Source organism: Desmodus rotundus, chromosome 7 (assembly GCF_022682495.2).
Source record: "Desmodus rotundus isolate HL8 chromosome 7, HLdesRot8A.1, whole genome shotgun sequence".
In the NCBI taxonomy this organism is placed as follows: domain Eukaryota; kingdom Metazoa; phylum Chordata; class Mammalia; order Chiroptera; family Phyllostomidae; genus Desmodus; species Desmodus rotundus.
The window spans coordinates 124,641,421-124,713,509 of NC_071393.1; positions in this window are offsets into that span (position 1 = coordinate 124,641,421).

Here is a 72,089-nt window from a genome sequence, read left to right on the forward strand (position 1 = left end):
TGGGTGGTGGACACACAATGTGGTACCCGGATCATGTGTCATAGAAATGTACACTTTAAACCTAGGTGATCTGGTGAACCAATGTCACACCAACATATTTAATAAAAAATAAAAATAAATGAAATGCAAAATATGGTCCCTAACCTCAGCAATCTTACAGATGAGTGGAGAGGCAAGTAATTAGAGATATATGTGGGAAAAGGAGATATTATAACGTAAGTGGGTTGCCATAAGTAGCTTTGTTACAGAACAGCCCTGGGGGAGTGAACAATATACTATTATGGGAAGGACCCCCCTTTCTCTCTGGGGATCCCCCCACCTACTAGGTTCACCTTCCCCGCCACCAGGGAGAGACGTCTCTCAATGCCATAGATTGGTGAAAAGGAAAGGAATTATTTATTTAAAAGTTATACAGACTTAGAGTAATGACTTAATGTCTTCATTAAAATACTAAAGTCCTTTAGAATACCCACAGATGCACAGTCCTTCCTTCTCCCCTTTGCCCAGTCCAGGGTACCATATCTCAGGAAAAGAAGTAGAAGTCCATAGTTCAGGCAGCCCCTTGGTTCCGACACCATCAGCTGTGTTGTCCCCAAGATCTCCAGTTAATCCATAGCCATGTGGCACCTTCTCATGGCCCACCAGCAAGAGTCCTTTCACCCCTTTTCTTCCAGGCAGAGTCTCTCCTGCTTCCTCAGCCATGTGGCAAAAGGGAGGACCCCAAAGGCACCTGGTCCTGACTCTCGCCCAAGCCACGGGGTCCCCCCTTTGGTATGGCTACCATGCCTGGGTCTAAATCCCAGTGCTAGTCTTCCTCTGCAGCCCCATTTCCAAATCCTCCTACAATCAGTTACACCTGCCAGCATTCCCTCATTCTTCCAGTTCTACTGAGCTGCCGTAGTAAGTCTGGCCAGGTGTGACCCCACGGCATGGAGCCAATCTTCTCCAAGCTCTCATGCAGGCACTGTAACCAGGGGGAGTTGCCTCCCAGCTACATCTTGGGTGGAAGTCCCTTCCATCCCCCTGGATCAAAGTGTGGCCACAGCTATTTAACATATCTATGAAACCAGTTAAAGGTTATAGACATGTTAAATGACCATGCCAGAGGATAGCTGCACAGCCAGCTATAGGAATTGCTATACTAAACAGCTCTGAATGGCCCTGCTCCCTATGTCCCTACCCCTAGCTCAGGCTTGTGGGGTGAGGACATCCTATATATTTTTTTCTAATATTTCCGGGACACTTTGAGTTCTGGACCCCATTACAAATCCCTATTTAGGGGCCCCCTCTTGGCTGCACCCTGTTACAGCTTCCCATTTGGAAGCTAATAAAAGTGTACACATAGCCAATACCTTATACAAAAAATAAACACTGATTAAAGGTTTGATAAAAAAAACACACATGAGATTGAAAATATAGGTTTGCATACCCGTGTTTCCCTTTAAACTTTAAGATCCTTAGTGCATGCACTCGGACACCCTGCCCACTGGGATAGAGATGTAGCCTTTACACTTTCAATCTTCGCCATTCTCTAAGCATCAAGTAAACATTTTTTCTTTCTGACTAAATACCTGTCTTCAGATAAAGCTCAGAACTTCCCGACTCATTAGCTGTGTATGTGTTAGAAATTCTCTGTTAGTGTCAAGAAAATAAAGCCAACTTGCAAAGCAATTAGCCAATTGTATCTGCATGTTTTTCCCTTTTGGCTCATTTTGAATATAGACAGACTAAATAACTTCCCCATGTTGTCTTTGAAGATTTTTCTTTTAAATGCACATATTGTATTTTTTGAATAAATAGAAAAATTATATCTTTTCAATTTTTAAGAATATGGTGAATAAAATAAAATTATGTGTGTTTATGAGTTTTGAAACATGATAAATTCCTTTAAGACAAACTCTTTGGCTAGTCTAACATGTTAAAAAGTGGTTTTTGTCACTAAAACCCTCAAATTTTTAAAAGCCTTTCTATAAAACTTTGTTCCACACTGATTCGATAACATTACAGGGAACTTGATTGAAGTTTCTATATTCTGATAAACTTTTAAGCCACAGAATTCAAGAATGTAGGCTCAGAAATGAAAAGGCAAGCCTTTTATATTTTCTTAATGAAATTTCCAATATGAATTAATGCATAGTAGTAGAAGAATATGAAACCGAGTTCTGATTGTTATAAAAATATAAGTTTTCCAATTTCTTGGCTCTCTTAGAAGCAGCTTATTTAGCCCCCTTTTGGGTAAGATGTTGGAATGTTGGTTGGGATGGGAAACTATCTTCCCAGGAGCAGAATAAATCTCTCTCTCACTTACCAGTAAGTATCAACTACACAGTTTTTCATCCCTCATTGCCCCTTATGAGAGGTAAACCTTTAAACATTTTTCTCTATTGCTCATTATTTGGTTTTAGTAGATTATTTTCCAGGTTGCTGATTGGCTTTTAAGTGTTGTTATTATTATAGGAAAGAAAATGATACATTTTTGTGGCAGGAAACAAAGGCCTGTGAGGTGGAAAGGGACAGTCTGGAAAATATCGGAGAGGGAAGGGGCATGTGCATATCAGGGTTTCTCTAACAGGAGCATGCTTTCAGACAGACGACTGTGTAAAAACAATGGCAATAGAGAAAAAAAAATCAATGCCCCAAAGCGTTGTTTTATTGATGAAAAACTTGATTAAAGTTCTTCTAAGTCACTCAACACTCAGGTTCTCATTAGTCGAAACATCTTGCCCCCTTCATCACCAGCCCTCCTCAGCCTGTCTCCTCGCCCAAGACAGGCCATTGTCATGGGAATGTGCTCTGTGGGCCATCTGCTCTCAAGAATACTCTTCTATAGTTTGTTCTTGAGAAATTGTAAGACCAAATGCATCCCGCAGCTCCTGGTGGGATAGGAGAGAGGAGATCCTACTACCTTGTACCTGTAGTTAAATTATGATTGTGTCCAAGCTTCTTTAACTGAGACAGTTGGGAATGGATATTCCTGATATACAACTGCTTAGTCACACATCCTCATTATGAAAACTCACATTTAACTATTCCCCAAGTATTGTAACAATAGCTCGTATAAAGCATACAAGAAAACTGCAATATAAGGGATATATTCTACCCATTTCCTTACATGCTATGAGCACAAGTTAGGTTGCATACTAAAGGAAAAAATACATTGATCAGCAATTATTATGAGATTGAAATGCCTGTATGGAAGATTTGAGAGAAGGGCCTTAAAAGCCGAGGCTGGGCATGCCCTGCATTACGCGTGTTAACTGACTGTCTCAAGTAGAAATTGACCCAGCTAAAATGGAGACAAATATTTCAAAGAGAATCTCATGGTGGTAGAATAAAACTTTCTGCTTTCTGACCCAAATCTTCCCATAGTAGTTCTGGAAAGTATTTATTGTAATCTTTTTGCAGGGTAATGCACTGAACTACATGCACTTCTCTCCCTGAGAAATTTTCCTCTCTTTTCAAACTTGAGAAGCAAGTGTCATAACAATTATGAAACTATTCAGACGAAGAATGTCAACTCTTTTCAAGTTGACTTTTCTCTCACTTGAAAGAACAGGAGGTAATCAACAGATAAAATGAAAATTGAGGAAGCTTTTGCACACACAAAAAATCACACCTTGGTGTGCCTTCTCTTCTGGATCACTCACTTCCTCTCTATTCTATTTACTACCCCAATTTATTGACAGCCACTTTGACAACAATTCTTAGATGGCCTGGTAGGCAACCTAGGTCTTTTGGGCAGGATGTATAGTACTGAAAGTTACCTCGGTATTGACAATTCACTTCTACAGAAAAACTAATTTCCCCCTCTTGGACTGCAGGTCAACTGAATTGAACTAATAAATGGTTAACTTTAATAAAGTGTAGGGAATGATCGTATGTCAATAGCTTTTTCCAATTATAAACATTTTTCTTACCCAGATGCCCCCATTTTAGTTAATGTTGGATTATATAACTCTGTTTTCAAAAGTGATGAAAAATGGGAATCATAAAAAAGAATTGTTAAAAATGATCCACAAACTTATTCAAGATGCAGACTGAGCTGCACTCAGTTTCACTGCCCCTTCTTCCTAAGCTTTCTATAGGATTATAAGAAATTATAAAAGAAGTATCTACAGGAAATCAAGAAATCAGTGGACCAAAATATTTGAAGAAGTCTGGAAAACTTTAAGCAGATGGTTTGATATTAATAGAGAAATTTGCAAACCAAAACACCAGAGGTAAGAGAGACCTTTACTGTGGGAGCCCTGGAGGCACTGAAGTCTGAACTCATTGCACTGAGGACAGGAATGGGACACAGGGCAATTAGGGGTGTAATTAATTAAAGGCCTCTATCAGGAGGAAGTGGGCCAGGAAGCTTTCACCCTTCTATTACCCTTTCTCCTCCGCTCTACTACACCATGTCTGTGTCTTAGTCCCAGGATAAAAAGGTATGAATTGTTCTTGGAAGAAAAGAGATAGAGGCTTACAGACTCGACAAATCTGAGAAGAATGAAATTATTCAGAGTATGTTCTCTAGCTACAAGGGGATTAAACTTGGATTTATTTTATTAAACATTATCTTTAAAAATACAATATCTAGAAAATCCCAAACTTCAAAGTCTTAAGCAAGATACTTCCAACTATCCCTGGGTTCAAAGTTGAACTCAAAGTAAAAACTGAAGAATATTCTAAGTGGAAAGTTAATGAAGCTATAAAATGTTTAAACAGTGAAATATAGCTATAATGATGTTTCAAGAGAAGCTTATAGGCATAATTTTACATGTTAGGGGAAAAAAATCCCTGGAAATAAATGGTTTAAGCATTCACCACAAAATTCAAGAAAAGTCGAATCAGATTAAAAAATTGTATAAGAAAGTAAGTATCTAAAGTAAAGACAATAATGAAATATAAATGTGCAGTAGAGAATATAAACAGAACTGAAAGTTTGTTCTTTGATATGTATAAAATTTATAAATTACCATGAAAAATATTTTTAAAAGTTATGTCAATGAGCAATATTAGGCATAAAAGAGACAAATAAATCCAATATCAAATGATATTATAGCATGCAAAACTTTATGATAATAATTGTATAATTTATACAGAGTAGAACAATTCACTGAGTAATACAAGGCTGAGAGAAAAACAAATAAAAATGATTACTTCAGTACTTATTTAAAAATTGAATTCAATACTTGGTATCTTTTACAATGAAAGCCACAGGAACAAATGGCTTTCCAGGAAATCTTTTTCAATATTACTCAAACTTATTTAAAAAAAGGAAGTGATTCCTATCTCTTTCTATGGGGCTAAAATAATTTTGATTCCAAATATTTGACAAGTATGTTCGAGAACTATTACTAGCCTTTCTCAAAAACTTAAAATGTGAAATATAAAAATAATGCTTGTGGTAATTAATAAAGTTCACCACATTCATAAAAAAGACAGAAAACATAATTAGATAATTTTAATAAATGTGCAAAAGATAGGAATGGTCATTTTGACAATACTTAACACCTGGTTATTATTTTAAAAAGTGGTTAGAAAACTAGAAATTGAAGAGATTTTCCACAATATGAAAAACAATAGCTCCAAAGAATTCACGGTACACATTATGCACATGTTGACATTTTCCCTACAAATTGGGAAAAGTAAATTAATGTCTGTCATCTGCACTTCTAGTCCACGTTTTTTAAGCCAAGGAAAATAAATAAACAGAATCACAATATGAGTTAAATTTTAACTATCAATACTTATAAATGGCATGATTATGCAAATAGATAACCAAAAGGAGTCTATAAACTTTTAGAATTGTTTAATGAATTCAGCTAGTTTGTTGGATACAGATAAGTATGAAAAATCAAATGCTAGTCTATATTACAACATGAAATACTTATAAATGAAACTAATAAGTTATCATAGGAAAGCTCAACTAGTAAATTTAATACAAATTCTAAAAGACCCCTAAAGAAAAGGCCTTAAAATATTGTTCAGAGGAATTAAAGGATATCAATAAATAAAGGTATATACCATCTTTATGAATTCAAGTATCGATATTATAAGGTTTTAATTTTCTCTAAATTAAATGCAATTTTAATTAAGAGGCAGGATATTTTATAGAACTTGACAACCTGAATTTTAAATTTTAGAAATAATGTATGTACATATATATTTATAGAGTAACATATGTAAGTACTAGAAATAATATAGTTAAGATATATATATATGGAGACCTCCAAAAAATAGAATTTATTTATTAAAAAATGTGTATTATTCTTACCTGCTTAAACTTTAGTCACCTTCAAACTACTCTCCATTTGATGCAATTCACCTATCAAGGCATTTTTTCCCACCACTCAAAATGGTTTAGGAACTCGTTGATTTTGATGCTTTTTAGTGGTTTGCCATTTTTTGTTTCACCTCTTCCACATCAGCAAAACTTTTCCCTTTGAAAAAATTTTTCATTGGGAGAAACAAAAGGGAGTCACTTGGCAAGATCAGGTGAATAGAGAGGGTGGGGCCCAGGGGTCATGCTGTTTTGGGCAAAAACTGCTGAACTCTCAGTGCTGTGCGGGCAGGTGTGCTCGTAAATCACCACCATCATGCAATGGGCAAACACGTTGAACGAGTCTTCAAAAATATTTACTGAAAATGGACACAGCCTCTCACAACAATGCCAGCTGATACACTGAAACAGGTGGGTTCTTAGAACACTCACCTGGAAAGGGGAGTGGGTACTACAAGGAGCCTGCCTTCCAGAAGATAATAGATAATTCCAGTTCTTTTTGGGTCTCCTCTCATGTATACACACACATGCATGGATATGCACACACATAAAATCTGCCCTCAGTTTGTGCTGATAGTTCTTCGAGTCCGGTTTCTGATACAGAACTCTCAAAATCCTTGCAACCTCCTGAGTGATAGGGGTGCTAGGAATATTCTTTGATCCAATAGTCTTTGACCCTAGTTTCTTACCTAGAGTTTCTAAATCCCTGCAAATTTTCTGGGTGATAGGAGCATCTCTTGTTCTAATGACATTATCCTTGGTAGTCTGCTGGATGTTGGCTGGTCACCAGGAAAATCAAGCATAATTGAAGTCTGGCACATTCAGCTCCAACTCCCGTTCTCCTGACACAGGAGAAGAACTGAAAAGTGACTTAACAATTGGTCACGCCTAAATGATGGAGTTTCCAAAATCCCAAAAGTACAGAGTTCGTGCAGCTTCCCAGTCAGCGAATACATCCACCTGCCACGACTCAACGTTCTTCTCTAGGGACCCTTCTCTAGGGACACTTGCCCTAGAGAAGATTTGCCCCTCTGGTTGTTTATTTGTATTATTTAAAATATATTACAATGAATCATCCACAATAAGTAAACTATTTTCCTGGATTCTGTGAGCCACCTTCGCCAATTATTGAACCTGAGGAGGAGTTTGTGGGAATCTGCAAATTGCAGCCAAGTAGGAGAAAAGTTATGGTGGGCCGGGGACCCAATACTTGCAATTGGTGTCTTCAGGGGGGCAATCTTGTGGATGGGGCTCCCTCTGGTCAGTGTCAGAGTTGCATTGGGTCCGCACTGCCCGAAGGACTTTTGGTTTACTCCCAGGCTCTTAGAATTCCATCTTTGACTTACTTCGACATATTTTCTGAATGCAACTTTCCATACATGATATTACTCCTGAGACATCAAGATAACCACCCAATGTAATTCAGTGTCTCTGCCACACGTATGTTTTTAATAAAACTCCTGTATTAAATTGCTAAAATGAGTCTTTTCCATTTCAAGTTTAAAAATTCATCATATTCGACCCATTTTACCTTTTCCCATCTCCACGAAATGAAGCATGAAGAACCACAGGTGAGAGGCAAAAAGGGAGTCAGCTTCACTCTCAGTTTCAACCAATAGCACTTTCTGAAAACCGGCGACATCTCTGCTTATGGCAGGATGGAGAAGATGAGGTGGCAGGTGGACCCAGGTGACAAATGGAGAGAGGTCCAGGAGGTTCTGGCTTGTTGCTGACAATAAGAAAATTAGAGACAGCTTAAAGGTGTAATTTTTTTTTCCATGAGAAGAACCTGACTGGGACTCCGAGGCTCACTTTGGACCCTGACCCTCCTCAAGGAGAACACACAAACTTGAAAGTCATTTTGGATTTTAGTTACTCGGTTTACTGGTCCCTCAAATAGTGGACTAGAGGGTATCTAGTGTCTATTTATGGTCTTAGTATTGGTAGAATATTTGCTTGGTAACTCTGAAATGAGGACATAGGGTCCTTTTATGTATTTTTTGTCTTTATCTTGGTGCCTGCTACACCGTCTCTCATTCTTTGGTAAGCATGAATGATGTGCTTTGATCTTTTTATGCAAGAATGTGGAAAAAATGGAGACAGACCTTAGACAAATGTACTGTGTGTGTTGCCTGCATCTCATAATGTCCTTCGCAGTCCTGACGAGGAACGTGGCAGCAGTCCACACAGGCCTGAGACTGGACTGAGGGAACTCCAGCAGAGGTTTGGAAATGCATTCCAAGCTGCTGCTGTTAATCTCGGATGCAATGGATGCCTTACTTTTGGTAGAACAGAGCCTTCTTTTCAAGATACTGCCCATATTTTCCTTTGCAAACACAAACTAAAGCTGTGATGCAAGATAGCAAAACACATTTTAAAAACTAAATTAAAACTATTGGGTAGTCTTCATTATACCATAGAATCTCGATATTCTTTGATACAAACACATATTGCAATATCCTATAATGGGAAATAGTTTGTAGGAAAAGGTAGAGTAATTTATGCATTTGCTATTCAGGGGTTCCCTGACCATTGTGTTTGTCACTATTAATATTCTTCTAATTTCTACCTCTTTAATTTGATTATGTCAAGGAGGAATTGATCAGCATTCTGGAGGGAGTATTCATTATGGGCTGCATTAGTTAGCTCAGACTGCCATAACAAAATATCACAGACTGGGTGACTCAACAGCAGAAATGTATTTTCTCACAGACTGCAGGCTGGAAGTCCTAGATCAAAATGCCAACACAAGCGGTTTCAGACGAGACTCATATTCCCAACTTCTTGCTGTGTCTTCACATGGCTTCTCCTCCGTGTGCTTTAACAGAAAGAAAGAGAGATCTGGTGTTTCTTTCTTTTGTTATAATGGCATCAGTTCTATTGGATTAGGGTCCACCTTTATGGACACATTTAACCTCAGTTCCCTCCCTAACAGCCCTGTATCCAGACAGAGTCACACTATGCTTAGGGCTTCGGCATACATATTTGGGAAAAAACATAGGCCAGGCCATAACATTGATGTTTAATTATTTCTTTTTAAAAGCAGCAATGGAATAAAATTTGATTTTTACATAAAGGTTTTAAAAATATGTTTGGATTGAACGGCAAAATTTTAATTGAGTTACTAACTTTTGATAACAAATTATAACTTTGTAAGTTACGTTCAAGAATGTAAACCATCTTTAACTTTAATTAGTGCAACACATAATTACTAAAGAAACTTGCCACCAACATTTTTCACATAATATATTAGCTAACTTGAACAGAAATAATTCTTATGGCCTTGTGAAGCGATCGATACACAGGGTCCAGCAGAAGCAAGGCCTGCTCCAGTGTGGTTGGTAGGGTAATAACATGGGTGTAATAATTTGTTGCTCTAATTTGAACATTTCACCTAAAATGCCATATGGCATGCTTGAACATGATATTGTTATGTTAGAGAATTACCTGATTATGATTTTCTAATAAAAGGTTTTGTAATAAAAAAGGGGCATTACTTGTGCCGGGCCCTGTATACGAAGCGAGAAAGATGTGCTTTAGTGTTTGCTTCCTTTATGTGACAATGGATAACTCAAGTCTGAGAAATGATACTTAAAAGCATTTATTTGAACATTAAACATGTGTGTGTGACCATTTAATGTAGAGACTAAAAAATGATTAAAAACCTTTTAAAGTTATTTTTCCTAGTTATTGCCTTGGGAAAAAATCAAGTAAACATTAAATTATGGTTTAGGACCTTCAGTTGCAGCAGCTGGAAATGTGTGAAATATATTTTGGAAATTAAATCCAAGAGAAATTGGAAGAAATAAAGATATTCAGATATCTAAAACATATCAGTGTTACAAAACATCTCTATCCTTCATCATGCTAGGGAAATAAACATTTTGGACTCAACTAAACTTGTAGAACCACCACTGCTCTGGAAAAACTATTTCAAACTATGGGTCAGTGCTGTTGACTATTAAAAAATGTCCCTGATGTCCAGTTTTGTCATTATCATAAACAAAACCCTCATAGTGAATGCGTGGCACATGGTATTTCTATATTTTTGATACAGGTATTATAGCACCTGTTAAATATGAGTAACTTAAAGTTATACCCGATGACAATTTCCTCTAGGTAAATCAACCATGTAATTTATAGTACTTTCACATTGATTTAAATTAAAACCATATTATTTCACCCACCAATGCTCAGTGAAGCCATGCTTAACATCTTCTAACCAAATTGTTCTTATCTTTTTGTTATGACAACTTCCAGAATATTTAAATCCCTGAATATCACATGGCAGAATACTACAAGTGATAACACGCATGCGAAGAGAAGAGGGAGTAGGAGGTACTACTGAATGGAAAAAAAATGCTTTTATTGCTGCAATATTCCTGTACTTTGCTGCTATAATCTCTTTGGTGAAATAACTTCTTTGGTGTTTAACTACTGAGTTATTTTGAGTGATTTGCACTCAAGTTCATGATAAAGGGAAGTTGTCATCACTATGAAGATCCACCCTGGAAATTAAAAAAAAAAATCTGTTGAATTTATGGAATTGGAATTCAGGTGACTATTGGGGCCTTTCAGGAAATATTGCTGGTTAACAAAGCAGGGTTCAGTGTAGAGAAAATGTAATTTGGGATAAATAAAGTTCTTTGATAAACAACCACAGATGATTGGTTCTAGTGCCAAACTTGCTATGGAAATTTTCATCACTGCAAATGATGCTGTGTCAAAATTAAATTATATATACATCCTTCCTTTAGCCTTTAACATGGTTTGTGGTCTAGGAGGCACTGTTTGAAATAGATGTCAATTTATTGAGGTGGTTATCTCAAATAGGATTTTGTTTCTCTCCTGCTTTTGCCATAGGTGTTTACACAACTCTGTGAAAAGTTACAGTTTTGGTTGTACCACAAAAACCTTATACAGAACGAAAGTATGTTGGTGCTGGTAACTGTCTGTTGTTTGGACACTTAGTTATTTCATTCATAGTCTTATTTTTCTCTCTTCCTCTCTCATTCAAGTATAAATATTATTTTGATCACAATAACTTTGAAATATCTTGTAATTATACAGGTTGTCAGTAACATTGAATACAAGAGTTCTCATTGTTTTCATATAATCTACATTCTATTGAATGTCTAGAATGAGAGTTCTTTTTACAAATCCATGACAGAGAAGACATCACACCCACTATTAATTACATGTACCCTTTTGTTTGTTGCAGCATTATTTACAATATCCAAGACATGGAAGCAACCCAAGTGCCCATGAGTAGATGAGTGGATAAACATGCTTGGTACATGTATACAATGGAATATTACTCACACATAAAAATGAAATCTTACCATGGATGGACAAAGTATGCTAAGTGAAATAAGTCAGTCAGAGAAAGACAAATAACATATGATTTCACTTATATGTCGAACTTAAAGAAGAATGTAAACAAACATACAAAAGGGAAATAGACTCGTAGACATAGAAAGAGGACTGATGGTTGACAGATGGGAGGGGAGATAGAAGGGTTTGGTAAAAGAAGTCCAGACTAGTCTTGGGGATTTAAAGTACAGCAAAGAGAATATAGTCAATGGTTTTGTGAAAATGGTGTATGGTATCAGGTGGGTACTAGAAATATAGAGGGAACACTTTGTAAAGCATATAATTGTCTAACCTCTATGCATATATCTGGAATTAATACAAAATGATATTCAATGTAAACTGGAATTGAGAAATCAAATAAAAAAGAAAACTTCCAAATTAGGATAGGACTACACACCCAGAATGGGTACAGCACCACTGTGTTCGACACATTAACTTTCTGAGAATTCTCTGAATCTCAGAGTTTTTGTGTCCTACATGGTGTGTAGCTTCCCTCTTTTTTGAACCTAACACAAATGGGCTTTCCTATCATCACTCCAGTTTAGCTATAAATATCAATTTAATATTGATGACTGTCTTATTTTTGTTTATTTATTAACTGTTCACTTCAATATAATCTAATCAACATTAGGCCAGGGACTTTGTCTATTTTGTTTATTGCTATAGTTCTAAAATATAGAATAGTACCTGGTAAGTAATAAACACATAGTAAATATTTTTGAATTAATTATATTTTCTTATTTTTTTTATTTTTATGAGTATTTTGAGACATTCTTGTGTTCTTTCATAATTCCTCCAAATTCCAAGAGAAAAAATCTAAGATAACTACTTTTCAGAAGAAATAATTTAAAAAAATACAACCGCAGTTCCTAACAGATCTTTCTATTTTCTATTCTAATGTAACCCCCTCTTCACACATTCCATGAAAATTTATACCACCTGACCTTCAGAAAGTGTATGTTGAAACTTAACAGTCCAGAGTATAAATTGTAACTCGGTCATATTTAGCTGTTGGATTTTCTAAGTAACATAACAACCGTGAACTTCAGTTGTCATCATAAATAATTTTTAACTTGCAGATATGGGATAAAAATTAGAGATAGTATATATAAAGTCAAGATTATAGAACCTAGACATATGTCTGTGTCTCAAAAAAAGAAAGACCATTATTCGAATTCAGTTTATTATTATTGGAAATATTTAAATACCCTCAATAAAAACACTAATTAGCTGTTTTGTTAGTCATCTTCGAGGTTCAAGGCATTTTGTTAGGCTCCATTGTGTTTCTTACGTTTGCTATGGGAGGGACAGGCTACTTGCATCCACTCTGATTTGATGGAAGGCATCAGTCTTGGTGGGGGCTAGTCTCCCTCTGCTCTGTGAGTACAGATGGTCTCCTTCTTAAAGTTGTTCAATCTACAATTTCTCAAGTTAGGATGATGAGAAAGCAATTAGCATTCAGTAAAAAGTAGACTTCAAATTTTGATCTTTTCCCAGGCTAGAGATTTGCAGTGTAATACTCCTTTGTCATGCTGCGCAGTGTCAGTGAGTCACGGCTCCTGGTCGGCCCCACAACCACGCAGTTCAACAACCCATACTCTATAGTGAGCTGTGTTGCCAGAAGCCCTTACAACTGCTGGAAGCTCTCTGCTCAGCTTCTCAGCCTGCAGTCCTCCCGTGGTGAATTAGCAAATGTCTCCAAGGGAAGAGTTATGCTGATGGTTGAGCTTATACCTGAGCATCCCGTATATTCAGGACTCTAATCCCTTACATCCTGGCTGCTTTGGTTTTTTCCAAAGCCTTTAAACACATTCTGTAAAACAGATTTTTCCATAGCTCTTGTTGACATTCAGTGCAAAGGTTAGTCTGCAAGAGCTTATCCACAGATACCCAAAAGGAAAATCTATAATATTGATATTTATAAATGATCCACCACTTTGTCTCGAAATCATCACATACTTTTACAAAATAATACCATATCACATTTCAGATTCATAAACTGGTAAGTTGCACAAAACGTAACCTGAAAACAGTGAACATAGATTACGCAGGTTAATTTTCGAGTGATGATTTTCACTCACTGTAAACAGAGTTAAAAATCTTCTTTATCTTCTTACTATCATTGACCTTCAATTCTTATTTTAAAAAATACCTCATGTTCCATGCGGGTTTTTAGAAAATGGGGTGACATTACACAAGTGACTCAAAGAAGATTTGGGGTAACATGGGCCAGGTGGTCATGACGGCTGTGGAGGAAAGACAAGAGCCATTTCTCCTTCACCTTCAAGATAGGGGTTGGAAATGCATCTCGGGCACAAACAAGTTTCAGAGCAAATTTGACTGAACTACTTTGTTTACTTAACATGGCTGGCTGGCTGTGAGGGCGTCAGCGTCAGACTATATGAGCACATACGTGTACAATTAATCAGCAGACCCAGGAACTTGCAATGCAGTCCCCTTAGAACCTGGCGTTAAACATGTGTCTGGAGTGATGTTTCTTAAAAAGCTTTATGTAATGGCCAGAGGAGCTTAGAATAGGCACTTAGTGTGGAGGGGAGGGCAAGGCAGACCCCTGAGAGGAAATGCTGGGTTTCAGTGGACTGACAGCCTCACCATCATACCAACGGTTACGACCTGAGGCTCCAAATGCTTTTAAAGCATCTTGTATCTGTGTTGCTTGACTGCCTTTAGCATTAAGCACTTAAGACCAGGATACTCTGAGGACATGTCTCTTTAATGTGGGTGAAAATGTTCAGATTTTTCTGAAATATTGTCCCATATATCACAATGTAACTTTGTGGTATTGGTCTGAACTATTTGGTTTCTCTATGCTTTGCCACTGTAAATTTGAACCCGTAAGGTTTCGATAAATTGTGAAGTGGTAAAACCATTAGCAAGTTTACTACTTAACAGTTGACAAAGTTTGTAATGTGTTTGAAGGCCCTATGCTATAATTGAAATAAAACAGCTTTGGGTTCAGTGCTGGGCTCTACTACTTACTAGCTGTGTGACTGAACCTGCCTTCTTGTCCATGAACCAAACACACCATGCCATCTCCTTAGGGATATCACTTATAAGTTCTAGAGCTGGGGTTATACGAATCACGTTCTGCTTGGAAGGTGTTCTATAAACGCAGTTACTCTGGAACCAGTTCCAGAAATGAATCTTATACGGTTGCTATCATAACTAATAGTCTTAAAGAAATGGATTTCTGTTCTGACACCCTACAAATATACAGGTAATTAATAGTGGGAGAAGGAAACTTTAACAGTGATAGAATAACTCCTCCTACTTAGCTGTTAGAAGGCTGCTTGGGAAATATAACAAAATAATAATAAACATGTCTTAATACAATTTATTTAAAATAGAAAAGAAGATTTAGAGACATGCATGGGATAGATTTCCAGGGGTGAAGAAATACATCACCATTACTAGTCATTTAGAAGTGAGTAATAATCAGCTGCTCTTGAGTTGAATAGCAGTTTCTTCTTTAGTGTGGTGTTCGCCCTGAATGTTTGAAGGTGCTCTATTACTGCAATAAGAAAAAAGTATTAGTTCTTTTACACAAGGTTCTTTAAATTAGTCCTTTATTAAATAATGGACTTCTTAAACTTAAAATGAACTCAATTTATATATGAGATCTGACAGAATCTTGCTCTGGGAAATAAATGGAATTGCTGTCTTGTGCATTGAATTTTAACAATATTCTGTGCCTATCACCTGTGACCTTGGGCATGTTAATTAATGTCCTAGAATATCTATCACCTCATCTTTAAAGTGAGAATTATAAAAGATATTAACTTCCTCAAACAACTTCTTCTTCAAAGAGTAGAGGAGAGACAGTGAAAATTCAGACTATTTGCTGGTTCGGTGGGGAATCAGCCAGTTGGAATTTGGGGAGAGCCACAGGTAGGCACTATCGTAGGTCCAAGGGAGAAGCTCAACACTACAGGCTTCTGTTTCTGATAAGCAGACGAAGGCCTCTAAAGATGTCCAAGTCTGAATCCCCCAAACCTGAAAATATGGTACTTTACATAGGAATTTGCAGACATCTATTAAATTAGGTCCTTGAGATAAGAAAATTGTCTTGGATTATCCAGGTGGGCCGATGTAATCAAAAGGGCCCTTTAAAGTGAAAGAGGGAGACAAGAGAAAGTCAACATGATGTGGTTTGGGAACAGTTCGACCTGCCATTGGTGGCTTTATGGATTAAAGGAAGACCACAAGCCAGAAAATTTGGGCAGCTTCTAGAAACTCAGAGGTACATGGACAAAGATTTTCCTATAAAGCCTCCAGAAAGGAAAGTGACCAGCTGTCACCCTGATTTTAGTCCAGCAAGACCATGCCACATAATCAGGGGAGAGTAAAATGCTGGAGTGACTATGTCACGAGGGGCCAGCCCATTGACCTACTATGTCGTTCACGAAAGCCCAGCACTCCCAAGGCCCTGAGGAATACATCCACGAAGGGAGCGGCAGTATATTTGAAGTGCCTAGTGGCTGTATTTATTGATTTGGCTGTTGATGGGGGAAGTGCTGTGGTTGAAATGAGCGTGATGTGTTTAGGGAGAATGCAAGAATCCAGGAGTAGCTACATCTCAGGGGAGCCACATGAAGAAAAGGACTACGAGAGGCACAGGAGCTGCTGTGAAAATCAGAATGATGTGACATGCTGAAATATTTCCCAATTTTACTGATCTCATGGAGCCCACATATAGAGGCAGTGCAACACATACAACAGTGGGCTGCACCCTCTCATCCAATTGTCAGACTTCAGCGACTTCAAGATCTAGAGCCAGGTGAATGAAATGAAGTTTACGTATAGTTGAAGAAGCGTCCTGTGAGTACTACACATCATATCTGTATGTTACTAATCTTCCTCTTCGCCCTCCCCAATGAAACTTGTGGTCATTCGCCATGGCTAACTACATGAAAAGAACATGGAATCACCCACATTATTTTATTATTATTATTATTATTATTAATTATTATTTGGCATTGGTTCTGAGTCAACACTAAACCATAGAGACCCAACATTCCTTGTAGGTTACTGATAAGAAATGGAAATAACAAAGACCTGGTGAAAATAATTGAATTTAAAATCACTATAACTTGCCCAAAATGATTCTTTTATTTTAAAACATGCAAGTGCATATATTTCAAATCTAGAGACAAAAACAATCTGTCAGCTGGTAATATCTATTGCAAAGCCCAAAGCAAGAGACAATTAAAGCTTAAAGAATAAAATAAGTTATTGGAAGATACTTGGCTGTATTGCTAGCATAGATGCAATTTTGTTAAGAAAAATATATTAATAAAATTAACCACATATAGTGTAATAACATATAAAATATATCTTCCATACATTTTCAACCAAGAAACAGTAGAAATACAATATAAGAATTAGAAAATAATGTTAGGCAGCTTCCTTAATCTTCATTAGTATGAATTAAAAGATTTACCTCAAAAAAAGCAAATAAATAAAATAACACAATTATCAAAAGATATTTTAACATGTTTGTTAAAATGTTAGGAAAGGTTAGATGATACACTGTAGTATATTTTAAGAACTATACACCAAGTTTGAAAAAATAAAACAAAACTTGCTTACTAAAAATATAAGCAACTATTTTCATGTTGTACATGTCCCATGAGTACTAGAGCTACATAATTATTCCAGTTCAAAAAAAATAGTTACTCACTCAATACCAAATAAATTCATAAAAGAAAAGAATATTTAAAAGTAAATTTCCAGCATTGCTAAGGATTTATGTATACACATATACAGTACACATAAACATACATCACACAGAAGATGTATTATGCATACATATGGATGTATATATATTGTGTATATAGAGTTGTACATTATGCATACATATGTATGCATAAGTTAAGTTAAATATAAATGCTCTCAACTATAAAAATATATATGTGTCACTGACTAGATTAAAAAATGCAAAATCACTTTGTCTATTAGTAGAAGACATAGGCTAGCAACATGAGGATCATTTTGACTTTACCAAGTTTGTGTGGATTACAGATACACATGTATTTCTAACTGTGGAATCAGACAATACATGTATAATAAGAAAATCAATTAAAAGAATGTAGAATATATAGAAAAAACAAAAACAACAATGTGAATACATTTATTATACAATATAGCATTAGAATACTGTTAGAAAAATAGTAAGCAAAACAAATCCAATTATGTCTAGATATAATTACAATTTTAAATTCTAATTTTTTTTTTTTTGTTAAAGATTTTTTTTTTTTATATATATATATATTTTTTACTGTTATGCAATTACAGTTGTATGCCTTTTCTCCCCATCCCTCTACCCCACCCCAGGTGAACCCACCTCCCTCCCCCCTCTCCACCCTCCCCCTTGGTTTTGTCCATGTGTCCTTTATAGTAGTTCCTGTAATACCCTCTTCCCACTATCCCCGCCCCCACCCCCCACCCCCGCCCTGGCTATTGTTAGATTGTTCTTAACTTCAATGTCTCTGGTTATATTTTGTTTGCTTTTTTCTTCTATTGCTTATGTTCCAGTTAAAGGTGAGATCATATGGTACTTGTCCCTCACTTCTCCAAAAACTATGGTATATTTAAATTCTAATTTTTAATTATTTTATTTACCTGGATTATTAGGCTAATATATCAAGAAAATGCAATATATAAAGAAAAAGCAATAGAAAGAGTGAGTCTGGACTATAACAATGTATTGACCAGTTAACTCATAATAGCATTATAGTTAGAAAGGAGAAATATGGACAGATCTGAAAACAAATTGGAGTTTATAAAACTGAAACCAAAAGGCTTTGATAAATGGATTATCATCAAAATTGAAGGAAGTTCATTCTCAGAACACATTTTTCTGACCTTGTATGCAACAGTTCAAATAACAAGTTTGAAAATGTCGTGCTCACCAAGTTTAAAGAGCAGTATCAGTTGGATGAAAGAATCAGATTCCAAAACCCATTCATTTATTCATTCATTTAACATTATTTAACAATTACTATTTGATAGAATCACTTATACAAGATGAAAAATCTATTAATATGTATTTAAATAACATTTCTCATGTTATTACACGTAGGATCAAAAGGTCAAATGTACAAACACAGGACTTGTAAAAATGACTTAGAATCCTGTTTGAAAGAAATGTTAAGTGGTACAGTTGTTAATAAACTCAGTATCAACTAACAGTATCAGTAGGTTCCAAGAAACCCAACATGAACATCAGCTGTATTTAAGATCCACCTAGATTGAACTGGGAAAAGAACCAACTTTATAGGCTAATAAATAAATAAAGCCCAAGAAAAATCAAGAAACACAATAAAATACTGTAAAAGTCACTAAAAGGATTGTTATGTCAAATGCCAATGGATTCCCTGTAGAATGATTGTAAATTAAAAAAAAATCTTTGTATTGTATAAATTGTTTTAAATATATGTGTGTTTATGTGTATGTAGATTAGTAAAAAAAAGAGACAAAATAACATGAGCGTTACACACCACTTATGAATTTAGATACAGACTAAACATGATTCAGTTCATTAATTACTCAATGATTAAGTACTTTTAGCGAAGAAAGGCATGTTTAGCATGTGTACATTTTTTGCAGTGCAATCAAGTAAAATATTTTTGTCTATAATTCTGCTCTCATCCCCAAGAACCTGGCTGGGTGAAGTTCATTTCAGCGATGTGTTGAGGCTTCTCTCCTTGTAGAATTGGTGAAGGAGGACCAGAGATATAATTTATGAACAACATTTACAGAAGCATATTATGGGTTTTAGTTTCTCCTCTTCATGGCTTACAGACTCATTGCCCAAATATCCATATTCTCTTTAAGGTCTGTGTTTTCACTGTTTCCTTGCCAAGCTTGTGCAAGAATATTTCAATGCTTCTGAACATCTCAGTTTTAAGGATCTGGTCTATGTTCTTCCCTAGAAAGATGCTATCGCCCTTAGATGCTGTATGTTGGAGCGGAAAATGGGTCTGTCCCACCAAACAGCTCTCTTCGAGTTCTTTTCCTCTTACCTAGGGAAAACTTACATAAAACTTCAGTCTTTCCAACATTGGCCTACATACAGCACCTGATACCTTTAAAATTCTATATTCTGGGCAATTTCACAGCACCATTTGTATGAGCCCATGTTTCAAAAAGAGAAAAATACTTTGTGACATTTTCCTCCTCAGTACTACAAAATGTGTCCTGAATTGCAATCCCATGGCTTTTCTCAACAGACACCCCTACTTCTAAGATCTAAGACAATAGACCCAAAGGCTTGTCCTGGTAATTTGCTTAGGCAAGTGGTGGGTAAATTATCAGGCAAAGTGATCTTTAAATAAAAGAAAGCTCAATATACAAATTCAACCACTTCATGATAACCACCATGAAATGATTGAATTAGTTTATCCTGGAAGAAATATGTACTTCTCAGGTTTTATATGATAAATTTGACCATCTTTTGAAACCATTTTATATTTATCGTATTGTAAAATACTATAAAGGCTCCTGTTATTTGTAAAGACATATAAAACAAAAAAAAAGATACATTGATAGAATGCCTTAATTCTATTCAATGAATAAGCATCAGTCTTTCCTCTTTAAAATAAGATGTTAATAAATTAGGAAACAGTCTTATCATTTTTTGTTATTTATTGGGAATTCATGCAATATCTATAAATATCAAAAAATAAAGTACAAAAATGTAGCAATAAGAATCAATCAATAAAAATACTATTTTTTGTAGGTGAATACTGTGTGTGAGAATATTCAGGAAAATCAAAGATTACTGAAAAAAATGTAATTGGACAAACTGTAGTGTATAACTATTGACCATATATAAAATAAAGGAAACAATAACAGACAATTGTATTAGTTTCCTGTGACTCATAATAAATTACAAAAAAAGTGATGAATTCGAGCAAGATACATTTATTCCTTTAAAATTCTGAAAGTAAGATGGCTGCAATCAGTATTTCTGGGCCTAAAACTAGGTTTCAGCATAAAATATCCTGGCTGTCTATTCTCAAGTGTTAATCACGATGCCAGGGCATTTCTATTTTTTCTTCATTTTGTGTTATTGTGATGTTTTATCCAATAAAGGCAGCTTTTGGTTTTAATGAATGATTCTTAAAAGCTGCTGACAAAGACAAATCTAGAAAGTATTGTTGAAGAATCAATCCCATTTTATTACATGTGTTTATACAAATCTTCGTGAAAATTTAAATTTTGTCTTCTTTGAGGGGCTGTGTGTGTATGTGTGTGTGTGTGTGTGACAGTGGTGGGGGTGGAGAAAGTGATAGGAAAGGATGAAGTGCAAAAGGTGAATTTTGGTTTAGTTTTAGCAGCCCTTGTTTTTGTTGGACCTGCATAGAAAAGTGAAGAACTTTAATCTTCTTTTTAAGACATACAGTCTTACGGAAATTTAAGTCAACAGCTGTTCCACTGTCAAGTCACCAGCTACATTTAAGTCTGAGCGAAGAAGAAAATCTGTTTAAATGAAAGCTTATTTGAATGAGGACAGTGGATTTTAGCATTTGTGTCTCTGGAAGAACTGCTGTTACTAAAGTAAAAGATTCCTTCCCAGGCTGACCTTTGTTGAAAGTATTAACAGATTAATATTCACCATGAAACCAGAAACCAAAGTATATCATCTGTAGGGTCACCAGAATTTTGAGAGAATTGAATACCATCCACTCATGAACTCAAACTCAAAGGTTTGACTTAACACAGTACCTAATGTATAGAAAGTTATCTAGAAAAATGTAAGTTGGCAGAAGAAAAGGAACAAAGAAACCAAATAGCCACCATTTTCCCCCATTTTCCCCCATTTCCCCAATATCCTATATAATAAGTTCTCCTTAGTAAGGTTAATGGTAGTTGGCAGCATACACAGCTATGTGAAAGATAAGCCAGTGTTTGAATATTTTTCTTAATAGTTTGTAAAATTAAGATATAAGCTCTTGGTCAAAACTGGGAACAGTTGCCTCATTATGATACTAAGTAATGGGCTGATTATTTTTTCATGTATGATAAAAGTCTGTTCACGTGTGTTACAGTTACAAAAGTATGATAAGCTAATGTGATTTGGTTTCCAGAGTCAGCTGTCTGGCTGTAAGGTTCGAGATCCAGTAAGTGTAAGGACCTTGAGGAAAACAGGGATTTGAGACTGGACATTAGGTTTGCAGATGCGTGCAATCAATCGTGTTAATATACTAAAAGCTTATCCTGCCCTGACAAAGATTCACACTAAAAAGACTTAGGGAGAACTAACATATAAATAAAATGGCAATGTTTTAATTTATAATGCTAAATGATGTTTTCTGTAGCCAGCTTCATACAGGCAGAGATAGAAACTGTTGGGACTACAGTCATTCCTGCTGAAAGAGTCAAGCTCTCAGATTCCCGTGCTCACATACCGACCTGCACAAAGGGATTCTCCAGCCCTCATTGCTCTCTTTTGTGTTTAAGTTGGTCAGTGCCATCCTGGCCAGTGAGGCTCAGTTGGCTGGAGAGTTGTCCTGTAGACCAAAATGCTGTGGGTTCCATTTCTGGTCAGGTCACATACCCAGGTTGTGAGTTATTTCCTGGTTGGGGCGTGTATGAGAAGGCAACCAATTCTTGTTTCTCTCTCACGTCATTGTCTCTCTCTGTCTCTCTCTCTGTCTCTCTCTGTCTCTCTCTCTCTCTCTCTCCTCTCTTTCTCCTTTCTTCTCTCTCTGAAAGCAATGAAAAAAAAATGTCCCTGGATGATTATAAATAATAAATAAATACGTAAATTGGTCAGTGTTTCATGTAAGGCTGGGTGATCTTTTTATCCTATACTGTGTTGCTTGCCTCAATTTCTGTAGTTGCTTTTCTTGGACCCAGCTGTGTGCCACACCTCCACATCCAGAACTTTCCTACCATAACCTCTAAAACTATCAATGTGAAATCATCAAAAACAGTCCTGCCTTCAACTTTGTTACTTCTCTGCCATAAGTAACACTTGACTCTCAGCTGAGGATATCATTTTCACTGCTGCCCTCTTAAAGGCTAGCTATTTATTTTCTCATACTCGTACTTCTGGATGGTAGGGTAGTGTTTTTGAACTCTATACATTCCATTAGTTCTTCTAGCAATAAGTTCTCAACCCTCCTCTCTCTCTCTCTCCCTTCTTCCAACTCACTTGAGATCTATGACATTTCACCATACATTCCTCACTGCCTACTGATCGCCGTCATCAACAGAAAATTCAAGTACACTGCCTATTATTAATGAAAAACTTGGTCACTAGCTCCCTAACAGGTTCTCTACCCAAATCCTGCCATGATCATTCTTGGTGGCACAAGTGTACACACTGACCCTCTATCTTTAATGCCCTCATCTCCAAAACCCCTATCCTCAGCTCCATCTCACATCACTATGTCTCGTGTTCTGAAATGTGTTATGAGTATAGATTATTTCTACTATGAATTACTAACTCAGGTATCATATTCTCTGAGTACCATGAGCTTTGCCAGCTATAGTCATTGATAGACCTCAGTAAAAGGTTACATTGACTTTCTAAATTCATATGGTCCTTTAGGAATCTTATTTTTGTTATCAATATCTCTTTCCAGTCATAAACACTTGAAGTAAATTACACTCCACGTTTTTTTTTATTTTATTGGGGTGACATTGCTTAATAAAATTAATAAATTGGGTTCGGGTGTACAATTCTATAATACAGCATCTGTGTACTGTATTGTGTGTTCACGACTCCAAGTCTATTTTCCTTTCATTATATCAGGTGATACTGTGGTTTTAACTTGGAATTTTTTGATAATTAGTGATATTCAGCATCTTTTCATATGTCTATTGGCCATCTTTAAGTCCTTTGTGAAGAAGTGTCTATTTAGATCCTTTGCCCATTTTTAATTGGATTGTTTGGTTTTTTTTGTGCTGAATTTTGTAAGTTCTTTATAAATTTTGGATATTGACCCCTTATCAGATGTATCATTGGTAATATGTTCTCCCATTCAGTGGGTTGTCCTTTTATTCTGTTGATATTTTCCTTTGCTGTGCAAAAACTTTTTAGTTGATGTAGTCCCATTTGTTTATTTTTTCTTTTGTTTCCCTGGCCTGAGGAAATATATTGGAAAAAATATTGCTAAGAGAAATGTGCTCTTTGACAATTTCTGTACTATATTAAAAGTGTTTTTTCTCATATTTTTCAAAACGAGAACATAGCAATGCCTCCCAGTCCCCCATGAAAAACTGTATCATATTTTACTTCCCAGAGAAAATAGGACATCTCCCTCAATTTCCTACTGTCGTGCTTACAAATCTGCCTGTACCAGCCTCACTTTTGTCCTGTCTCCTCCAACTTGAGCACAAGTACCTGGCTCACACCTCCTTAGCAATGTTTTCTCATAGAGTTCCCAGTTATTTTTAGGTCCTTAACGATATCCTCACCGTCAGACCCTTAAAATGTTTACTAATTGTATATATATGTAAATCTCATATATGCACATGATTACGTGCACCCGTGCATCTGCATATGCATCTGCAAACATGCATATACATATAGAATCATTCCACTTAAAATACCGTTTGTGTCTGTGCCTGGTTTTGGTATCAGGACAATGTCAGCCACATTACGTGAGTTTGAAACGGTTCCCTCTTCCTCTGTGTTTTGGAAGAGTTCTAGAAGGATTGGTTTCAATTCTTCTTTAAATGTTTGGTAGAATGCAGCAGTGAAGCCACCTGGTCCTGGACTTTCGTTTGTTGTGAGGTTGATAATTGCTGCTTCAATATTCTTACTGGTGATTAGTCTGTAAGATTTCCTATTTCTTTATAACTCAGTTTTTGTGGGTTACATATTTCTAGGAATTTATTAATACCTTTTATGGTGTCCAGTTTCTTGACCAATCTCTGACATATTTGAGCTGTTTAGATTATTTATATTTGATATAATCATTGATGTCTTTAGATTTCAATACATTATTTGCTACTAGTTTTCTTTTTATATTTTCTTTTCCTATTCTCTGTCAGATATTTGATTATTTCATTATGTTTTATGATTATATTTTATACCTACAATGGTTTTATATCACTTTTTAAAGTTTTTACAGCTATTTGAAAATTGTTACTCTTATATTATTTTAATTGGTTATCCTAGAGTTTGCAATATAAAGCATTAACATACTGCAACTACTTTCAAGTAATATTATGCCATCTTACATATAGTGTAAGACCTGATGTAGTACGATTCCAAGATCTCCCTCCCATTCTTTGCACTATTTGTTATTGCCACAATTTTACTGTACCTATGCAATGTACTCTGTGATATATATATATATATTTTTTGACACTATTACCTGTTCTGCATTACCTCTTTACCAAGGCCCCACCCCCTGGCCTTCACTGCGTTGTTGTCTGTGAAAAAATGTTCAACATCACTAATTATCAGAGAGATGCAAGTTAAAACCACAATGAGATGTCACCTCACACCCTTCAGGATGACTACCATCAATAAATTGACAAAAAAAGAAGTACTGGCAAGGATGTGAGTAAAAGGGGCCTCTAGTGCAGGGGTCCTCGGGCCCCAGACTGCAGACAGGTACTGGTCCCTGGCCTGTTAGGAGCCAGGCCGCACAGCAGGAGGTGAGTGGTGGGCAAGTGAGCAGAGAGTAACCAAAGAACATATCTGCACATATTTTTATTGTTTTTGATTTTGCCAATTAGTTATCATTTACAGTTTTCTTTAAATGAGGAAAGGTAAATTATCTTAAATTTATTTTAAATCTGGCAGACTCTCGATGTGTGGGGGTCATTGAAAACAAAAACTAAGATTTGGACTCATAAACGCTCACTGCCAGAGCCCCTCCTCCTGGCTCCCCATGACAGGATTGAGAAAAATCATAGCCTTCACTTCTCCATGAGGAAGTTAGGAGACTAAAATATATGCCCAATGATCAGACATTCTGGGGAGCTTCTCGGGGGACTGGATTCTGTCTCACCTGTTTAAGTGCTGATGGGTCCTGGTATACCCTGAGTGTCTGGGGTTTCTGAGGAAAACAAAGAAACAAAGAACAAAGCCACGTGTTGCTCATCCGTAGGTCCCATAGTACAACAGGCCAACAGCAGAGGGAGCAAGAAATTATGAACTAAAAAAGGAAACTGGCAAATCCGTCTACTTAGGAATTTCCATGTGCAATTGCAGAAAAGACACATCCCCAGACAATGTTTGAAAAGCCCCCAGAATTTCTTATCAGGATTATTGATGAAGTTCTCTCCCTGCACGAGCCAGTCTGTAAAGACAAGGAACGAGTACAGTCCTTCCATGGAATGTTTGTGGGGAAACTGGATAGCCACGGGCAAAAGAGCGAAAGTGGACCTTTATTCTTCACTATATACAAAAACAAATCAAAATGAATTGAAGACTTAAATGTAATGTCTGAATCTATTAAATTCTTAGAAGCAAACAGAGAGGGAAGGCTTCAGAACATTAGTATGACACAGTAGGGACAAACGACAAAAGCAAAAATAAACTGCAATGATCTATCCAACTCGTACAGAGCAAAGGACATAATCAACACAGTGAAACAGCAACATACACAATGAGAGAAGATGTTGGCAGGCCATATGTCTTGTAAGGAGTTAATACCTAAACTATATAAGGAACCCTTACAGGTCAATTGCAAAGGAACTGAATGGACATGTCTGTAAAGAAGTCACAAAGATTGCCCTTAGATGGTTGAAAATATGTTCAACATTACTAATCATTGAGGATATGCAATTCAAATCCACAATGAACTATTGTCTTATACTTGTGAGGATGGTAATTATCAAAAACAAAAAAAAAGTAACAAGTGTGGGGAGCTGTTGAGAAATCAGAACACGTGTGCACTGTTGGTGGGAATATAAAATGTTAAAACCATAATGGAAAACTGTGGAAAAAATCCTCAAAAAATAAAATGTAGAACTACCACATAGTCTAGCTTTCTTACTTCTGGATATTTTTAGAAACAAATTGAAATGAGGATCTTAAAGACAAGGTTTTACTCTCATATTTGTTGCTTTTATCCTCAATAGGCAAGGTGTATAAACAATCTAAATGCCCATCAGTGGACGATTGGATAAAGAAAATGTGGTATATGCATACAATAAAATATTATTCAGCCTTAATAAAGGAAGAAATCTCATCACAAGTGATGAAAGAGATGAACCATGGGGACATAATGCTAAGTGAAATAAGCCAGACACAGAAGGAAAAATATTGCTGGATTTCACTTGTATGATGTATCTAAAATAGTCAAACTCCTGGAAGTAGGGAATAGAATGGTGCTTGCTAGGGTGTTGGGGGAGGAAGAAATTGGTAGTTGTTTTTCAATGGGCATGAAATCTCAGTTGTGCAAGGTGGAAATTCCTATGCGCCTGAATGAAAATATTGCACTCACGGTTAACAATACTGCAACAATACTGGTCCATAGACTTAAAGGTTCATTAAGGGCATCAATCTCCTGTATGTGTGCATTTTTGTTCGGTTTGTTTTACCACAACACAAAAAAATGTTTATTGATAGATTAATTGTCAAAGATTATTTCGCTATCTGTGTATTAGGTTCTTTACCTCCTAAACCGAATAGCATAATATCTAAAAGGTGTATTCTGCATTTTAAAACAAAATAAGCATTAATTTTTTATTTGCAATTGGCTTTGGCCAGCTAATTGGTCGTATTTACTTTATAGATATACGGTTTAATGCCCATTACCCTGATAGCTCTTTTTTTGTGGTGGGGTTTCATTATGCCTCTGTGGTTTCCTAGGCTATTCCTCATGTTTATGACCCAAACATCCTTTCTTTCATAGCTATTTAGTCAAGAATAAAATGTTCATTATTTTCAGTGAGAGATAGGCTAGGCAGCCACTGAGGCTTCAACTGTTGATTATGTTTTTAATGTTATTACTATTAGTAGTAGTAAACATTGATTAAATGCCCCTTGTGCATTAAACAAAGTGGGATATTGAAAACTGGAATCCTTTCCCAGGAAGTTTCCATTTAAAACATGGCAACACCCTCCTACTACAAAATATATCATGCCACTTACACTCGCTTTATGAAACTGTAAAACATAGACTCGGAGGAAAAGTTAGTTGTCCGCTAACCCAAATGTCCCCGGCAGCTCTGAGTCCGTGTACAGCATCCCTTTACTGAGAGAGTTTCTGTGCTTTTCCACAAAGCAAGATCCACTTTGAGAAAGCCCTAAATGTTACAGAGACCTTTCCCTTTTGAGATAAACCTAGAATAAGCCATAGGTGAATTCATCTAAGACAAGGGTATGGTCAAGATCACCCCTGAATAGTAGGGTCATTATTTTGAACACAAGACAGGAATCATGTTATACCTTTCCCCCACTGGGAGGGGAGGAGTCAGGTAGTAAGGAAAGCCCACTCCACGTCTAGCAGGACTGCCACTCTGTTTTCTACACTGGGGTTTGGTTGGGGTGGCAGGGAAGAGAAAACTGAGCCTGAAAGCAGTGACTATGTCCCGTAGGTAAACATTTAACTCACCACCAGTTTTTAAATAGTGTCAAACTGAGGCTATTTTATTTAGAGATATTTTATTTATTTTATTTCAAGGCATGCCTCTATGATTTAAAGGGATTAATGTACATTGATTGCTATGTAAATTTATTGGGAGAAAACTATTTGGATATTGTATCGGTTTTCTAGGGTTGCCAAAACAAAACATCACATCCATGGTGGCTTAAACAACAGAAATTTATTGTCTCATTGTTCTGGAAGCTAGTAGTCAAAGGTCCAAGTGGTGGCAAGGTTAGTTCCTTCTGAGGCTGGGGTTGAGTATGTATTGTAAGACTTTTCCAGCTTGCGGTGGCTTGCTGGCATCCTTGGGACTCTTTGGCTTGTAGGTAAGTCCCTAACATCTCCCTCTTCGTATCAGACAGTGTTGTCCCTGTGTGCGTCTGTGTCAAATTCCACCTGTTGGTAAGAACACCAGTAATATTGGGTTAAGGGTCCAACCTACTGCAGGATTACTTCATCTTAACAAATACATCTGTATCAACCCTATTTCTAAGTAAGGTCACTTTCTAGGATACTTAAGGGGTTAGGATTTCAGCACCTGAATTTTTGGAGGACAACTTATACCATAACAAGTATAAAGAATATGTTCAGCATTTTTTAACAAACTCTATTCCATGAGTCATGAGTATCCTTCAAAACTCAAGTATATGGTAAATATTTCCAAATAAAGGGAGAATGATAAGCAGAATCCCAAAGGAATGTAGCTCCATATCTACATAATTAATCAGGGGAGGGTGAGGATTAAGTTTTCCTGTATAACTTTCCTGATTTTGAATTCTCAAATGTAAGAGAGGACCTACCCTGTGGCTTTAACTTTAATCTGTGCAGGATCCATGCAACTGAAATAGAGAAAAATTTTTAAGAAAGATTATAAAGAGTTAGGTTTCAATTATATAAATGAAAAGAAAAGCACTGCAGATAATTTAAAATAATCGATAATCAAAATGTCTTTTTTAAAAGAATGACAACATATTTATCTTCAAATGTATAGATTGCTTAGCTTGTATTTTCATTGCAGGAATTTTGCACGGGTGGCACAGAAAGATGGAAAATACATGGTTATGCTATTTATTCACTCTGTCACTTGGGGATTGCTACTTTACTGTTGAATCTATAAACTACAGGTGTAGCATTATCATATGTAAAGTGGGAAGAGTAAGTCAACTCAAAATGATGTTGTGATAACAGATTTTCCAATTGACATATTAGTGCTGTTTTTTGTTTAAAATTTTATTCAATAATTTAAGGATGATTTAAAGAATATCAAATAATTTCTAAGGAAAACTAATTAAGTGGTTAAGCTAGATCTGACTTTTCTCGTGTTATTTGGCCTCCACTCCACTGTGGTGGTCTCCAGTATTAGCCCATCCAGGTTTACTCCCACTTTCTTAACAAGAAACTGATTGACCATGAACCCCACACGTGTTGGTTTTGAGGAAGAGGTAGATATTATTTGTATAAGTACATTTGCTGAAAAAATATGCAAATAGACTCAATATAGAATACACAAGATTCATAAATAGAATTGATAATTTCTCAGATCGGCTCTCTAGCAGCAGCTAATATATAAATTTGCTGTAAACTAGGATCCATACGTGTTTTCTTTAAAACACATCTTGTAAATCAAACCTGAATGGTTTGCAGCACACTTATCTATTTAAAGATCTGCTTGCATTGACAAGACCTCGCAACTCCACAAAACTTTAAAACCCCTACCACTTAGAGTTCTTTTTGGATTTATATACTCATAGTAGCAAGATATCGTATAAGTACTTTTAATCAAATTTGGAAGGAGTTAAAAAATACAAAGTTCCCTACTGTCCAATGGCAATAAGAGTAGCAAGAATGTCTTTAACACTTCAGGACAACTTAAGCAAAACTTGTTGAGCTCTGCATCAATAAGCATTAATGCAAAAAAAAATCTCTGTGTATCTGGTCACTAAGTCCTGCTGAAATTGTTTAGCATTGAGTCCCGAGAATCTAATAATTACACTTCAGCTCCAAACTATATTATGGGAAGGAATAAGAAATAGACATACAGTTCTAGAAAAATAAATTTTTACAATATTTTCTTTTTAATATGGGAGTGTGCATCTAAAATCCTGTCTAAAGTTGGATTCTTTCTTTTTTTTTGCATTTTAAATTTATTAATTGAGTTTTGATGCAATCAGTTTTCTTAATAGGTTGGTCAATGCCTTTGCATGATAAAAACTGACATATTCCTTTCAAACAGTTTCGCCGGCAGTTTTGTTTTTATGACTAGGCCCTGTGAAAAGGCCATTAGCAAATATCCTTTATGCAATTACAATATTTGTTTCAACTTACTTTTGTGAATGAGTTTTCTTAACCCCAAGTTTATTTTTGAATATCCTATAGAGACAGACAACTATCTCCATACCTTTAAAAGAAAATGAAAAATATCTTATTTGTTGATTACATATAACTAAGAAAACCAAGTTGTTAGAAAATCGAAAATCAAATACATACTTTTCAAATAAGATATGTGACCTAGTCGTTGGACCTCAACTTAGAAAAAAATCAGTTTTACTCTTTATGGAGCACATTGAAATATTGAGAGATTCTTCAATGTAGTCAATGTGTTTTTTCATGTAGTCATCATTTGTTTTTCTTTGTTAAATTATGATTATTTCTGGCACAAATGCAAAATAGAAGATGTCGTACTAAGTTGTGTATGCAAATGCAATTGTAAGTACTACATCTGGAGTCACTGGAAAGCTTGTTTTCCCTTAGCATCCAGGTTTGTTTAAACACTAAACACAGCAAGTGTGAGTGCACAACCTCCTATCTGCGGTTCTCAAATTCAAAAACCGGGAAAACCAGGATTTTTTTTTTTTTTTTGTAAATTCTTTAATGGCAAAACCTGGCCTCATGTCACTCAATCTGTTTGTAACACCTGAGGTCATTCCCACTTAGTGTGAATAGTCTGATGCTTCACTGTAGATACGTTAATATTTTCACTACCGGCACATTGGTAAGGTTTAAGACGAACACACTGTGCCTTCCTCAACTCTCCTAAACAAATCTGGCACTAAGAGCTTCCAGTGAGAAATTGTAGGCCAGTGTTTTCTCTCTTTTCCTCCAGAAGAAATTATACAACTTTATAAATGTCACAAAGATATTCATCACAGTGTGATTTTGTTTGTGTGTTTGCTGTTTGTCTGTAGGCGCAGAGCTTACCTGATCATGACACATGTTAAAAGGCTGAATTGTTGCTAGAGGAAGGTTTACAGCCTTGCAATGAACTCAGAAGAGAGTCCCAACATGCTCACCGGTAAGTGAGTTGGTCTACCAATGATGGTAACAGTTTCGGTAGGACCGCTCTTCGCCGTTGTTGGTGACGGCTGTGGGTATTATCGTGATGTCGGTTATTGGGAGAATTTGTTTGTGACAGACAAAATAACTCAATAAATGTAAGTGTCTTTATGGCTTGAAAACATAATTCATTCTGCCATAGTGATGCATAGGTAAGGGACGCTGGGATGCTACGGGGTCAGATGAGATTTTGGCTTTTAGGATTGAAATGCTCTATGTTAGATGAAGCGGGTCTCCTGGGAGATGGTTTCATTATATCCCCGATGTTAGCAACATTTCTCTGATAGACAAAATTGTCATTTTCCTGGATTCATTCCACTGGTCCTAGCCATATCCCTGTGCACTACTCTAAATAATTCAATATTTTAGCTCCTAGAAAAGGGCTCCTTTCACTTCCATTTCCTGCCACCACATTATCCAATAAAACCTTCAGTTTAAATTTGCTGTTCTTTAATATCTTTTAAATGTATTCTCTGGACTTCAGTCTATGATTCATCTGCCTTTACTACACTGAGTTTCCCTATCAGATATGGTCAGAGCTACTTAATGAGAATAATAATACATTTTTACATAAAAGTAGAATCAAATGCAGCCATTTCTTTTTCTTTTTTCTTTTCTTTTTTTTTTTTTTTGCTTACAGTTCTGGGATGTTGGAGTTTTTTTTTTTCTACCAACAGCCAGCTGTTTTCCACGAGCCACTAAGAAATATAAAACCTAATAAAAATGATGACTTTATAATAATTAAAGGCCAAAAATAGCAATGGGATTTTTTTCCCATTGAATAGTTGCAAACACCAAACTGACTTTATGTTCTGTAATTAGCCAGCACTTGACACTTTGGTGTTTTCTTTGTTTTCCTTGACTGATTTTTAAATCACTGTTATTATTATTTAGCATCACCTAAAGTATCTGTTTAGAAAATTTCAAACTCAGTCTCCTTGTGTGGTTGCTATGTTTTCTCTTACCCCATTTTTGTTTATCTTAATGGTATTAAGGGAAATTTACTGGAAATTTATACACCCATTTTTTTGTATTTTGTATTTAGTAAATCAGTTACACAATAAGAGAGTTAATGTTATGTTCTACTCCCAACAAAACTTGCTATGTTGTGAGGACAGTAACATGTAAGAAGTTAGAAAGGGTATCATGCCCTAGGGCATTGGTGAATACCTGTGGGTGGGGAGGGTGCATGTGACATTGAAGAGCTGAGAGTAAATTAGCATGAGACTTACATGTAAATTCACTAGCAAACTGGTTAAGATGAGAATCAGTGTTAGGATATAGAATGAGTTAAAGAAGACTACAAAATGTTTCAACTTCTCCTTTCAAAAGATGGAGACCATTTTTTAGGCCCTTGAATCTCGCTGGTCTTCCTCTTTGCTTTGATTAACAGAATGTGGTAGAAGTGATGTTGTAGTAGCTCTGGGCCTAAGCCTCAGAAAGCACTACAATTTCAGTTCTAACCCTCTTGAAACACCAAATCTACCACGTGAAAAGTTCCGAGCTAGCCATCTCATGGACAACAGACCATGCTGCAAAAGGGGCCCGGCAGGTAGCCAGCACCCCCATCAGGACTGTGACAGCCCACCTTGGTCCACACAACTCCAGGTGAGCTGAGAGATTACAGTAGCCACATGAGTGACCCTAGCGAGAGCAGAAGAATTTTCTGGCTGAGGTCAAACTAAAGTACTGACCATGAATCATGGGCAGTGAGAATTTATTGTTATTTTAAGCCACTAACTTTTGGGACTGGCTTGTTAGGCAGCAAAATGTAACTGATACACATGGAAACAAACATATATAGACAGGATAAGGGGTATCTGGGCTAACAGACAATGCTTTCAGAGTGTTTTATGTTAATTTTTTATTCTTATTTCTCATTGTTGTTCAAGTACAGTTGCTCCATTTTCACCCCACTCAGGCTCCTGCCCCACTCATCCTGGCCTTCCACCCTTGAACCTACCCCCTTTGGCATTGTGTATGTGTCCGTTATACATGTTCTTTGATGGACCTTCCCCTATTTTCCCCCATTATCCCCCTCCCTCCTCCCCTCTGGTTACTGTCAGTTTGTTCTTTATTTCAATATCTCTGGTTATATTTTGCTTGCATGTTTGTTTTGTTGATTAGGTTCCACTTATAGGTGAGATCATATGGTATTTGCCTTTCACCACCTGGCTTATTTCACTCCAGTTCCATCCATGTTTTCATGAAGGGTAGGAGCTCCTTCTTTCTTTCTGCTGTGTAGTATTCCATTGTGTAAATGTACCACATTTGATCCACTCATTTACTGGTGCGTATTTAGGTTGCCTCCAACCTTGGCTATTGTAAATTGTGCCGCTATGAACATTGGGGTCCACAGGTACTTCTGAATTGGTGTCTTAGAGTGTTTTTTATTGCAATATGGTGCTGGCCATTTCTCTGCAGTTGCACATTAGTCCTACTCTAACGCCAATTGTAGCAAATCAAAATCAAGCTATTATATCACAATCAAGCTCATGTTTGCACAGTCTTCAAACGGTAGTTTCCATCTAAAATATTTGACTTTAGAATTAAAAAATGTTTAGTTAAAACCTTTTTTAAAAAATTTAAACATTAAAAAGAATTTGTAACTATGTGAGGTGGAGCCTAGACATTTTGGTGAATGTTTCTCAGTATACACAAATATAGAACTCTTATGTTTTATACCTGTAACTAATATGTGTCAATGTATTATGATAAAAGGAGAGCTTATTAAAATTTATTTAAACCTAAAAATAAGAAGATTCATTTCAACAAAATGATTAAACTCACTACTTGAAAATAGTGATATGCTCATTTTACACTTTTTAAATTTATGCACCTAAGTAATATACGTACATATACATTTTGAAGACAGTCGTGTGCAAGTCTTTTAGCTCTTTCTTCTCTTTACTTTTATTCTATTTATTTTTACATTTTCAAATAGCATACTAATAAATGGTACATTTGGCTCTTCAATTTTAGACATTGTCATTTGATTCCCTACCATGGGCATAAGGATTTCGCATTCACATGTGCATCCTTCCCCTTTCCTCTTTTTCTCAATATACTACTTTCAGTTCAATTAATATTCAACATTAAATTTTGATTATGACACATATTCTTGAGAGTAAAACCATGAAATATGTACTTTTTTCCTTGTAATCTTTTTATTTGCTCCAAAGTTAATCATTGTTTCCATTATTCACTGTATTAGCCATCAATGTCCCTACTACTAACTTATTACCAGATTGTCCTCTGTACTTATAAAACTTGTCACTAAATGATAAAAACATATCTGGGAATCAACAAATTCAATGCTTTTCCTTGCAGAAAAGAAGAAAAGCTTTAAGACTTTTATTTTCCTGTCCAGTATGAACTTGTTTTTCTCTAGACTTAATGGACAACACATATCCTTGACTTACAACTTCTCCTTATGGATAATCCTGGGTATTCCTTTTCCTCTCTGCCGGGTGGGAGCTACTGTTTCCCAGACCCCAGGTCTTCTTTCTCTCCTGAGTTCATACCTTAGCTTCTTGAACGCATTCTCCAGGAACTTTATAAAAAAGGATAAATGGAAATAGAATCACCTTGGCGTAGAAATGTATTGTAGAATTGTACACTTAAAACCTATATAATTTTATTAACCATTGTCCCCACAATAAATTTAATTTTAAAAATTCCAGATATTTCATATACCTTTCATTCTATGAGAATGGTGATGCTTAAAAATTTGTAGTGTACAGTTTACACAACTATGTTGACACCTCTGACAGCAGAGTAGATTTCTGAGACATTTAATTGTTTTAAATCTATTCTCACATTTGATTGTTGTTAATTATTGAAAAGAGTATTATAGAATTGAAATTATTTTCCCTCAGAATTTTGAAAGCCTTACTTCTAAATGATGTAGTTTCTGGTCTTGATATTGTCTGAGCTGAAAACTTGATTTTTTTTGCAAATATTTAGAAACTTTAATCCCTGTTTTTCTAAGATTCCAAGTGACTTAACACAGGTCTCTATTTATTTTGCTAAGATTTCTGCAGATGCTTTCTGTTTGGATATTTGCGTACTTTTAGATATGGAAAAGTCTGTTTATTTATTTTATGTGTATCTTTGCCTCTCAATTTTTCTAGCTCTCTCTTTCTAGAATTCTTATTAATCACATTTTGGGTTTATTTTCTAGTTAGTATGTCTTTCTCTCTAACTTTTTATTTCTTTGTCCTTTTGTTTTGCAGATTTTTATTGACATTTCAATGTTAATTATATTTTTTTAAATTTCTGCTCTCATACAGTAAATTTCTAACAGCTTATTCTTGTTATCATAATTTTCCTTTATAGAATATTCTGTTCAATTGATGTAATTTTTTACTCTCTCTCATAATATTAATTATAGTATGTTTCATGTTTTCTGCTACAGACATTGTCTTTGTTGTCTTTTTATGAAGTTATTTAAGTAGCTCTTAATATTTTTGAAGCCATTTGTTTTTCATTTTCTATGAGCTGTTAGTTTACATTTTACACCCATTTTTCTTCTGATGATATCCAAGAGGTCTTTTTGTTTTGTTTTGATTTTTCCCCAAGCATTTGGTATGAGCTATAAATTATTCACCAAATTTATTGTCTTTCAAGATTATTTATCTAATGTGTATGCTGTGCAGATTTCTTTTTTTATTTTAATACAACAAACTTAACAGATATTATGTTTATGAATTCTGAATCATTTTCTATTGTATATAGAAAGCTCACTCAAAATTATAAATTTTTGAATATATTATCCTAACCCTGTTATTTGGCTTTTGTTTCTTTTTGGAAATAATTTTGTTGTCAGACATGATGTAGAAATTCAATTGTAACTACCGATGATTGACACTTTTCCCCAAACCATTTATTAAATAATCCATCTTTTTGCCACTGACTTGAAATCCCATTGTTATCACATACTAGATTTCTACATGTATTTTTATAAATTTTGTTCTTACTATCTTTTTTATTCTTTTAAAAATTTTTTATTGTCATTCTACACAATTGTTCCAATTTTTCCCCTTTGCCCTCCTCCACCCATCCCACCCCCCACTCCCCCCAATTCCCACACTGTTGTCCATGTCTGTGGGTCATTCATCCATGTTCTCTGACTAGTCCCTTCCCTCCTTTTCCACCATTACCCCCCCTATATTTATTGAACAATTTGCTTTTTTCATTGATTTGTTTGCTAATGTCTTACTTGGTGCCATTTTGTTTCAATTATTTCAGCTTTCAAATATGTTTTAATAAGTACAAACGCTAGTTCTCTCAATATTCTTTAGGTCCATATTTACCCATCTGTTCTTTACGTACATATTTATATAAAAGTTAAAATAAACTCATCATTTTACAGAAGTAAATTTTGTCGGTATCTTTATTTGCATTTTTATGTAATATAATAGGGAAACTGTATTATATGAACCAATCAATATATACTATGGTTTACCTTATCTTAGCATTTAAGTTTTTCTTTGTGTCTTCCAATAGTATTATACATTTTTATTAATGTACTTATCGTATATTTCTTTTTAGGCTTATTACCAGATATTTTATTATTTCTTATTATTTTAATTTTCTCAGTGATTATTGCTTATATATCATTTCTATTTTTTTGCATAATAACTTTTTAATCCATGAACTAAATCACATTATCATATATATTGTGACATCACAACTTAAAAATATTCTCTTGTCAACACTTGGTTGTATTCAGTTTTTGACCCTTAAAAAAAGTTAATTTGGATGACCTTGTATTGTTATTAACTTGAACGGTTATTTGGAGCACTTTTAATTTCTTATGAACACAAGCACTGCTTTTACTTGTGTATGTATTTAAGAGTGGTGTTGATGAATCATATAGTAGGTGCATGTTTTGCTTTAGTAAGTAATTCCAAATACTTTTCCAATATGTCCATAGCAATTCAAGCTTCAGTCAACAATGTAATAGAACTATAGTTGCACCACATCCTTGCCAATATGTGGTGTTGTCAGACTTTTAATTTTAGCCATTCCAGTGGGTGTGTAGTGGTAACAAATTGAGGTTTTAATTTATGCTTTTATGATGAATTAATATAATGTATTAATTGACTTTTTACATGTCCTAGTTTTTGCAATGTCCTTTCAAGTCTAATTTTTATTTCGGTTGTTTGACTTTTTAAAGTGCACACTATTTTATATATGTTGTGGATATGAATCATTTATTTGAGATAATATACACATAGACAAGGTCTGTGCAGAATATATCCAGCCATGTAATATGAAAAATAGAGGCATTTATTGAAGAAGATACAAGATAGAAGAAGCATTGTACATAGGACAGTGACACCTCAGTCCCCTTCCTAGTAGGCACCAGAGAATTCATACAGTTCCCTCAATCACCATCAGCTGCCCTGTCATATTTTCCTGAATCTCATCGACGGTCAGAAATCTCTTCCTTTTCAAAGGTGATTTTGTTTTGGGAAAAGCCAGAAGTCACAGGGTGCCAAATCTGTCCTGTGGGGGACAGAGTCACTTAGGTGATTTCCTGTTTCACCAAAAAAAACTGCACCAGATATGATGTTTGAACAGGCACATTGTTGTCATGAAGCTGCCAATCACCAGTTGTCCATAGCTGCAGCCTTTGAATCACTTGAATAGTTTCCATAGAGGAATGTTCAAGCTTCCTGCAAAATTTGATGCAGATTCTTTGTTCTACTAGCTCAGTCATTTTCAAGCATGAAGACAACACAGTACACATGCCCACTCAACTCCATGGCATCTAGTACAGTGAAGTCATCATTGTTCACACATGTGTATTCCAGCCCACTCTTTTTGACTGCCAGGTTACATGAATGTTGACCAAACTGTTCTCATTACATTAACAATGGCTGGACTTTTTCCAGACAGACCTCATTTTATATCAAGTCCTAGAATAATATTGTTTTATTCAATGCTATTCCATTATAAGATTGATGAGGAAAAATATCAGTTCCCAGTTGGGGCCACCCTGTGTAGTTTGCATGGTCTCCCCGTGTCTGTATGGGTTTTCTCTGGATGTTATGGCATCCTCCCACATCTCAACGATGTGCATGTTAGGTGAGTTGATGTGTTGAAACAGTTCCCGTCTGCATGAGTGTGAGTATGGTGAGTGGCCCTGCATGGAAAGGCAACCTGTCCTGGCTGGGTCCCACCTTGAGCCTTGAGCTGCAAGGAGAGGTTCTGACCACCCAAAACCCTGAAGTAGAATAAGCAGGTTGGAAAAGAATTCTCTTATTTCATTAATCTTTCTTAAATGTATAAAGATCACATTTATTTTAATGTTAAATACTAAAAGACTTTTGGATCTTTATCTAGAAGTTAGGTGATGTTTTTGTCACCAGAAATATGTCATAGGAAATTGACTCTTAGTTATATCAGTTAACCTATGGCAAAACTGGTTCCATATCTATTATTTTGCTTCAAGTTGCAGTTTCCAAAAACCTATCAAAGATTTTAAGTGAGGACTTACTGTACCAAAGTATTTAAGTGCAATATATTAACATTTTTAAATTTTAGGATTACTGATTTTTTCAAGCTCTTTACTCCAATGTTGAGACGTGCTGGGTTTTTTTCTAGAAGTTGTATTGTTTTAATTGTCACATGTAAATGTATGATTCCTGTTGAATATTTTTGTGTGTACAGTGTGAATAACAGAGTGTGTGTTCACTTTGCTTTGTGTCCCTGGCATCACTTATTAAGATCATTTTTTCCCCAACAGTAGTGAAGGTTTTGTCATAAAACTGGTGACTACCTATACGTGAGGCTGTTTCTGGACTATTATTTTCCCTTGTTTATTTCTCTATTATTAAGACAATGCAATTGTGTTTTAAGTATTAATGTTGCAATGATCATGCATTGTGTAAAACTTCTAAATAATTTTGTCTATTCCAAGTTTTTATTTTTTAATTTAAACTCATTTGGTTGTAGAGATTCTGTGACTGGACTTCCATTTCACTGTTAATTATGAAAGAAGGTAGATGAGCAGGTTGTAGGACATATTTTAAATTTCTCTTTTTAAAATGTTGTCTTTTATTTTCCATTTTCCAGTTGGATGATGAAACTGGCCAAAAGTAAGAGAGATCAATTTTATAAATTTTGTTTAATTCTGAGAAATTAATTTGAACTTTAGCATCCTTAATGGTACCAGAACAATTAATGATTTTTGTTTCAAATAAGATACTAACATTTTCTCAAAAAAACAGAAAAGGCAATATTTTACCTGTTGTCTTTTTCTTTCCTTTCTGGACCTTTTCATTACTTTCTTCCTTGTTTTGCTACTTGTGTTGGTGCCCTGTGATGTCCCACTGCCCCCCAGGTGCCCACAATCCAGCTGTGATTCCATCCACATCTGTCATCGCCCTCAGTCTGTGAATGGGTCACCCTCCAAGGCCAGTCATCTTTACTGTGGGGGTAATTAACAAACCTCATTTTCTGGTTGCTAATCTCCCCCACAATTTTTGACTCGATTATTTGATCAAACTATGTTAACATTAAGAAAGTTAAGGCAACTGGAGGGCTGACTTAAAAGACATTATATTTCTTGATGGAGAGAAATTTATCAAACAGGTATATTCAAACACACACTTGACATAGGCTCCTTTCCTTTTGTGATTTTGCATAACTTCTTTATTCTTTTAAATATATTGCTGTATATTTTATCATTAATTCCAAAACACTTCTAGCAAGTATTTTGAGAGAACTTAAATCTTCTGATTTTTTACCTTCACTCTTTTTTTATTGAATTTATTGGGGTGAAATTTGTTAATAAAATTATATAGGTTTAGGTGTATAATTCTGTAACACACCATCTGTATATTGTATTTTGTGTTCACCACGCAAAGTCAAGTCTCCTTCCATCACCATTCACCTCCCCGCTCCCCGCTTTCTTTCTGAAAATCATCTTACTTTGTCTGTGTCTATGAGGTTTTTTTTTTTTTTTTTTTTTTGCTTAATCCCTTCACCTTTTTCACTCAATCTCCCAACCCCTCTCACCTCTGACAGCTGTCAGTCTATTCTCTGTATCTATGAGTCTGTTTCTATTGTTAGTTTATTTTGCTCATTAGATTCTACACATAAGTGAAATCACATGGTACTGTGTTTCTCCAACTCACTGTCCAACATTTAATCCTGTGCAAATGTTAGTCATTCACATGATAGAAAGCACACCTTTTTAGTTAGGTCTTGGATTAGGTAAAAATTACAATGGTTGTGATTTGTTATTCTGTATACGTTTTTTTTACAGTTTTGAATTGGTGTAAGAACTTAGTTCTGCCTGTTAATTTCAGCCCTGGAGACACATTGACAAAGGTTATTCTCATAGAGGTCCTGAAAGTACCTCAAATTATATAACCTAGGTCTGTAAATGATAGAATGATGGGTGTATCATTGTATGGGGAAAAGTATCGGAACTGCAGAGTGATTTCTGAGAAGAGGATTTATTCAATTTGAGAAAGAAAACAGAAGCCATTAAATGCTCTGTGCTGTAGCCAAATGATACTCCTTCCATTATTTATGAATTATTGGATTCTTAATACTTTTATAAATATATTTGTAAACCACTCTTCCAATTCTCTTTTTTTATTTTATATACCTATATCTATATACATATCTATATTCATGTGTGTTTATATGGTTTTACTGCTCTTTTCTTTTAATTAATAGAATAACAAATTAGTCCTTTCATCCCTAAGACATGCACTTAATACTAACAATCCTGGATTACACGAAGAAGGAAAACGTAGTTGCTAAGTGCTGTAAAACAAGCAGGTGACTTGTTTAATGAACCCTGGGATGTTCTGCTGCTTTTTTTTGAAGAAAAAGAAAATACTACAGGCATTACAACTTTCTAAGATCACTGATGCCTAGAAAGTAGATCTGCAATTAGTCAAGTAAGTTCTATTTCTGGAACATTGAACACTCCTGTTTGGTAGTTTGACAATCTGTTGAAAAAGGAAGACAGTATTTTAAGAAAACTATTTGTAGCTGTGGGTAACACTGATTATCTACACTTACCAGTACCTGGAAAAGGGAAATCATTGTGAATAACTCAGATTGCATATAAACTGATTGATAAACATGCTTGACAAGGAAATATATATTTCCTTGTTGAAATACATTATTTTCCTATTTGAAACAAAATTATCTGCCAGCCGAAGTAATGTGGATTCTGGCGATGGGATCCGTGTGTTGTGGCTGCAATGGACAAATTCACATGGAGTCCTGTGGAGGAGAAGGGATGGTGTGGCCACTCTCTCAGGAGGATAGTGCCCCGACCCTTGCCTTGACAGGCTTTTATTGCTTTTCTGGGCACTTTACATTGAGCATGGTTTTCGTTTACTATGCACAGGTTCGCTTTGGGTGGTTACCTTTTACAGAAAACAAAGGAGAGGATGTTGCTAAATACATCAAAATGAAAGGATATTTACAAATGTAAAGGGAAAAGTGGTTGAACTGGTTACACTGGTCCTTGGAAGGTGTAGCATAGATTTTAGGAAGTTACTTTAAAGATATGCATTTGCTGCCTCAATTCAGGGTGAGGGAGTTTTAGCAAAAAGCAAGTCTCAAAGTGGCCTAGGTACAATGCAGGCCTGATTCCCCATGGGAGATCCTATCCTTGGGCGTGGGTCCTATGTGCCGGATCTCACTCCCCACTGGCTTTTCCGAGTGGGAGCTGGGCCCATGCCACGCAGAAAGGTCTCCTATACCGAAGGAAGGGGATAAATGACAATGTCAACGCAAACCACTTCCTTCTTTATCCTTCTTTATTCCCATTCAAAGCTCATATTTCTGTTCCCTGCAAGCTGGCCTCCCATGCATGCTCATAGCAGCTTTGAGCCTACCAGATACCCTCAAATGGCTCCGAAAATTGCTGTGAAAAGAGATTTGCCGATTTCCTGTGAACCAGAATGACTCAGAAGCTGAGCACATATGGGAACAGTTGAGCCTCTGAATCCACAAATCAGTTTCTCATTTCTGATAAGTTATTCTTTTCCTACCTGCATGTGATTCTCGCCCAGATAACAAGCAATCTGTCTGGGGCAGAAAATAAAAAAGGAACAATTTGAACCTATTGAGACAGTCTTTCTGAAGCAGCATTTGATGAACTCAGGGCTTGCAAAAGAGCTGAAACTGCATGAGTTTGTGGCAAGTGTGAATTATCGTCTTTCGCTGTCGAGTTCTCATCTTTTGATAGCAGAGTGGACAACATGTACTTAGAGTATTTGTCATGGCACTTAACCAACTCTGGAAGAAAACTCTAATACCCTGAGGGAGAGTTTCCATTACCAAGATAATATCCACTATTCATCTTGCCCTAAATGCAACCTCGAAAGATAAAGTCCTATTTAAATAATCCATTCTAATCACCCCACCCAGCAATGACTGGAAATGACTCCAAAGAAAAGGGGAACAGGATAATCAGCTTTGAAAGAAATCCCTTTCCATCTTAAATTTGAAAGTATTTTTTATCAGTTTCATTACTTGTGTTTGGCCAGTACATGCTATCGACAGACATGCATATCAGCACATACCACTCACAGAGCTTGTGGATTATATCAAGTCCTCTATGCAGGACCGGTATTTGTTTAGCAAAAGGAAACAAAAAAGAAAAACAAATTAAGGAGCATTGCATTATGGAAACCGATGTAAAATGTAGTTTAATATCTGTGATTATGTTGTTAATAAAGTCAGTTTTGCATTGAGAGGTGAGCAGGTTAGAGTGTGTTCTCATTTTTGGACATAGGTCATAGTGAAAATTGACTCATGGTGTTAGAAGGTTTAACGTGAGAAAAGAGTTTGGGAAGTTAACTCTTTATCCTGACATTGCAAAAAGCCAAACAAGTCTGCATTGGGAGTGAAATAAACACTGCCGAAGATCTGGAAGAACTCCATTTTATGACGAGATGTGAATTACCTTAGTTTGTTATTCTTTTTTGATCAAGAAACTTGGTGGTAAAGGAATTCTGCTTCATTATGGTGCAATGTGGAGAAAACTATAGCCAGAGCAACAACAAAGGAATAATTCCAGGTTATAACTATTCCAATCTTTTTCTTTTTTTTTTTTTAATGTTGTTCTATTACAGTTGTCCCAATTTTCCCCGATTGCTCTCCCCTGCCCCACCCCCGAGCTCCCACAGTCAATCCCCACCCTGTTGTCCATGCCCATGGGTCATTTATACCTGTTCCTTCACTAGACCCTTCCCCTTCTTTCCCCCTTTCTGTCTCCCCACCTCCTCTGGTTGCTGTCAGTCTGTTCCTTGTTTCCATGCCTCTGGTTCTATTTTACTCATTTGTTTGTTTTGCTCATTAGGTTCCTCTTATAGATGAGATCATATGGTATTTTTCTTTCGCTGCCTGGCTTATTTCACTAAGCATAATGCTCTCCAGTTCCATCCATGCTGTTGCAAAAGGTAGGTTCTTTTGAACTGGTGTTCCAGGGCTCTTAGGGTATATATAGTCCCAGCAGTGGAATCGCTGGGTCAAAAGGATCAGGTTCATTTTTAGTTTTCTGAGAAAATCCCTTACTGTTTTCCACAGTGGCTGCACCAGTCTGGTTCCCACCAACAGTGCACTAGGGTTCTCTTTTCTCTTAATGACACTTTGCCCTCTATCCTTTCCATTGATCTTTATACAAACCACGTGGTTTTGGCAAAACCCACTGAAGGTCTTTCAGTGCGTCACAGAGAGACTGTTTTTTCCAAGTTACATAGTTACATATGACTACCACGTTGAACTAGTGTCACTCCAAAGAGTATTAGAACCGTACTCAGGAAATACTGGTGGGTCCGAATCTGTGTCTCCATGGATATCCTACGGCTTGGCTTGTGTTTTCCCGAAAGACTGCGTCAATGCCTAGTTTTTGGTTCTGTGGTTCAGTATTAGGTCTTGAGGCAATATTCCTCTCCTTTCAAAGTACAGTTCCCTTTTGAATAGAGCTAAAGTCCTCTCTGTCGCTCCAGGGCTGGCTTCCAGCACCCACAGGGCTGCTCTCAGTTTCATAGGATCCACTTCATGTCCTAATGTTCGGCTGGAAGTGTACATAAAGGGCACACTCCCTGAGGCGCTTGGGAAGTTTCATTGTATTTTTGTAATGTAGTTTCTTATGGAAGAAGCAAAACTTTCTCAGAAGGTAATGACGTTAAGTAAAACACAAGATAAATTTGAGTAACTGTTTTTGATCATTATAACGATTTCATTATGTGATTTGCAGTGTAATTGTAGGTGTTTTCCTGTTCACCAATGATGTGTGAGATTCTTTATTTACACGGGCTCTGTTTGGTCCTGTTTCTACTGTGATACCAAAATTCAATTGTTATCCTCTAATTCTGGCTAGTCAAATAAATTAGTGTCAGGCCTTGGTAATTCCTTGGGGGTGGGAGTAAGGGGAAGGTATTTACTTATTTTCTGTTGCAAACATTGGGTCACCTCATGGCCCATAAAGTTGACACACAAAATTAACCATCACCAGGGTAGGAAGTAGCTATGGTCAGGGCTAAGGCCTTATACAATGGTTTATATTAGCTTTCTTCTAGGTCACTTCTCTATCGAAGATCCATGCGTATTGCTATGAAAAGTGATTTGTCTCAGATCAATTCAATTCACCACATATTTGCTCTGCCTCCTGTACAAGATATTTAATACAATGCTAAACTGTATGAGCAAATCAAGGAGTAAAAGCCTTAAAATTTTATAATCTGGTATTGAGAGATATAGGCCCCTTAACTGCACTGAAAGGAAAAATATAATGTGACACCAGGTGTAAAGTACTTCTAAGACAAAAGAAGGAAGAAAGTACTTCTACTAAATCAAGGGATATATTAAGGTAAGGTCTGCACTGCCTGTGTTGTGAAGGAGAAAAATGAGAGCTTAAAAATGATTGATTTTATATTTTAATAACTAATCCACTTTAAAATAAATTTGTACCTGAGTACAGAAAATTCCTCGTTGAGTAAAGGTGAAAATGGTGGCAGAAAGGGTTCACCAACCCTGCCGTGGGATTTCGTCTAGGATATTTTGGGGCACTGAAATATTTTGATGGAATCCTCAAAGAATTCCCTGAACAGGTGAGGCGTAGTGAGGCTATTTCTCATCTTCCCCCTCAGCTTCCACCAAAACGATATGGTCATTCAGAAGTCAGGGTGCTCCCTGAATGCCATTGACCAAGGACAGAATGTAAATCCATGAGGAGTCCTGAAATATAAATATTATTTTTTCTCTACAAAGTGTTTTCTGTACTCTACAGAATTAATGTCATCCTCTGAAGTATTGAACCTGAAGTAATGACGGTATAAGGAGTGTCTTGGTTGCAACATGTATCTGTGACAAGTAATAAAACATTTATCCAGGAAACATAATTTTTATGATAGCTCCCATGTTAAGTGGAGGATTCTTGTACAGACATTCTTTCTATTTTGAAGATGGTAATATAAAATAAGTGTAGCAGTCAACACTGCTGTAGTATTTAATAATTTATTTTTATTGATTCTGCCTCATAATTTTGATTCTTTGTGATTAATGGCTGTGATATATGTGTGTAAGATGGTGGCAGGGTGAGATAGAAAAGATGAATTTTTACTGGGGTAATAAAGAAAGACAGGAATAAACGCACTGTGGGTGTTCTTCACCACAAATGAAGAGTAAATGGGGAAGAAAAGTTTTCAACTAGAATGTTAAACAATGTCATGTGTCATTTACAAGGGGGGATCCAAAAAAAGTGGGTTTTATTTTTTTAAATTGTGTACTTTTTCGTACATGTTTAAACTTTGGTCATGTCCAAAGTACTCTCTGTTTGATGCAATACACTTACTGAGACATTTTTTACATGGCTCAAAACAGTTTTTGATCTTGTAAATTTTGATGCCTTTTCATGCTTCCGTCGTTTTTTATTTCACTTCTTCCACATTGGCAAAATGTTTCCTTTTGAGGACTTTTTTCAAACTGGGGAAACCAGAAAAAAATCTGCTTGGGGCAAGATCAGGTGGATGGGGAGGGTGGAGCATGGGGGTCATGCCGTTTTTGGTCAAAAACTGCTGAGCACTCAGCGCAATGCGGGCGGGTGCACTTGTAAATCACTCATTTTGAAATGAGCAAACATTTTGAAAGAATCTTCAAAAAAAATTCACTGAAGCAGAATACAGCTTCTCACAACAATGCTAGTTGGCACACCGATGTAAATGGGTTCCTAGACTTTCCACCTAGTGGGGGGAGCCTGTACTATGAGGAACCTGCCCTCCAGAAGATAATTCCATTTTGGGGGGTCCCCTTTCATATGTAGTAGCTATTGTATGTTATATTCTGTGATAGGCACCCCAATATTAAGAGATACAATATTATTTGCCATTTTTTATGGGGAAGAATCTGAAGTTGGGAGTAAATTAATAGCTTTTTCACTATGCACATAATTAAGTGGTAGAGTTGAGATTCAAATGCAAGTTCAATCTTACTTCACAATTTCCGAAGCTCATATTCTTTTCAATATACATTGGTCTCAGAGAGTAAAGCTAACACCAGTCATATATTTTATCATTGAGATATATTTTATGTTCATTTTCTCTTTGGATATACTTTCTCTGTCCCGGTCTTGGCCTGAACTGATTCTCTCCTGATTCTTCTCTTGATTTTTCATACTCTTCTTTTCCATCTGTGCCAGTTATCAATTTATTGCTTTTCTACTTCAAATTCACCCTTGTTGGCCCAGCTTTGGGAATTGATAGCTGGGCCTTTTCAACTCCCCTGCCTACAGGCAGAAAGTTAGGCACTGTCAATAGAAGGCCCCAGAGGGACCCTATGAGGGTACAGCAGAGGATAGGGCTCATCTTACTTATTCCGGTGATTTTTTTCAATCCTACTAACTAAACAATACCTGGCACATAATGAACACTCAGAATACATGGATGTATGTCATATAGGGGATTAGAGCTGTTCCCTGGGTCCTGAAGGGCAGACAGATATTTCAAGAGCCACAGGGAAATCAACTTTGCCTTAATATAAATAATAGCCCTGGCTGGTGTGGTTCGTGGATTGAGTGCTGGCCTGTGAACCAAAGGGTGGCTGGTTTGATTCCCAGTCGGGGCACATGCCTGGGTTGTGGGCCAGGTCCCCAGTAGGGGGTGCGTGACAGGCAACTACACAGTGATGTTTCTCTCCTTCTCCCTTCTTTCCCCTCTGTCTAAAAATAAATAAATAAAATATTAAAAAATGATAATTTAAAATATCTTTAAAAATATATAAATAATAATTTCATTACAATAGATGTCTCTCAACAGGAAGCCAGTTAGTTGTGTATGTAGGTAATTCCTTAGAGAATAGTGTTTCTTAATAATAGATTAAAAATTTCTAGAAAAGAGATCAAAGTCAGAGTGAATATTGAATGAACTCATGTTGCAAAGCAATTCATATTCCAGGTGAGGAGTTTGGTGGTGATAACTGTTCAGATCCTTTGAAGACTTAGATTTTATGTTTCGTTTCATAAAAACAATTGATCGGAACAACATTTACTGCCTCTCTCCTTAAATAACCATTTTTTTTCCAAGGACCCTGTCATTATTACTATGCTTTTTTTCTTCTAATAATATCATTGATGCTACATCTGTTATATAATAGTTTATGTATCTGTAGTGAATCAGGTTGCCAGTTCCTGCTTCTCATTTTCAGTCTTAATCAGCAGAAAATATATGGCTACTTGACAGAGAATACTGGAGTTTAACATGAATATCATAATCTCAACACTTTAGTTTTCCTTCATTTTCTCGTTTCCCTAACAAAGTCTACACATTCTCCAATAGTTGTGGTTCATCCGATAGTCATATTGGATGGCATGTATTCTCTCTGAAGTTTCAGAAGTGGGGCTAAATACTCAGTTGTATTTATTTGACTCCTGAAATCCAAATCAGTCTTAAAATACGTGATATATAAAACAAACAGCAACAAAAACTCTTTGGGAAAAAATGTATGGTTAAAAATCACTGGTAGATAAAGTGAGAACACACACCCCAGGCCGTACAGCTTTTCTCTCCTCTCCTCTGGAGTACACATTCCTTGTCAGCAGCAGAAATCTGTCTCCCCCTGGTCAAAGGGATGATTTAGTTTTTAGAGAGCAGAGGAAATCCTATTGGATTTCAGAATCTGAAAAGTTGTGTAAATTCCAAGTGGGAATTTACACACCAGAACTGGCTAATGGTCCATCCATCGAACAGCCTGCTTTCTACTGTGCCTAATGATGAATGTTTTAGGAGAAAGCCATAAACTCACCAGGATGCACCTACCTGAGAAATATAGCATTGCCAAAGAAATGTCTTCTTAATCCAGGTAGCTGATTAGTTTGTTCCATGGTGCTAGAGACCTGATAACTATTTATCTCTACACTACAGTTAGAGAGAAACCCCTGTTTTTCTTAATAACACACTACCAAATTTCTCATAAGCATCTAATCCTTAATTGAATCTCATTAACATTTTCTGAGCAACAGCTCACTGTAGAGTGGAGTAATCACATTTCACCTTTTAACTTTGCTTAAAAACTTCTAGCCAAATGTGTATAAAGTAGATGTATCTCTCTGCATTATGGGTTTCCTAATATAGTACCTCTTTAAAAAATAACCTACTGGAAGTCACCATAAAAAATACTCTGTAATTAGGGATAGAATGTATTGTTTGGTTATTAAGATACAAGGAGAGAAAGTTCAATGCATGACCTGTGAATATTTCAAGTGCACTCAGGATTATTTACTTAAACCTTTAAGGAACCCCATATTTCTTTCCTAGGAGAAAATTGCCACTGAGCTAGACTATATTAATATGAAATATGTTTAACAATGTCCTTGCTTGGAAACTACTAACAACTATGGACAGTGTATTTTATATTTTTTGACAACAGAGCTGCAAACCACATTATGCAACTCTGTGTAACACAAGTTGTTGGTGGAAGGACGTTAAGTAAACAATCTATGTCATCAAAAGACTCAGCACATTGTCATCACCTATTAGAATTCGAGCAGTGCGGGCAAAGTCGAAATCTTGCATTAGAACTCCGCTTCTGTGGGTTAACTGCTACTCAGGCTTGGAGCACAGGCATTCATATTTGCTGGCAGACTAATTAAGGGGGAAGATATGCCAAAAGAGATCTTCCCTCATCACTTTTTAGACTTGCATTTATTCATGGCTATGCTTGGGTTAGTGGTGAGAGGGGCTAGAAGAAAGCACTAATTCCCCAATGATTCTCTAATTTTTTTTTTTTGCCAACACAGCAGAATTTATCACCCATTTTGAGTGAGAAGCCATGAACAATTCCCTAGTACAACATTCAGTCAAATGCTACAGGTTGTTCTTCCAAATGGACACATGTCAACAATCAAACATTTTGTCTGTTAATACATCCAATGTGAGGGGAACCTATAAAAAACGAATTATCTTCTGGAGGGTGGGACTGTTGTAAACAGGCTTCCCCCGCTAGGTGAGTGTTCTAGGAACACACCTTTATCAGCTGGCATTTTGTGAGAGGCTGTGATTGGCTTCAGTGATTTTTTTTTAAAGACTCATTCAAGAAGTGTTTGCCCATTTGAAAGTGGGTGACTTATGAACACACCTGACCACACCACTCTGTGTTTAGCAATATTTGACCAAAATGGCATGACCCATGTGCTCCACCCTCCCTATTCACCTGATCTCACCCCAAGTGACTATCTTTTTTGTTTCTCCACATGAAAAAGTCCTCAAAGGAAAACATTGCCGACGTGGAAGAGGTGAAACAAAAAGCGGTAGAAGTACTAAAAAAGCATCAAAATTGACAAGTTGAAAAACTGTTTTGAGCAGTGGAAAGAAGTCTTGATAGGTGTATTGCATCAAATGGAGAGTACTTTGAAGGTGACTGAAGTTTAAACATGTAAGAAAAAATCCACAATTTTTATAAATAAATTCCCATGCTTATTATTATTTTTTTGGTCCTCCCTCATATGACCAAAGTGGGTGTATTTAGACATCAGAGAATGGTCACTAAGACACAGGGCTTCCAGATGGTGCCCTGGATCTGAACACTTGGCCCAGGTAGTCATTGCTACATTGGCATCAGGCAAGTCTTCTACCTTCTGTTACCTGATAGGTAGTGATAAGTATATTATGAAGCATGCAAATTTAAGCTCATTTTCCTGGATAGATGAGTCAGTACATTTTAACATAAAATAACCTTGAAAGAAGAATTCTTATATTTCACTTTACTCCACAAATATATGTACGCTCTCTCATACATACAAACTGCACATTATATACACATACACATACACATTACGTATACATGTTAATATTGTAAACATTGAATAACATGCAGAGTTTATATATCAACTCCATCCTACCTCAGGTGTACTATGTTGGGATTAGAAATTCTAACAGCACTTTCTGAATCATTGTTCCTGTTACTATTCCTGTTGTTATATTGTGTAATTTATGTTATGAGGTTATCATAAGTCAGTAAGTTATATAAATAGAACTTATTCTACAATTAAGCTAGTTAGTTTTGAGAACCAGCACAAACTGAGAGTTGTTTGAAAAAAAACAGAAAGAAAAACTTGATACTATTTTGCACTTACATAGAAAATTTTATTGTTTTTTTAATATGTGAGTCTCACAAAAATCTTATAAGGTGTCAAAAACACTATTATTATAAAAATTTGATTAAAAGGGTATTTTTTTCCTTCTAGGATACAATATCATTTAGGGAAATGAGTTGCACATTCTTTTGTGCTGTTGCAGGGAGTGCAGACCGATAAAAAATCTCCCCTTTGGGTCCCTTCTCCCCTGAATGAACATAACGCTTTTACTTGAATGGCTTTGGAACTTTATGGTTCTGTAAGTGTCATCACTGAGTTACTTTTAAATGGATATCATTTTCTTTCAGCCAAAAACGTGTTTGTATAGACATCCTGGTACGGTTAAAGAGGTTGACTAGAAATTGTTTATTTAGTTGCAAAGCGGGTGAGTTAAACAGCCACTGCCCCATGTACTTGTGGAGAAACACAGAAATCCACAAATGTAAAAACTGATAGAGGGTTAACAAAAATTTAAACTACATCCATTCTGCACAAGGAACATCAGCATGTGGGCCCTTGGGTGCACGCCACCAATTACACGTAGAACGTAGAGTCACAAAGGGTCTGTTGATCAGCCCAGCAACAGGTTTAGGACTAGTTCTAAACACAGAACTCCTCCTACTCATGTTCTCATATTCTTCAGTCCTGCTTCAAGGAGGAAAAATAAACTGTCACAAAAAATAGTTTGTAAACAATCTTTTCTGAAATCTTATATTTACCAGGAGAAGTATTGCCAACTGCAATTAAATTCATTGAATTGACTTTATGTTGCTTTTATCTTTTTTTCCCATAGTTTTGTCATCTGCATCCTTTCTTGTTCTCTCCCTCAGTGTTTTGCAAACAAAGCACACCTTTTCTTTTCAAACCCAGTTACTCAACATTTATACAAAGGAGAAATCTTGTTTCCAAGACAATAGGAATTACCTTGAAATAATGGCGACCATCACGCTGAAGGAGATAACAGCCGATATTTCAGGTTGATCATTTTAGGGTTGCACTTTACATAGTTTACCAGGGGAATGTCAGCTCAAAAAGGTCAGGAATTTGGGGGCTCCTGATGACTGATCTCATCTTAGTATCCGAAATTTGCCTTTAGGTATTCAGTGAATATTCACAGAATATCTTTGAGTAGGTCTAAAATCCTCCAAACAATGCAGCAATAAAGATATTATTAAATTTTATCTCAATTTTGCTGCTTGGGAACTGAATTTCACATGGGTTTCATATTTTTCCAAAGTTGTAGGAGAGCCTTCAGCCTGCTATTTGGGTTTGCTGAGCTATGCTTCTGGAAAATTACCTCCATTTGATCCAGTCTTATAAATGCACACGTGTTTGTAATAGCATTTTGTACCAATAACTTATTCACAGTGAGCAAGTGAGCAAATAGATTAATTAGGACTGGGAGAAAGGAGGCTATATAATAGGATCCAGAAATCAAACCCAAGTCTGATTATAGCTGTATGTTTCCCTTTAATCTACACTGCTTGGCATGGGAAAAATGGGATGGCGTTGCGATGTAAATTCTGTATGTAATCTAATATTAGTTTATGGTATAACTGTGTATATGTAATGTGAGCAGGTGTGCCTGTGTGTATGAGAGAAAGTGTATTTGGGGACTGAATTGAGATATACCTCACATTCTTTTCTCATGGATAATTTCACCTGTTAGAATTATAGTAATTTATCCGTCTAGGAAAACTAGCTTAAATTCCTGCCTTTCATAATATATGTATTACTATTTATCAGGTAAACTTGGTTTCTCACATATTTTTGCACATACACACCAATGCAAATATCTCTATTTCTTTTAACCACAGTATAATGCATTAAACGAACTTCTTTCCAAGGAGAGAACTGTGTCGCGTCTTATATGGACCAGAAACTTTGTCAAGGTTCAGTGTGTGTGTGCCAGATTAAAATGTGGGAGCTGTGAGAGCTGCTTTAATTACGGAACGGTAACAGCTGACACGGAGCAAACACTGTATGCCTAGTGCTGGTCTGGGGGCTTCATGTATGAAACTCCACCTAGTCCCCACCATAAGCCTGCCAAATAGATCCTGCTGTCATCAGTATTCTTACTTTTCTGATGATGGAGTTAGGGCAAATCATATACAGCTAGTCAGGAGAACGGAGATTTGAAATAAGACCCGATTCTCATCCATTTTTCTGGTGAGAAACAAGGCCCACCTGTTACCCCCATGTAGGGTATTAAGGGCCTCTTAATGAATGTAAAAGCAGTGATCTGTGCGATGCTGCTCGTTAGTTCAAGAGCCAAAAGCAGGACCAGGTCTCAGGATGGCCAATATCATGGTATGTATACGACTTCACGGGACTCCTAATTACTGCAGATGAAATCACATCTGTCTTGTTAAAAGTTGTATCCCAGAACTCGGTAATATAGGACCTCTCATATAGCACATGCTAAATAAATATTTGTTTGTTGCATTAGTGATTGAAAACAACAACACAACATTTCCTTAAATTTCTATAATAATTTGTTCTTAAAGTGGAAAAGTAGCTATTACAGAGTTGCAAGGGTAAAGCCTCTGTTTCTACAGGAGCACATTCTTTATTGTTTTGTAAACCAATACTCATTAGTGAACTGCATATATTATTTTGAATATCAAGTATTAATAATAAACTGAGCTACTTTTTATAATGATGCTAATTCATATGTGTACCTTAAGCAACCCCCACAGACTTTGTAAAATCTGAATTTTGACACTCCACGATTCATCGCTTAGCTAGGCATGTCTGTCATGACAGCTAGTATCCAGCCACAAGTTGGTGAGAGAGATTTGGAAATGGCAGAGCTAGCAAGGAAATTATCTACAATTGAAAACTCATTCAGAGGTTTAAAAACCAGAAAAGACACCGGCGTTCGGGCTGCCTGTCACTACCAAACCCAATAAGCAATGACAGCAATTGAATCTTTATGGGCGCTTTATTCAGATGGCTGATGATCTGAGAAGATGATGGGTTCATACCCTAACAGACCATCTTGTCTTTTCATTCCAGGCCAATGTTTTTATAGCAGGGAATAAACAAGGTACGGTGAGGTGTTTGAAATTGAGGGAGGGTCAGGTAGAATAAACTGCAACATTGTTAGCTGTTCCCAGGGGCAGGTGGTCGTTTGCCCCTCCCTGAAACACAATGGCCCGGATGCCTCCACTTGTCCCCAGGCGGTGATCTTTAGCAGTGCCCCAGGAGGTCAGCTGTTTTCTCAGAAGCCAGGACAGGCCTTATCTGCAGTTTCTGAAACAAAAGCTTTAACGTATACATTACTTGCTAGGCTTATCACTTTTAACCTTAAACTAAAGTTTTCCAATTCCTGAGTCCCCTATCAGTTTCAGTGAGGCTACCTCTTCCGAGATCTGCAAGGGGCACCGGGTCAAGTCCCAGCAATGCCTCAGCAATCAGACACACACGTTTGCACGTGACAGTGACCAAGGACAGACGGTCTGTGGGGGCCTGCCCAGAAATGAGGCTGGGTTAGCAGAGACTGGGTGCTTTCCTCTGTTCTACGTATGCATGGGGAGAATTTCTGTTTAGTTTCTCAGACAGATGTACTTCCTTGTAACGCTGGTAAGCAGTCACAGTTGGGTGTATTTGTTCCACATTCTTATTCATTTTTCTAATGTGTAATCTTTCCCGTAGGCCTCATTTGGAGAGCGAAGATACACAGTACTATATCTTTGAAGCCATGACTGAAGGCTAAATACACCTTATTGCCAGGTAAGAAATAATGATTAAGACCCTAATGCTAGGATTTTCCTCTTTTTTTTTTCACTTTTTTTTTCCCTTTGGGTAACTGTAAAAATAGAACAGGACAAAGAATCAGTTGCCATTCTAGCCAGAGCTCTGAGATTACCTAGCTAGGTGCTCTCTGCCCTGTATGTGGGTTTACTCTTCAGTAGTATGAGAAATGAAATGATCTCTACAGGTCAATTTTCTCCTCCATAATTCAATAGTAATTTCTTATTTGAAATATCATTCAGTTTCTCTCAAAAGATTACCCAGCATAGTCAACATAATAACAGCATTATAAAAGAGAAATCTATAATCTCTAGAGTCCCATTTTTTTGGTGCTATGTAGATTAGTTCTTGGGTTTAAGTGCTTCTATGTATTTTAAATATTTGCTATATAATAGATATCCTTCAAGTGTTCGATCTCTTATCTGTTTCCTTCTTTCTTCCTCTCCTTTTCTAATGTAACTTCAGCACAGTGATGTAAAAAAGTGAAAAGTATTAAATTTTTGAAACATGAACTGTAAAATTAAGAATAATTTATTTGAAACTCCTATATCGGGATATAATGATTAGAATTATAGCTATGGATTATCCAATCATTAAGCCATGTGTTGGGCTATTACAGAATCATAGCTATGGATTATGCAATCATTAAAAAAAGAAGAATATTTATAACAAAACCACATTTAGGTATATCATACCAAAACGCTAAAGCTAAAGAGAAAATTCTAAAAGTGAGACACAGAGCCTTGAAAGAAGCAATAAGATGGATAGCTAGCCTTTTAATAGAAATAAAGTCATTGTCTTTAACCTTAATGACATGGCCAGATTAAAGCAGAAACAGAAATCACATGCTTTTTTATTGTTGACACGTTTTTACTGGTACAGATGTTCCTGATTTGCTCCCTTTTACCCCCCTCCACCCAGCCTCCACGCCCCCCAGCCTTCACCACATTGTTGTCTGTGCCCACGGGCTATGCTGTATGCATATATGGTCTTTGGCAAATTTATTTTTACAACAAAAACACAGATTAAAATATAAAGAAAAAAAAAGACATGCCATGCAAGCACCCTCAAAAAAAGCAATAAAAATCTCCCCAAAACTTTTATATTGTTACATAAATACAAGATGAAATAGGGCTGGGCTTTAGCATATATTAAAAAATGTAAATTTTATAAAGATAAGATGGTCAGTACACTGGAATATTTCAACACAAAAAAATAGGTACCTGATAATGTAGACTCAATAATAAAAGCAAACACAACACTGACAGAAATAAAAGTAAACTATATATATATTCACAATCATAATGATTTTTAACACATTCTATTTTATTTTACTTTTTTGAAGATTTTTATTTATTTATTTCTAGAGAGAGGGGAAGGGAGGGAGAAAGAGAGGGAGAGAAACATCAATGTGTGGTTGCCTTTTGCATGCCCCGATTGGGGACCTGGCTGGCAACCCAGGCATGTGCCCTGACTGAGAATCAAACCAGTGACCCTTTGGTTCTCAGGCTGGCACTCAATACACTGAGCCACACAAGCCAGAGCTAAAACAACCTACTTTAATATTAATAGATCAAGCGGACAAATATTTTGGAAGGATATACATAATGAACTAGGTGGACTTAGTTGACATATAGAACTCTGAATCCCCAAACTACACAACACATATTTTTTTCCAGAGCACATGAAACACAGTGTTCATAGTATATTGGGCTATGAAGCAAGTCTCTAGAAATTTGAACAAACTGCTCGTTCAACTTGACAAAAATCACTGTTCTTCAGTTTGAATGTAAATCAGAATTACAAGATGCAATAACCTTTATTCACCATCAAGTTTATCTAGTTTTAAGAAAAGGTATAAGACTTACAATACATCGTGAATGGCAGGAGCACAGCAGGAACCGCAGGCGCAGCACCTGTATCTCGGTGTCTCTTGGGAGATGGGCAGCGTGTTTGGGACCACTTCAGCACAGAAAGGCTAGCCTCTTTGGAGGGGTTGTCTCATCTAGTTGTATAGCATGCTGGTTACACAGTCCCCCTCAGGTACACGCTTAATTCTCATTATTCTGAGTAGCTTCATCTCATTAATTACAAGTTACTTAATAAACATTCTTAACAATACTGTGCATGTGCTTAGTCAAAACAAAACATTTATTATGGGTCCACTTGTTCCTATAAATTTCTTGACTTATTATTATAAGAGGATTCTGGCAAACATCAATGTCAGTTCTTTCTGGGGCTGGAGAAAAGGATGCAGATAAACTGTTAATGAACCTTCCATGTAGGAAACCATTAACATGAACATAATTAATACACATGCAAGTATTTGATAATTAAACAGTAGATTTCTAAGTAAGCCATGGTCCAAGAAACAACCAAAAGAGGACAAAAAGCTAAAAACTTGTTGGATATAGGTAAAGTTTGTTTAGAAAAAAGTTTAGGACAATATTAGCAAATTAAACCCAATGAATATAGGAAGAAGAAAAAGTAAGATACGTAGCAAATTGCACAGTAAAAATTGTAAGTCAAACCAAATTTACTTCTTTGAAAATTAAACTTTCTAGAAAAAACATCAATAAAATAAGTGCACACAAATTAACAATATGTAAAATTTCAAAATGGACATTATATCAAATTGTGTACATTAAAAATACTGAGATGACATTATGTGCATTTGTATGCTGTATGTTTAGAAATCTACATCAAATGAACAAATTCCCTGAAATACTGTATCTACTAAACAATTAGATGGTTAATTAAAATACTTTCCAGAAAGAACTCCAGGCCCAGAGGAATTCATTAGCAAGTTCTTCCAACAATTTAAGAAAAAACAACACTAATATTATACAAAATATTGCAAAGAATTAAAAAAAATATGGATATAGTTCCCAAAGTGTTTTGTAAAGTCAAGAAAACTTTCATACCACAACAAAGAGATATCACAGGCCCATCTTTCCAACAAATACAGATGCAAAATTTCCAATAAATTGTTAATATACCATTTTTTCCAGACTATAAGATGCACTTCCCCCCCACACATTTGGGAGGAAAATGGGGGTGCATTTATAGTCTGAATGTAGCTTACCTGGCTTCCTGGGGGTGGGGGTGGAGCAGAGTTTTATCCCTATTTTCCTCCTCTAAAACCTAGGTATGTCTTATGGTCCAGTGCATCTGACAGTCCGAAAAATACGGTATAAACCCAGTAGTGCACTTAAGGATAATACAGTGTGATTATTTTTGTATTTTTGCCTAAATGCAAGGATTACCTAACATCTCAAACTCAACCCGTGCAATTCACTATTTTAAGAGAAAAGGGATCAAATCTTATGATAATGATTATGTCAATAGCAAAACAAATACATTTAATAAAATTCAATCACCATGGATGAGAGAAGGAAAAAATCTACCTTAACAAAAATATTTGTGCATTTAAGAACATGAAGTTAGCTTTATATAAATGGTAAATGTTGAAAGTCTTCCTTCTGTATTAGACACAGAACAATCAACTTTAATTGCAACAAGATATCCCAGCTATTGTAATAAAGTGAGACAAAGCAAAATTAAATGTGTAAGGAGTGGAGACAAAGTCATGAAACTTTATTTGTATGTATATTTTTTACATACACACAGCTGTATATGTAGAAAAGTTAATATGATTACAAAAAAGATTGTTGAAAGTATTTTGAGAATTGAACAAGGTTGTTGATAAATACATTTTAGTTTTATAAACTAGGAAAGAGAGATTAGAAAATAAATTGAAAAACATTGTCATTTGCAATAGAATCAAAATAAAATACTCAATAGTAAATTTAATAAAAGTTCTGTAAAGTCTGTACGCAGAGATCTACAGAATGTTCTTGAGGCTAATTAAAAAGACCTAAATAAAGGAAGAGATTTACTAGGCTCCAGGAGAAAGTTCAAAATTGTACAGATGTCAATTTTCAATCTATGCAATTCCAGTCAACAATTCGATGTAATAATGTCCCTTGACAAGCTGATTCTGGATGTTAATCAAAACACCTTTGAGGCTGAAAGCATTACTGAAAAAGGGTTTTATTGAGCCATATGCTAGCCAGGTCCTGGGGCAAGCATTCCAAACCACCAGCAGCAGCTGAGCTAGATGAAGGAAGCCTACCTGGGGCTGAGGGGGCTCCTTTATAAAATGTGGAAAGGAAAGATGTAAGATGTTTTGGAAAAGAAAAATGTAAGTTGTTTTGAAAGAATTTGCATTAGCAATTGATAAAGAAGTGGGGGAAGGTGAAGCTGGCGAGCTCTGGGATAGGTGGATAATCTGGAAAGAAGCTGTGCTTGCTGCTTCTGGATTCATTGCGGGTACAATTTGGAAAGTTCATGCTGAAGCAGGATGCTTGGAGTCTTGAGGTCAGCTATCCCATTTTTTGACAAAGCTGAAATAGCCACCTAGAAGTGGACTCAAAATTTCCACATAATTTAGGAATGTTAGGAATGTTGTAGTCTTTTGTTGATTTCTGGCCCAGCTCTGTTAACTGATTAATTTCTTGCCTTTACTTTGCACCCTCTGGCCTGCTGTGATTCAGTTTAGGTATCTCAGAATTTTTCTCTTGTCACAAAAATTATACAGAAATATAAATCACCAGTCTAGCAAGAAAAAGTTAGAGAATTTACATACCAAGTATCCAGACTTGTGAAGTGACTGAAATTGAAGTCATAAGGTATTGGCACATGGATAGAAATAGACCAATGGATCCAAATACAGGTTTTAGGGACACAAGTAACACACACACAACATGTGACGGAGGTGCCAGTCATTGCAATAAAGAGAGAACGGTCTGTCTAATAAATTGTGCTGGATATCAAAATAGTTGATAATTTACACCATTCACAAGTCAACTGCAGGTGACTCTTTAACTTAAATGTGAAAGATAAAGCAACAAGAAGAACAACAACAAAAAAAACAAATAAAAAGATGACACTCAACTCCCGGAAGATGCCATAAGAAAGTGTATTTATGACTCTCAGGAGGCAAATCATTATTAAACTGGACATGGAAAAGAACTGACTAAAAAAATGATTGGAAAATTTGACTACATTAAAATTAAGAACTTCTGTTTATCAAAGAGCAAAAGTAAAAACATCAGATGACAAGCCATAAAGTAGGAGAAAGTGCTGTTATACCTGTATTTGTGTAAACATGTGCATTTCTATGTATCTCATTAAAGTCATTAAGGAAAAGAAAAAGCTCAATTAAAAAAAATGAGAAAATGAGTAAAGGACTGAAAAGTATATTAAAATAGGAAATGCATATTTGGATGTGTTCAACCTCATTTGTTATTTAACAAAAGTAAATGAAAAGCACAAAGAAATGTTATCACACATACCCACTTTAATAAAATAGCAAAATAAAATACTCAAAAGTACCATGTATTGGTGAGGATGTGGTACAACTGGAGCTGTCATAAAATGTTGTCCATTGGTAAACAAGTGGAGCAAAACCCTGTGGTACATTTACATGATAGAAAACTACGCAGCAGAAAGAAAGAAGGAGCTCCTACCCTTTGTGACAGCGTGGATGGAACTGGAGAGCATTATGCTAAGGGAAATGAACCAGGCAGTGAAAGACAAATGCTACATGATCTGACCTATAAGTGCAACCTAATCAACAAAACAAACAAACAAGCAACATAGAACCAGAGACATTGAAAAAAGAACAAACTGACAGTACCCAGAGGGGAGGGTGGAGAGGAATAATGGGGAAAAATAGGGTAAGGGTCCTCAAGGAACATGTATAGAGGACACATGGACAAAGTCAAAAAGGGTAGGATTTTGAGGGTGGGAGGCAGGGATGGCTGGGGTAAGGGGTAGTGGCAAAGGGAGAATGAAGATGACTGTATTTGAAGAGCAATAAAAAAAAATGTAGTCTCCTGGTGCAACCATTTTGATAAATTCTATTGTTTTCTGAATTTCAGCATGTGCCTACCAACAAGTACACTTGTATGTATGCATTCAATATAAGTGTATAAATATATATATACCAGTGGATATGTACAAAGCAGCATTATTCATCATAGTCCAAAAGGAAAATAATGCAAATTATCATCAAGTATAGAAAAAGGCCCTGGCTTGGTTAAAATATTGTCCCACATGTCAAGGTTCAATCTCTAGTCAGGGCACATACAAGAAGCGACCAATGAATGCATAAATAAGTGGAACACCAAACCTCTCCCTCTCCCTTTCTCCCTCTCTCTCTCTCCCTCTCCCTCTCCCTCCCCCTCTCCAATCAATAAAAAGAATAGAAAGGAAGATATAATTTATGGTATATCACACTATATATATGAATAATATCAAATGAAATTTAAATATATGCATAAATTTCAGACAAAAATTTGAGTAATGTAAACCAGGAATGAGGAGTATATCCTCTGATATTTCTGTCTTGAAAAAAGAAAATGGACTAAACTACCCTGGCTGGTGTAGCTCAGTGTATTGAATGCTGGCCCATGAACCAAAGGGTCACTGGTTCAATTTCCAGTCAGGGCACATGCCTGGGTTGCGGGCCAGGCCCCCAGTAGGGGGAGCACGAGAGGCAAGCATACATTGATGTTTCTCTCCCTCTCTTTCTCCCTCCCTTCCTCTCTCTCTAAAAATAAATAAATAAAATCTTAAAAAAATAAAAGAAAGTGGACTAAAGTAGTTGATGGTTATGGATATCAGAGTAATGCTTATCTTCTGGGGAATGAGGTCTGCGCTAGGCCTGAGGCAGTCTTCTTGCCAAGCTGGTAATGTTCTATTTCTCAATCTGCTAGTAGTTACACAGATGTGTTTACTCTTCAATAATTATCAAACTGTGCTATTAGGATTCCTGTACCCTTCTCTCTATATGCTATATTTAAAAAATAAAAGCATAAAAGCAAGTATGCTTCCTGGAGGACAGAGATTATGCTATGAAGAGTCATCAGATTTGTTCTTTTTAAGCTGGAACAGCAGTGATGATATCAGGTACTTCTAATCCCAAGGGACCAGTTAAAAGTGGGAAATTGTCTAGTTGTGCTTCCGAGATAATTTGTGGATAACAAGAGGATTGGAATTAAACTAATGTTCTGAAAAATTATGACAGTTTGGCAAAGGAGAGTCAGCCTTAGGGAGGTTAAATGGCTTTGCCAAAAATTTAAATAAGATATTCAATCATTTTAGCTCTGGTTGTGGAACTAGTTCAGGGAGACTTAGGACATTTATATAGAGAAAAAGGTAGAAATAAACAATAAGTAAAGGGAATCACATTGCCAGCAAGATAATGCCCTACAATCAAATTGGAGCTATATCCATCTTATCTCCTGGGCGTGAGGATAGAACAGGAGGTAAAACATACCTATTGACATTCATAAATTTAAACCAGAAAGTGTTGTATATGTGATGGCCCTGACTACACTTGAACTTTAACTTACTGAGAAAAATAGGAAACACACACAGCCTCATTCTTACATGAGTATTCTCAACAAATGTTATATAATAATAATATTTCCCTAATTCATTCATCAATTATATGACACATTCACTTCTTGAAGTAGACCTGAGAACCAGAGAATGAATAACAATAGGTGTTAAGCTAAAAAAGATATCAGCAGTAAAGTTCATTTGCTCACAAATGAATCTGTGAGAAATGAATTTTACACGTTACATTCTGAATCTAGACTCTGAATCTAACACATGTCCTTTGATTCTTTGAGTCTTTGGATGATCTTCTTTCCATGAAATTGCAACACCAGGATTGAGGGATAGTCTAGAATGTCAGTATTTTTGTTTATGCAGTAACTTCATTTCAGACATTGATTAGTGGACCCAATCATCCTATTTGATATGAGGGAGTTTGGGTCTTTTGTCACTTCTGTCTTTCTTCACTGTCTCTGAGAACATAACTCTTACTATAATATCATTCAGCTGTAGCAATAAATTCCTTACTAGCTCTTATCTCATCTTGCTGCCTGCCGAAGAAAAAGAAGAGCTGTGCTTGGATCTTGTGGGAGGACCCTCTAAAACAGGTGGATCTTTCCACAGGAAAAAAGATGAATTGAGTGTTATCTGTCCTCGCTTGGCAGGAAGGGACATTAAACGTGCTGGAAGGAAGAACTTCTCAAAAGCAGTGGTTCTGAAAGATCCAGTCAGCAAGGAAATATGAGCATTGCAGGACCCCATTCACTAGAGGGCTTGAAGGAGCTAACGTGGAGAGCAGGCACAACAGGCAGAAGTGAAGGAGAACATCGTAGGGAACCAGTAGTAGCTAATACCATCTATTAAACTGAGTATGCTTGTTTAACATGCAGAGTTTAGGAAATGTGTGTTTTCATTGTAGTTTTGAAATATTTATGCATTTTCATATTAGGAATGTATCTTTTTGTTCCATTGAATTTGCTTCATGAATAATTTGTATTATGAATTATATATATATATAACATTGTATTTTATAAATATAAATATATCACAATACCTTCTGTAACTCTAAAGATAAAACATCAATATTTGGTATTATATAAAATACGTACATATGTATGTGCATATATATATATATATATAATTGATACATGAAATACATGAATAGATGAATCTTCATCTGTTATCCTAGAAGATATAACATATTTAAAGCAAAAAAAAATGGAAATAGAAGTTAGGTAAAGGCACGTTCATCAGAGGCAGTGAAAAGTGACAGTGAATCTCACAGTGAGAAAAAGAAAGGGAAAATATGTCTAAAGGAAATATAAGAAATAAAATGAAGCCATCCACTTAAGGGCAAACATGGTCCCCTGTGGACCTCTCAGCCAGAGTCTAGAACAATTTTGACATTCATACTGATAACCCTGAGAAACAGGACAAGTATTTATTGCACTTGTTTTTTAAAGGCAGGCTCCAAATACTATAGTTCTGGGTTTACATGCATAGCGGGGTTCAGGTATATCAAGGAAATGTGCTTTATAAAGTAATTTTTTAATATTTAAAAAAATGCACTTACCCATGTTTCTCTTTTAAAACTATCCCCCGGTAGAAGTTCACTGAGTTTTTCTATTTCAATAGAAGAAGATTCCTTTTGTTAAGGCAGTTTTGTTAATTGCACATTTAATGAATCTCCACAGGAAACCCACCTTCAAGGAGGCAGGATTGTATTCCTGAAGGAAATTGTACTAATTGTACTAAGGCTTCTACTGATAGGTGTCCCCATAGGAACCTTTCCTGTTTCCACCAAAGCTCCCATGGTGTGGAGATTTGGAGGAATTCAACAGGGGTTTATGTCTCTCTGTTTAGAGATATCAGTGTCATAGAAATTTATGAAATTTGCTGCATTGGTACTTAGTATCAAATAAGGGAGATTTTGTGAAGTACAAAGATAGCACTAATTCTATTTCTTAGTTTAAAATATTATAAGCATTACTATAAACTATTATGTTTTCTTAAGGGATGGCACTCTGAGGACTTCAGTTGGTTGGAGAAGTGTAATTTATTGGACCAGTTAAATGACAGGCTTCATACGCATTCATTAAAGAAGCCTGTACCCAGGCAGATTACAATATTATCTGAAAAGAATGGAAATTGATCAACACACGAATTATTAATATAGTTGTCCTAGAGCTTAGTTTAACATATAACTGAAACACTGTTAATGAAGATACAGGAAGTAACATCTAACACATTTTTATTAACTGGGGACTAGTAAGATTTAGCAACATATGTGGATTATGTAATGCACATATTAATAGCTTCTTTGGTCCATTATAACACAAGCAGTTACTCAAAACTGACATTATAAAGCAAAAATATTGGGAGTTACTTTAATGAAAATGACTAGCTTGTAATTACCACATCTTTAATTATGACTCCTATTGTGTTTAACATTGATCTTTTCCCTTCAGCATATTAAACATACCCACTGAAAATGTCCTTAAACTAATAATTTTCTTGCTGATATTCTCCTCATGTAAAAAAATAGCATATTCTAGCCAAGCCAATGTTCACAGACATTAAATTTCAATTAGTGGAGCCCTGAGGTGTGCATTTTCCCCTCAAGAAAAGTACTTACCTAGTGTTTCTGTTCGGGAAGGTAAAAATATTCTGGAAATAGTGGAGATGGCTGTACAATAACGTGAGTCCACTGAATGACACTGAACTGTGCACTCAGAAGTGGTTTATATGCTTAAAAATATAGATAAATAATACAACTTCCGAAAGAAAAGTTGTTAAAGACAGTAAAAAATCAAATTTATAACTATGCAGCCTACCCAACAAGTCCATAGAATGGTAACTTTTGGGGAGCGAGTTTAACTCTTTCACCATCCTTTGAGGTGCTTCTGGGATGCAGAACTGCTGGGAAGACATCTTTGGAAATGCCAATCAAGAAAGGAGGACCAGACACTTTTCCATAGGAACCCTCTGATTTTTAAGACCTCATAGTTACTGTTTACTCTGTGTTCACTAATGTCCAACTTATTCAAATCGTTTATTCAAAACAAAACTAAAATTGAACAGAGATACAAGATCACATCTTTTTACAGATAAATTTCAGGTTGGTTCTCTCTTTAGATACATGAGGCAGCTCTACTAGGGGGACCCGTGTGTGAACTTGGCAGGCAGAATGAGCCGAGAGGCAGAGGCTGTCCAGGAAGCACATGTTGTCAGTAGTTACGGTCAAAGTTTAAAGAGATGTAGAGGATGCTGATGCCAACAGCAACATGGCCTCAGCTCACATCTTTACAGTTTCCTGCCAACATAAATTATATTATTATTAGTTTATTAGAGTACTGCTTTGGGGTCTCCTATATTCACAGGATATTTTATTATTCAAGTTTCATTTCTAATATTGGTTAGACACTACCAAACCAACACCTGAGATCTCCCTTTTTCTCATCTGGGTCTTTGAATTTTACTTGCATACATAACAGCTGCTTAGCTCAGGGCAGCAAACAAACTATTAAGACTTTCCTGATAATAGAAGCCTCATGATTTTTATTTACATATGTTTCAAAATCTAAAATAGGCATACTCAGAACACACATGTTGAAGGCTTAATAATTATTGTTCAACACTTATCACTACCAGTGACTTGCCTTTGCATTTATTGTCTTGTGATTCAAGAGAAGTATTAGTGTCATGAGGAAGGTTGTAGAATGGGTTTCTTAGAAGGAGATTCTGGGATGAAGCGTGACTTGTTGATTTATTTTGCAGGGTTTTTTGAGAGATTCACCACTAAGGACCTTAGCCAGGCAGGACTGCACACAGGGAAAAGCTGACGTGGAACACAATTGCAACTGAGATTTAGCTGATCCTATAAGCTCTGGAGCTGAGATGACCTTGCAGAGAGGTTGATCCTGGTGTGGGTGGAGTAGGGAGTGAGGAGAAGAAAGAGTAATCTTGGGTCATGAAGTTCCTGTTGCCAACAGCAATTCCCAAGTATGGATGAAGTTGTGAGTTAGTAGCATGGGATGTTCCCAACAACAAGGGCACAGCTGTGTCATACCTGACATTTTTCATCCACGGTCATACCCTGACAGTTTTTACTATAGGAAGCTTTAGTTTTATTTGCTTTCTTCATTCCTGTATCTCTAAAACATAAAAGGCACCTACCAGACAGTGTGTACTCAATGAATAATGGCTGAAAGAAAATAAATTATCAAAATATTATAACTTACAGCTTATTAGATCTATAAAATCCTGACAAAATTAGCTATAAATTGCAGTACACACAAAAAAGGAAAACCGTCTTGCGTCCTCCCTATTTAAATACAGCGCAGATGTAACGTCATGTTCCGTGTAAAACAGTCTCTTAGAGAGGGATCAGTGATTTTTTCCCAGCAGACACTACTTTCAGTAGATACTACTTTCATTTCTCCTGTAAAGTATTTCAGGAGAAATACTTTAGAAAATCCGAGCATTGTATCCAAGGAGCTCTCATTACTAAATGGGAAAAAGAAGGGGAATACTGTATAGGTGAAGCTAATTGAAGATTTGCAAATTTCAGTAAATATCCATAAATCTGGTAACGTTGGTAATAGATATGCCAGTTTATACTAACACATTTCAAATAAAACTGTTTTAGGAAATTGAGTTTATAAACCAATCGGATATTACATTTTTAACTAGTATCCTAATTCATTGGTTAAGGAAGTATGATGTCTTTGGTTTGGAAAGTCTCATTTCATGTAATTGAATTAAAAGCCTCAAAATATTTAATTGTAAGCTCAATGATTTTAGCCATTCTAAAAAAGATTAGATCTATTCATAAGCTATTTCAGTGCTCATTGTTGTAGACACATGTTAAAATTGGACTGATAGACAAAAGAATATTATGGTTTCACGGAAGCATAGAATGCATATGTGTGAAGTATTTATTATATGTGTATCATTCATACAGGAACAAAAATATGAGGTTGGTCAAATTTCTCCTAGCAACAAAGTCATATGAGAATACAGTAACACTGATCAAATATTCAGGAGAAAATTGTGTCAGCCATGGAATAGTCAGCAAAGCTGTCCTGCAACTATCAAGCCTACAGAGAATCTGCACCTGTTAAAAATCAAGGGACACTTTTCCCATGATCCCTTTTTGAGGACATTACTTAAAAAATAAACTAAGGTCAATGAAGGCAAGTCTGGGAAAACTACACAAAAGACTCACATTGGGCATTTAAAAAATGCTTTAGTGTAAAACTAATACTAAAACAAATGTGGGATTAGGATGCAAAGCAGAATGTAAATGTAGATGCCCAATGATGATGTAAAAATAACACAACAATACTTAAGAGGAAAAAGGGTAAAGAAAATAAGGTAGAGTAAGTAAAGCATTTGCCTCTTCTCCACTAGCTGACAAGTGAAGTGATAGATTCATAATATTGAAAAGTACTTACAAGATAAATAGTGAGAATGTGGGTAGGTGAGGATGGAGAATTGAGGGAGGAGAAAGAATGTTAATTTATCAATTTTCATATTAGGTAAATATTAGATTCTTTAAAGAAATAGAGAAATTAGTTTTTGTAGAGCAACTTTTTATAATTGTATAGAATATAACTTTAAAAGTACAAAATCAACACAAACATTCCTATATATTAGTGAGCCTATGCATGTGCTCACACAGACACAGCAATGAAGGTTGACCACAAATAGATGATTATATTAAAAGCATAAAAAGGAAATTATAACAAAAAACCTTCTGCCAAACTGATATAACATACATCTTCCGTACAATAAATTTAAACTGATTTGAGTCCCATTAAAAGAAATGATTTATCAAGTGGGACGCAAAATAAACCCCAAGTCTAGGTTATAAATTTAGAACGGTAAAGAGATACAGACAAGACGATGATTTAGGAAGTTTGAAAATCAAAGCAGCGTATCAGGCAAACGCAAACACAGAGAAGTCTGCAATTCAGTGTTATTCCAGACTTCCGCATACCTCCGTACTAGATAACACGGAAGTATTCATAAAGAAAATATTAAGGGTAAACTTTATAATTCAGTTTTCAGTAACAGGAGATTTTAAGTCCCTGTTAGTCCATCAGAGACTACAAAAGTCAGAAAATAAAATATAAGAATAAATACTGATTTTAACTAATTCTGAACAAAACTAATTCTGAGAACTAAAAATAGAAAATATTTTTCAGATATCCACAGAGAATTCATTAATTTTAATCATATATTATTTTGCAACCAACTAATCATAATGCCAAATAAAATTTTGTAAGTTACTTACAAAACCAGGAACAAATGGATTTTCCCACAAAAATTAATATACTAATATACTTTATTGAACTACTCTTGACTAAAAGAAAAAAATATGAATCCAAGTAGTAGAAATTCAGGAGAACCAAAGTAATAGATTAAAAATACGATTATCCAGAACAAGTGAGACCAAGAAAAATTAGTTCTCTAAGGAAAATTCATGTTTTTAATGAGAAGGAAAATAAATATAATTGATTTATCATATTGATTAAAATATAAAGAAAAAATAAAGCATTCCATACAACAAAAATTAGAATAAAATCCTAAACAGAATATGTAGGAAGGAATTAATATAATAAATATAAGAGAAATTAGTTTTTTTTTAAATCAGTAGAGTTGTAAATAATTACAAATGCTCACTCTTCAAGTAAAAATAACGAAATAGAAACATCAAACCTAACCTAAATTAGAAATTATTTTTAAGTCCAAAATAATAAAAAATAAAGAGGAAAAAAAATCCAGCTAATTAAAATAATAAGAAAACTATATTACACAACACAAATAAACTTGAAAATTGAGATAAAAATGGATAAGTTTTCAGAAAATATATATTATTAAAATTGACCACATGAGGAACAAAGGAAATCTAAAAAGAATAATTGCTACAGTGGAATAAAGAATGTATTATAAAATGATTGAAGGAAACAATTTAGGTGATACAAACAAGCTTAAGGACTTCATGAAGAAGACAGTCTCCTTTCTGAGAAATGGAAAACGAGGGAGAAAGCATGAAGCTTTTATAAGATAAAGCCTAAAGAACAGGAAGAAAGAAAAAGAAAATACCTGATTGAGGCCACGTAGTCAACCTGATTTGAGGTGAGGAAGTCCAGAGATGGCTTGGTGCTTGGGGATTGGCTGAGTGGATACACTACATTTCTGCTCAAGTGGAACATTATTGTTACAGGGACATAAAAGTTGCTTAAGGTCTGGTTTGCTGACATGGCTCACAGGGCAGGAATGACTCCATCTTGGACCTAGAACTTTGTTCCATCAGGTATTATAAAAGAACTACTCTCTACAAAATCCCACCAGAGCCAATGCTTTCATGGGGGGATTGTGCTTCATATTTAAAGAGTGAAGATTTCCAGGCCATTTCAACTATTTCAGAACATAGAATAAAAAAGAAAATTTGCAACCCCCTTATATCTAACAAGTATAAACATTGAGTCTAACATTTAGCATACAAAAACTAAAAGAAATTTCATTTATCACTATTAATAAAAATTATAAACAAAGTACAAAAATCCCATAGAACATAAAAATAAAAGCATATGACTAGGTGGGGTTTATTCCAAGAATGCTAGTGTATATCAATGTTAGAAAATCTATTAAGAAACCAATGCAATGGCAAAGGATAAAATGCAATAAACTGTTCATTGAAAAATAATTAGTCTATAAATAGGAATAGACAGATATTGGTTAACATGACAAAAATCATCTATCGCAAACAAAAACCAAGAATGTGTTTGATGGAGACAAAAAACATTATGAAGTTCTCCTAAAGTCACGAGAAAGAAGTGGATGGCCACACTGACTGGTAGTGTTTAAAACTGATGACATATATTATCAGACAAGAAAAAGAAAAATGTATAAAAATTGAAAAGGATGAGACAAAACTATATTTGCAGATGATATGATTATATAATAAGATAATTTAAGTGGCAGGATATAAAATTAATGTACAGAATCTAATGGAATATTTTTATTAAAACAAGTTGGAAGATATAATAATGAAATCCATTTATAACACAATAAGTAATGAAAAATAAGGAAATATTTAGAAATAAATTTAATATGTATGGACTCTTAAAAATTCTACCAAAGGCAAAATAACAAGAAAAAAAGAAAAGAACTTAAATAGGTAACAAATTCTAGTTTTAAAACACTCAAAATCATACAAATGTCAGTGTAATTTAGTATAACAGGATTCAAATAAAAATCATATTTTTGTTATTTGGAAAAACCAGCTCTGAAACTCAAGTGAAAAATTAAAAAGCTACAACTTCTGATGTCTGTTCTGATATGTAAAGAGCTTAGAAGGAACCAAAAATTAAAAAAAGAAGTGAGAAGGAAAGCACACATATAGTGACAAAATCTTTACTTTCGTGTTTCACACTTGCTATACCTCCATAGATTTGTAGCTGAGAATGTTGTTTTCAAAGTTCATTAAAATATTTGTTTGTTTCAGTTACAGAGATCATCATAGTAACTTTCTAAAATTTGGGAAAAAATGAAATTTATGAAACTTTAAAGGTTGTTCTGAATACTTACATGGAATGCAATTAATAACATCATATAACAACGGTTTATGTTTTTAGCCTAATGAGTTGATTTAGCTACTTCTTCTGCTTACCCTGACTTTCCAGATTGTGAAATGATAGCTCAAGCTAGCACAATATCTGTGACATTATTCTATGTTTTTTTCTGCCTAATGTACTGATGCATCTCTGAGATCAGTGATATATCATTCTACTCCCTCACATTTTTATATAACAACATAGATGTTTTGTCTACATTCAGAATTCAGTTTTTTTTTTTTAATTTGTCCTCCACTTTGAATTGCTGACTATCCTTTCAGAGGTTACTTATTTCAGAACATGAATAAAGAGATTCTAACTGTCTGAGTTTTTCTGAGGACAGATAAGACTTTTATAGGTTTTGGAATTACATGATAAATCCTTACTTATACACATGATGGTATCACACCCCAGACAATAGAGAACGAGAGTTGATAAATCAGTACTTCCTTCAGTTGATTCACAGCTTTTTTACTTGGGTTTGGATTTAATCCAAATTGATCTTTGCATACTTTTTATCAACTCGACTAGACAAGCTCATAGTAAACAAAGAGAAGCAAAGATATAATGAAGATGAAGGGGTTTTGCATGCCTGGCCTAACCTTGGGCAATGTCAGTCTTAATAACAACAGATGGTGTTACTTGCTCTGAAGTCCTGTTTGCTGATCTTATAACATGACTAAACCTGGGAATTTTCGGGAAAGACTGACAAAGGCTGTACTAGGTCATCTCGCAAGATGGCGTTAACTTGCATTCCCAGTCACTAACAAAGGCAGTCTATTTTTGTTGCATTATAATTGTATTACATTGCGTATAATCCAGTATCAAAGAACATTTCAAATATACCTGAGAAACAAGAGGAAGTGAGCATTAACCAAACTGTAGAGGATCACCATATCCACAAGACAGAGTCACTGATAACTACTTTCATCTGTATAAACTAAAACATAAAAATTTTAAATTTCAATAACAGAAAAATCAAGAATTTTTAAGTGGGATTCAGAAAGGAAAATCTCAACAGGCCTGGCAAAACTTTCTAGGAACCATTTACTTGGGTCCGTTAGTTTCTGGATTTGAAAGTTAATGAGACCCAAGGAGGGCAGCTGACACTGATTGAGCGGAGACTGGGC